General features: G+C 36.0%; 2 protein-coding genes and 1 long non-coding RNA gene across 5 annotated transcripts; 2 read left to right on the top strand and 1 right to left on the bottom strand.

The window, feature by feature from the left end:
* The first annotated feature begins 12238 nt into the window (after window positions 1-12238).
* Window positions 12239-41424, top strand: LOC110706269. The gene is made up of 9 exons (XM_021884167.1): window positions 12239-12472; window positions 12596-12657; window positions 12750-12840; window positions 13253-13339; window positions 13453-13506; window positions 22347-22531; window positions 25164-25246; window positions 25356-25456; window positions 40848-41424. Exons 1-9 carry the CDS (start codon window positions 12425-12427, stop codon window positions 41046-41048), a joined length of 912 nt encoding a protein of 303 aa, XP_021739859.1. The 5' UTR covers window positions 12239-12424; the 3' UTR covers window positions 41049-41424.
* Window positions 41425-46448: 5024 nt separating this feature from the next.
* LOC110706260 lies at window positions 46449-51222 on the bottom strand. 3 transcript variants are annotated; one of them, XR_002508306.1, is made up of 5 exons: window positions 50817-51222; window positions 49889-50307; window positions 47106-47380; window positions 46920-47032; window positions 46449-46804 (listed from the first exon to the last, which is right to left on the bottom strand). It is a non-coding gene; the product is annotated as an uncharacterized LOC110706260 (long non-coding RNA). The 3 variants fall into 3 exon arrangements; XR_002508307.1 differs by having other exon boundaries at window positions 46920-47380; window positions 49889-49983; window positions 50196-50307; XR_002508305.1 differs by having other exon boundaries at window positions 46920-47380.
* Window positions 51223-63988: 12766 nt separating this feature from the next.
* Window positions 63989-66201, top strand: LOC110706252 (dof zinc finger protein DOF3.6-like). Its single transcript, XM_021884152.1, has 2 exons — window positions 63989-64624; window positions 64863-66201. The coding sequence occupies exons 1-2, from the start codon at window positions 64568-64570 to the stop codon at window positions 65799-65801; spliced, it is 996 nt and encodes a 331-aa protein (XP_021739844.1). The 5' UTR covers window positions 63989-64567; the 3' UTR covers window positions 65802-66201.
* The last annotated feature ends 5888 nt before the right edge of the window (window positions 66202-72089 follow it).

The raw sequence follows: 72089 nt of genomic DNA, 5'->3' as shown, positions 1-72089 counted from the left end.
GGCGAGCCCAATAGGGCGGCCCTTCGCCCGATCGGGCGCGTGTTTTTCTAAGGACCTGATTAGTTTTGTTTAAGGATTTGTTTTAGGGATATTTAAGTACGAATTTTGTACGTAATTTTTTATTACCTTCTCTTTTAGATTTTCTCTCTCTACTTAGGATATTATCTCTCTTAAACTCTCTCTCAATATTGTTTTTAATTACATTCATTAATCCAGATTTCTTTTGCTAACAATTTCTTCTCTTTTAATTTCGGTTATTTTATTTAATTCTTTCATTATGTCTTGCTTTATTGATTTGATTAGTTTAGATTTAATTATGCTTGATTAGTTTTATTTCTAGGGTTTATGCGGATCTAATAAATAATATGAAGGGGTAAATTTGTGATTGTTGATTATCAATGCTTGGTTAATTTCCTATTGATTGATTTAATGATATACAATTAGGTTTGGCCAGATTTAATTGTATGAGTTTAGCAATATTAATTCGAGATTCGACAGATGAGGATTGATGTTTAGGCTTAGTTTCAATAGGCGGACTAATTTATAAATGGTTAAGTCGAGATTCGACAGATGAGATTTAATATCGGTAAATTAACTCTGTGATTATAATACGCAGCGAAAGCCCTTTATAATCTGATTAATCAATGCTTGATGATTGTTTATTATGATTTGCCATGGAATATTGTTTATTAGTGAACCTATGCCCTAGGCCTTTTAATATTTAATTTCTCCCTACTTTATTTTCTCTGATCATATTCTTCGTAGTATAGTCTTTAATTACAACAACATTGGTTACCTTGATAATTTAGATTATAATAATTAATTAGGAGTAGATAGACTTGTTTCCTTGTGGATTCGACCCTACTTCCCTATCTGCATTAGTTAGAGGACTTAGGTAATACTTTTGATAAGGGGATGCGACTTTACCCTGTCAAAAATCCTAATTGAAAACTAAAAACTCGGCTCCAAAAACAAGCGCCCGATCGGGCCCGCCTTTTTCTTCACAATCTTCCAGGGCAGCCGCGCCCGATCGAGCTAATTCTCACCCGATTGGGCGCGCCTTCTTGCTGGTGCTCTCTTATGCGCGCTCGCCCGATCGGGTGTAAGCTTGCCCGATCAGGCCCGATCTCTTTCTCGAGGCTTGGACTTCGATTGTCTTGATTCTTCGGCCCAATCCGGATTTCCTCTTCGGGTCTTGAATACTCGATCCAAATGCCCCGGTATCACATACCGAGCCCTTAATCACCGGCTGTAACTGGTCCTGGGCTTCAAAGGCGGTCGTGTCCTCCTAATGCTCGTAGTTGCTTCATGAAAAACCCGGAAAACGCTCCAAATGTGCAATTTCCTACAAAACTCAAGCAAAACTACAAAAACACTAGAAAACACCAATTAGTAATAAAAATGGCTCTAAAGAGCCAAAAACACTACTAATTATGACCAAAGGACGGGGGTAAAACACTATATAAATTGGACATATCATACATGCACTAAAATTGACATTAACTTAGTAACCTTATAAGAGGGTACTATTATGAAACATACACGATGGTATAAGTACTGATGTGATTGAATTTGATTATATTCCTATATACATGATGTTGAATTATAGGAATAATGAATAAATTGAAAGTGAAGTACTAATATGTAGCGACTTGAAGTTCCCTAAATTATTGAATTGGAGGGTCAGATATACCGTATACGTTTCCTGAATATTTTCACCAGTCACAGGACTAAAGTGATTTTATAAGCACAATGTCATGAGAGAATATACAAAAGATTTTGTATAATATTCTATCTGCATACCGAACTCAAGGTGAGAATTGATATTTCATGTATTACTTGATTTACTTACCCCCAAAAGTGAATAGCAATTTGTGGGATTAATAGGATAACAAGTATGTTTGCATGATAATTTCTTAACAAATTATTTATGAGAGAATAGCTTGATTACTATTCATTGATAGGTAGAGTATTTATACAAAACCTACGCTCATAAAATAGGAAACAATATTCCTAAAGATATATTAACATAACCATAAACCTATTGATATATTTTCTAAATAATATCTTAACATAAAATAAACCTAAATATATTAATCTCTTAATAATATCTACGGAAAATATATCACACATATATTTTCCGATATCTCATATCTCTAACACCCTCCCGCAATTGTAACGGCAGTAACACGAACGTTGCGATTGGAAACTCTTCACTATGTTGAAGTCGAGTTGCACTACTCAATTGATGTCGCCTTCAATTTTTTTTTTCTTTTGAAATGATGAGAACGTTCATCTTTTCAAACCCATCAACAATTGATCAAGCAGGAACATCATTCTTTTCGAACCTGCAAAACAAACATTACAACAAGAACATCTATTTTTCTCGAACTCGTCATATTTGATCATTTGGTTTTCCTGAGCAAAACCGAGCTTCAAACATATATTGGTTTTTCAGAGTAAACCACGTACACTCAAAACATTTAAAACCCTTGTCTCACGGCACAAGGAGAACCAATGTACGTTCACCTACTCCGCCAAATACGGATACACCCCCATGCGCTTTTGCAATATTGTTAATCAATTCCATAATGAGTACTGTTTTCCCCACTCCCGCTCCCCCAAATAGTCCGATTTTTCCTCCACGACGATAGGGGGCTAAAAGATCTACCACTTTAATTCCTGTTTCAAAAATAGATAATTTGTATCTAACTGTGTAAAGGCGGGCGCAGATCTATGAATAGGAGATGTTGTGCGAGTATCGACTGGACCCAAATTATCAACAGGCTCTCCAAGCACGTTAAAAATGCGACCGAGAGTCGCTCCCCCGCCTGTCTCATGGTACAAGGATAACCAATATATCTTGTTTCATGACACAAGAGAGCCAAGGTCAAAGCTAAGACCCTAATTCGATCACCCTCGTCAACTACAGAAACCCACACAAAAAAAAAATTCCTCCAAAGGTTTATATGGAAGCATCACAAACCACAAGCAGCTAAGTCTCAATAAAAACAAACATCACGCTTGATTCTTTAGTAAAAAAAATTATAGCTTTGGTTAAAGTTTATCCCACCGGTGGGTTTAATTTTCTAACCCACCGGTGGGTTAAATTTTCTAATCCACAAGCAGGGGGAAATTTTTTATGAAACCCTCCCAAGATCTAACCTGCTCTTGATACCATGAAAAATTATTTATGAGAGAATAGCTTGATTATTATTCATCGATAGGTAGAGTATTTATACAAAACCTACGCTCATAAGATATGAAACAATATTCCTAAAGATATACTAACATAATCATAAACCTAATTAAAGATATATTCTCTAAATAATATCTTAACATAAAATAAACCTAAATATATTAATCTCTTAATAATATCTACGGAAAATATGTCACACATATATTTTTCGATATCTCATATCTCTAACATTTCTTGATCATTTATAAGAATATCTATTTTAGCAAAAAATAATGTTAATTATAAGTTTCTTAGTTGAAAAAGGTATTCATTATGCCCATAATTTAATTTTGAGAATTTTCAATATAAAGATTCATATAATAATTGGGCAAGAGGAAAAAAATATTTTTGCTTTGTTTGATACATGCATTGCTAAAAGAATTCATGGACCAAGAGATATAAGATTGTTGGACTATTTTTATACCCCCATATGCAAGGATTAGGGGGAGATCATGTTTATTCCATTGTTTTTATGTAATCCTTGAACATGAATAATTAAATATGTTGATGGTCAGTTTGGTACATACACTAGCCTAAATATCAATTATTTATTTCTTAATAGAGATGGTCACATGATAATCAAATATTTAGAATGATACCATCCTGAAGATGGATATGAATAAATGTCATTACCCATATACTAGCTATAAATGTATATATATAAGTTGATCTCTTAGAAGGACAAGATCAGTTGCTATTGAGACTAGCACACCTGAAGTTTGGTAATCCAAAGGGTTACAACAATAAGAATCATTAGAAGAGGAAATGAGCAATAATTAACAATGACAAATTTGAGAAAATAACACATTTTGATGGATCTCTTGAAGAGATCATTTCTAGTACATTAAAATGTGTTATGACTATATAAAGTACTCCAGAAGAGTATAAAATGTCCAACAAGATTAGCATGTATCAAGATTATAGTCAAAGCACTCTAGTAGAGTATGAGTTAATATTGGATCAAATAATATTAGTTGATTGTTTGCCAATATTTTAAAGAAACACATGTTAGTGTTCTAAAATCACATCATATTCATGGCCATGCATAAAGTACGTTTAATAAAGTGATCACTAGTATTGAAAAACTGACCAGAGTTTAAATTTAGACAAATGATTGGATGTGATAATTAAATTAGGCCACCCGGGTTAATAATTACCCGTTATGGAAACCTGAAGTTTCATTTGATAATGTGCTAACGCTCTCTCAATGTTAGATTTATGAAATGAATTGAATGACAAGACATAATATTGAGATTGATCTATATTTGGATTGTGATTCATAATTGTATTGATGAAAATTTCTAGAGTTATTAGGTTATGCTTTCTTATATAAAAGAGTATTGGATGACTAAGAGTTCACCAAAAATAATTTATATATTATTGTCGACTATTAGGTGACCAGAAGCTCACCGAATACACTATTTAAGTCTTTAAGGATCTAGAAGATCACTACCTAGTAGAATTATTACAAGCAATTTTATATGTATAAAAATTATATTGATTGGGGCTATTATATGTCAGCACATAATATATAGGAAAAGAAGGAAATTCAAATGCACAACACATGTCTCCCCATTAATGATTAAATTATTTATCTCCTGAAGAGAACAAATTATGAAAGACTTAATAATAAATACATATGCGTTATGCAATGTATAGTTAATGGAAAAATGATTTAAAATTGCTCTCTAGATGAGATAAAAGCTTGTTTAACATAATTCTTTTGAGAGATAGAATTTTTTGATTATGATCCTCCCATGAAATGAATATTGTTGCAAATTCACTACAAGAAAATAACCTTTTCATAGCGATTATTTTAACCTTTAGTATCGATTGTAATTGCAACAAAAAGCTTTCCCAACGAATGGCCATTCGATACAATATCCCCCGTTGCCTTAGCCTTTAGTAGTGGTTTTCAATATCGCTGGGGTTGGCCTCAATAATCGATACGAAAAACTACATCCAATCGTGGTGATTATTGTAGCAATTACAATCGCTATAAATGTTTAACTCATTTTCTTCAAAAAAAAAAACATGCGTATGATCTTTACGAGATTCGAACATGCAACCTCAAACTCTTATATTAAATGTTTCACCAATAAGCTATGACATATTTTATGTATTCTTTGTCAAACAATATTTATATATCTAGTGTTGAAAAGGCTTTTCATATCGATTTTAAGGATTTAGTGGCGATTGTAAATGATACGATTTCTCAAAATTATATAAATGTGTAAAAATAGTGTGGATATGTATTATTATGTTTTCCGTATCGATTTTATATGGGAAAACCATGGCGATTGTAAAAATGATACGACATCCTTAATTATTTCACAAACATACTTGCATATTGTAGCGAATGTACAATTGCTACGAAAAGAGATTTTTCTTGTAGTGATTTGTATACAAAGTTGGTGAAGAATTGTGATGCCCCTATATATGTGAGTTATTTTACCAACTTAGGGGGAGAACTAGAGTAAGTTGGCAAAATTAAACTGATGATGCCTATATATATAATAGTAATTTGAAATGTTTTCTAGCCAACTTTCGTTCATATGTTATCAAGATATGTTGCGCATTGAGATAAAGATTGCCAATTGTATATACTTGAATCACTACACTTAAAGTGTATATTGTATAATCGGTTCCAAAATAAAGATGTGATATATGGCAAGATAGTGCAGTTGACACTTTAATAGTGTAATAGTATATTAATAACAGATGTATGAAATATTGATATGTCCATTTTATATAGTGTTTTACCCCCGTCCCTTGTTCATAATTGGTAGTGTTTTTAGCTCTTTAGAGCCACTTTTATTACTAATTGGTGTTTTTTAGTGTTTTCGTAGTTTTTGCTTGACTTTTGTAGGGATTTGCACTTTTGGAGCATTTTCACGGGATATTATGAACTGACTACGAGCATTGGAGGAGCACGACCAGTTTTCATAACCCAAGTCCGGTTAGAGTCGTTAAACCGGTGATTAAGGGCTCAACATTTGAAATTCCGAAAAATTTGGATCGAGTACTCAAGACCCGAAGAGGAAATCCGGATTGGGCCGAAGAATCGGATCTCAATCGAGAAGTCTAAGTTGCAAAGGAGTGTGGCCTGGCCAAAATAGGCACCGCCCGAAGGCGCGCCCATCCGGGCGAGGACCGAGTTTGCGCCCATCCGGGCGCGAAAGACGCTTATAATGAAAAAAAGGCGGGCCCAATTGGGCGCGAGATTTCTGAAGAGTTTTATTCAGCGAAGATTCTTAGTTTTGATTAGGAGTAATTATTTTTGTATAAATACGATTTAATGCCTTTTGTTTTAGGACCTCTTCTCTTAGACTTTCTCTCTCTACTTAGTTTTAGATTATTTTCTCTCTCTACAACTTTGTTCTATATTTTGTTCTTAATTCAACTCCTTAATTCCGATTACTTTGGTAACGATTTCTTCTACTTTAATCTCAATTATTTACTTTATTTCTTCCATCATGTCTTGTTTAATTGCTTTGATTAGTTTAGTTTTAATTATGTCTGAGTAGTTTTCTTTCTAGGGTTTATGGGGATCCATAAACTATATGAAGGAGTAAATTATTGTTGTTGATTATCAATGCTTGATTAATTTCCTATTGATTGATTTAATGCTCTGCAACTAGATTAGCGCTAGTCTTTTATGTATGAGTTTATCAATATTAATTCAAGATTCGAGAGATGAGAATTGATATTCAGGCTTAGTTTCAATAGGCAGGTTAAATTATAAATGATTAAGTCGAGATTCGAGAGATGAGATTTAATACCGGGAGATTAATTCTGTGATTGTAATACGTAGCGAAAGCCCTTTATGATCTGATTAATTGATGATTGATTATTATGTTTTACCCTGGAATGTTATTTATTGGTGAACCTATGCCCTAGGCCTTTTTTCATTGATTTCTCTTTATTCTTAATCTCCGTAGTTTAGTTTCCTTTCCATATTATTAATTTGTTACTTTATAATTTAGATTGCTTTAATTAATTAGAAATAGAAAGACCAGTTTTCCTGTGGATTAGACCCTACTTCCCTATTTGCATTAGTTAGAGGATTTAGGAATTAGTTTTGATTGGGTGATACGACTTTAGCTAGTCAAATACCCTAAAAGTGGTATAGATATCTAAATTATTAGAATAGATGGCCTATGATGTAAGAAAAATTATGATGGTACCAATGAAAAAAATGTATAATGATATCATTATCAAAATAGCATGCAAATTAAAATTGTGTCTTGAGAAATTATATGATGATACCAGTATATTGACAGGGTAAAGTCGTATCCCCTAATCAAAAGTAATTCCTAAAACCACTAACTAAAATAGATAGGGAAGTAGGGTCGAATCCACAGGGAAACGAGTCTTTTTATTCCTAACTAATTAATATAATCTAGATTATAGAGTAACCAATATATTGTAATCAAAGGAAACTAAACTACGAAGATTAAGAGTAGGAGGATAAACAATGAATAAAAGGTCTAGGGCATAGGTTCACCAATAAATAATATTCCAGGGTAAAACATAATAATCAATCATCAATGCATACATTAATCAGATCATAAAGGGCTTTCGCTACGTATTACAATCACACAATTAATTTACCGGTATTAAATCTCAACTCTCGAATCTTGACTTAACCATTTATAAATTAACCTGCCTATTGAAACTAGACCTAAACATCAATTCTCATCTGTCGAATCTCGAATCAATATTGTCAAACTCATGTATAAAAGATCAGGCCTAATATAGTCACAGAGCAGTAAATCAATCAATAGAAAATTAATTAAGCATTGACAATCAACAACAATAAATTACCCCTTCATATTATTTATGGATCCCCACAAACCCTAGAAAGAAAACTACTCACACATAATTAAATATAAATTAAACAAAGCAATTAAAGGAGACATGGTTAAGATCAAAGCAAAGAAAATAAGTAAATAAAGAGGGAAGAGATAGTACCAAAAGAAAGAAATATAAAATTGCATAAATAAAAAGTTTAGAGAGAAAATAAGAGAGAAAGTAATACTAAGAGTTTAATTAAAAGGAGAGAGAGAGAGAAATTAGAGAGAGAAAGAGAAAAGAAAACTAAAACTAAACTAATCTCAAAACTAATTAAGGAAAAGCTAAACAAACTAAAACTAAACTAATAACCACCTAAAACTAAAACTACAACTAATGAACCCCAAAGCTACGCACTGCATCCCCCTTTTATAAGAAAGAAAAAGATGATTTAATCCAAGTCAACTGACAACTTCTAATTCCCCCTAAAGCAAAGGCGGCTGCGTGAAATCTCCTACTGGGTATTACTATCATCGCCCACATTAATGGGCTTCCAATTGTTGAGCCCAAATATAAAAGTCACGCAGCAACAAAGAACTCTCAAGTGCTCGGTCGTGCTCAGTTGCTTGTTTGGGTCGGCTACACCTTCCGAAAGTTGGTTCTTACTTTTGGACTTTTGACTTGTACCTTGTTAACCTGAGTCTAAATTCTCCATTAGAGTGGTCCGTAGTTCCTGCAAGAACATTAGACTTCTTTCACTTAATTGAGCCCTTAATCACCAAACCAAATTTATTTAGCACGACCTTGAGCTTTAAATTTACGGTCATAAAAATACGATCCTTCTCCAATATCTTCAAAGAGGTTTAATAAGCTCGGGAAATTTCTAGAAATCTGCAAATTCCTACAAAATAATATCAACTCTACAAAAACACTAGAAAACGTATATTAGTAATAAAAATAGCTATGTAGAGCTCAAATAAGCACAAATATGACCGTGGGACGGGGAATAAAAATATATATAAAATAGATTTATCATATATGATGGAACCGATAAATAATGCATATGCGTGATATAATGGACTAGTGAATAAGGGATTTGAAATATATGTCCATTCTGATGTCGACATAATGATGATTATCATAAGTTTATCATAAACCAGAAGTCCAATGACATATGGATTTTAAATCCACACTGTACAGTGTCTTGCATTATTTTAAGTCCTATGTATGTTTATATGCATTCATGAGTCTAGGTTAATGCATTATTCATTGCATGTATCAAAAGTTGTTATATGCATTAATCATTGTAATTTTTGTTTAGCATGTATCAAAATGCATGCATTTGTTTCAATATAATATTTGTGGTATACGTAAATGTTCATTATTATATATATAGTAAAGCATATTTACAATTTTGATGAAAAATTTGAAAGACATATTTACATTCCAATGGGCTTATAATTATGATGAAATTATATATGACGTTGATTTAATATTATTTATGAATCATGTAAGAAAAGTTCCCGAAGAACTTAAATGCAACGTATTTATAGCCCTACAAATTTTATATTTTGAATATTGTAATTATTATCAAACTTTTTAGTCTATGTGACTACGTCATGATATCTCAACCCGAAGATTGAGAATTACCATTTGTATTTGCAAAAGGTCTATCATGTCAATTATGAATATTCTAAAAAATATCAACGGGTACTTATGCGTGAGACTATTTTATATATTATGGTCTAGAAGGACCATTATCAATGTATATAACTACATGCATTATATTAATATGAGATTGAATTGCAACATTAATAATATCATGTGTTGTCATTAAGGAATGTTCAATTAAAATAATGATTATCGTCTATTATTCACGGCCTCCAGAAGAAGGCGTAATCGCATAAGTTTAACTTTTAAAGTAACTTTATTCAAACAGAGGCTTTGAATGATATAGATCCATACATAGTAAAATGAAGATACTTTATATGTCCACATGAAGACTTGAAGATGCAAAATCAAATTAGAAGGGTTGAAGAGCAAGGAATGATATTCTACTACATATGATAAGACACCTAGCCAAAATTGGATTCATTATTGCGGCACTAGAAGATCTCAAGTTATGTATTTATCAGGGGGACAAAATACGCGTTGCACTCTTTTTCCCTTGGCCATGGTTTTGTCCTACATTGGATTTTCCTAGTAAGGTTTTTAATGAGTCAGCATCTCGAGCGTATTACAAAGAATGTGTACTGTTTTTCCTTCATTAGGTTTTTATCCCACGGCATTTTTCCTAATAAGGTTTTAACGAGGCACAATCTTCGATAATGGACATCCAAGGGGGAGTGTTATGAAATATTTGTGGATATCCATTATCCTCATGTATCATTCCGGAATATTCTAAATGTAGGGTTTACATTTTTATCCAACCAAACCCTAATTATAATGTATGTATATATTATATATCATCTTAGAGCATCAACACTCGTGGTATAATTTTATACCACGATGTAAAAACTTGCAATTTTTCACTACATTGGTGGTATAAAAGTATACCATTTGATGGTATATATCATCTCATGGTAAACATTTTCTTCGATCCCCGTGAAACATGAACCAACCAGGTCACGCCATGTGGCCTGGTTATCATTTATTTATTTATTTATTTATTCAATTGCATTTTAAGAAAAAATTATAAAGTTAAAAATTACGAAAAAATTACCATTGTTCAAGATCTACACATAGACACCCATTTTGATATAGTTTTATATATTTTTTCAAATTCGCTTTTACTACGTAAATTGCTTATTTTATTTAATTAACTTTACAAACATTAATTAGTTATTTCCAATAATAAAATGAAATATAATTATAATTAAATTAAGTGTATTATTAATAAAAATAGGAGAGAGAAAGTGTGGTGGTAAAACTTTTTTTTATACCATGGGTGAGATGATTTTTGGAGAAAGTATATTGTATTGTGGTATACATGATGTGGAGGAGTGAGAAAGTAGTAGAAAGAGAGGGATGGTATAAATTTTTATACCATGAGTGATGATGGTCTTATGGAATGAAAGAAAACAGATTAATTCTCTCTCAATCTCTTATGTTTCTCCCTATTTTATAACAAAACGACCTTTTTTTTTGTTCAGTAAAATAAAAAAGAAAATAAAAAATTGCACATATTTTGGCAAAAGCTGCACAATAAATGACATACTCCGTAACATTGAACGGAGGTACTATAACACTTTGGGAAATTCCCATTGGTACACCCGTGGTTTTGACTTTTCCCAGTGATACACTCCAAAATTTTTGCCTTCCCATCGGTACACCCATGGTTTAGTCTTTTTCCCAACCGTGACTAACACAGTTAAAAAGTATTTCATTAAGTTAAAGTAAATAAGGAAAAGACTATAATACCCCTTTTGAATATCTAATGTCTCGATTTGCGTGTCGAAAATTGTTCAGTTAAAGTTTTGGAAGTCATGTTAGTCCTTAAGGATCCAAACCTCGAAATTAGCAAAAATATAAAATAACGCAAACGTCTCATGTGCATGTCTAAAAATATCTCGATTTGCATGCCGTTACTTTTTTGTGATAGTAGTTGTCCGGTTAAGGTTTTAGGGGTCATTTTGATCCTTTAAGGATCTAAATCAAACTCGAAATTGTCAAAAAATTAACGAAAATGTCTCGTTTTGCGTGTCATGACAAAACAAAAAAGAAATATCATGACGTGCAAAATGAGATATTTTCGTTAATTTTTTGACAATTTCGAGTTCGATTTAGATCCATAAAGGATCAAAATGACCCCTAAAACTTTAACCAAACAATTATCACAAAAAAGTAATGGCACGCAAATCGAGATATTTTTTGAACGCATATGAGACATTTGCGTTATTTTTTTGCTAATTTCGAGGTTAATTTGGATCCTTAACGACTAACATGACTCCCAAAACTTTAACCGAATAATTTTCGACAGGGGCAAATCAAGACATTAGATGTTTAAAGGGGGTATTATAGTTTTTTCCTTAATTTTTTTAAGTTAATGAAATACTTTTTAACGGTGTTAGTTACGGTTGGAAAAAAAACCAAACCATGGGTGTACCGATGAAAAGGCAAAAAATTTGAAGTGTCAATGGAAAAGTCAATACCAATGTGAATTTCCCTAACACTTTTAAACACGCATCCAAAAAGGAGACTAGGACTCTAAACGACTAAACCCCAGCACTTTGGCACTTTGCTCGGGTTTAACATTACTCTAATATTCTCCCTCTCAGCCTCTCTCTTACGCCCTCTGCCCCCGTTGCACAACGCTTTCCCAGTTCCCGCTCAATCTTCAGTCAGTCATTTCGTCGAACACCTAAACAACAACATCAAAGGACCTGATTACTCATGAAAGCCACCAAATCCCAAGCCTTAGCGTTAGCTCAAAAATGCAAGGTTCTTCTCTCCCTTTCCTGTTGATTGATACAAATTATGTCATTTTAATTTTTTGGCAATATCCATTTTTGGTTATTTACTTGTTTCAAATTTATCATACTTCAAATTCGCCTCATTTTGCAGAATATTTTGGCGTCAAATTGGCATGGCAATCTTAATACCATTAAAGCTGATTCTAAAGGAAGGTATTGCTATTTTCTTCAAACCAATTTCTTATTTTTTTTTTTAATTTTATTTTAATAATGATATGTGTTAATACCCATTTAATTTTTTTTAGCAAGCAGGAAATATATACTTCAAAAGTGAAGTATTTACTGAGGAAGGGGAAGCCTTATATTTGGGTTCCTGAAAAGGACTTGCATAATGTGGTATGGTGACCTATAATTTCAGTTTCTTTCCTCCTTTTGTAATTGCTTGTTTGTATGTGTTTATTCATTTAATTTTCCCGCACATTAGGCGATTTCTACAATTGCGTCACAAAATTTGATTTTGCTATGTGTGAAAGTACAATGGTTTGTAATTTGTTTATGTTAGGATTGTGGGATTGAAATGGCTGTGAGTAAAAATCAAATTTGTATTTAATAAGAATTTTGATACATTTTTGGTTTGATTTCCTTATCTTATATTAAAATCTAAGATTTGGAAAACGCGTATTTTGACTGTGTGAAGTTTTCAAGTAAGATTTGAGTCCATGTATTACTCTGTAACATTAATGGAAAGATTGAATTCTTTCCTTGAGTAATTTGGCAGCTATAACTTGTGGTTTGTTCTTGGGTGCAGAATACTCTCATTGACGAACGTGCTTCCTTTGCGGTGCCCAGGCCTTACCCTGGGCCACTTGCAAATTTACTTAGATCAATGAAAAAGGTCAGTTTTAAAAATGTAATCTTAAACAAAGTAGCTAATATTTGTTAGACACTTGACAATCATCCTTTTTTTTTTTTTAAATTTTTTTTTTTCGTTTTTCTTTGGTGTTACAGCTTCCTGTTCGAATTGCTTTAACTGGTGAAGTTGTTCCTTTAGGAGATGAGAAGGTAAATCAGCCTTTCTATGAGAGATAACTTTTGAATGGTATGGAAAAGACTTGATTTTTTTCTGCACTCAAATTACTCGTGTGATTTTGCTATTTGTGACTGCTGTTGCTACACACTAGCCACTACTGTAAATTTCTCCTAAGCCGCAGGCTCTCCTGAGTCTGTTACCCAGTCCGAAAACAGTATTAGTTTCAGTGTGACCGTTTTTCTGTAGATTTCTCCTTAAGGTTATTGAGTACACTGTAAATTATATGTTACAGCTTCTTGATCATTAGTTCATTGGATACATTACTTCAGCTGGACGTAGGTTGTAACTAATGAATATGCAAATAAATTCGATCTTAATTCATTACACAGAAAGCTTCATGTTTTTTCCTTGTGCTATCTTCAGCAAATGCAGCAAATCTAATCATCACAGCTTTGTATCAAGAAATAACATTATAGTCAAAAATAGTTATTCAGCTGCATTCGTTACTGTATTATTCCTTGCATTTCATTTTCCTTTCCCTTTTTGATAAGATTCTGAAATTTAGGATTATGAACAATTTCTAAAGAGAGAAATTAGAGTTTGTTTTTATTGATTTCAGAATATAATCTGATTGATTACAAAATATTACAGCAATTTTGCTATTTATACAAGAGTTCTAACAGAATTCTTTTACAAGAAAAATGTCTTCAGGAAAATATCTTCTAACAACCTCATAACAAACTCATAACAAACTTGTAACAGAAAATAGAAAGTTCTAGAACATTCCAGACGTTTCCAGCTCAGGATAACAGCCACTCAGCTTCTATCCTGTGCCAGCTTATGAGGGTATGCTGTAGTGTCATTTTGAGCTAAATCAAAAGTGTTGTGCTCTGTAGGAATAGAATCTGGAACCTTGTCAACATGATCAGCAATACCCCCCCTCAAGCTGTGTGTGGATGACTCAGACAAACCTAGTTTGGATAACAACTTAGACAGTTGAGGAGCAGGAAGGATTTTTGTTAATATGTCAATAAGACCCTCCAACACTTTTTCTCTATTTAAGTGGCAGTCAATCTCAATATGCTTAATTCTTTCATGCATAATTGGATTTTATCCCAAGTGTATTGCTCACTCAGTTTAGCTTGACTGGTTTGAGACCTATAACACCAAGATCTTGCAGCAGTCTAACAAGCCATTCAATCTCTGCTGCTGCCGCCATGGCACGAGATTCAGCCTCAGCTGATGACTTTGATATAGTAGATTGCCTTTTAGATTTCCAGGAAATAAGACTCTTGCCAAGCATCATTAAGTATCTAGTAACGGACCTTCTACTGTCAATGTGGGCTGTGTCAGTTGTTTAGCAGCCTCTAGAAGTAAGCCTTGACCAAGTGTACCAGCTATATACCTTAAAAGGTGTTGTAAAGCTTTGACATGCTGTAACCTTGGACTGTGCATAAGCTGAGTGAGAGTTTGAATAGCAAAAAGTTTAATTTTCCTACCAAGCATCTATAATGCTCTGGAACACCATACAATTCACCTTGAACTTCTGATTGGCAGAGGTGTATTAGCAATCTTTGAAACATCCAAAGCACAACCTTCGAGTAATTCCTTTGTGAACTTCCTTTGACTGAGAATGCTATGCTGCTTCAAAATAAGTAGCTGAATCGGTCACACTTGAAACCTGAGCAATGAAAGAGGGAACATGAAACTCATCATAGGCAACAAAATTACACCAATGAGAAGTTTCAGAATCAACTGCACACACATAATCAATCATCCAAGTTGGTTTCTTTGTAGGTCTAGTAGGGGTTTGTATTTGGGTGTATTTGGAATGTTAGGGTCAGGTTGAGGTTCTGTTTGTGGTTCTGGGTTAAGTTGTAGTGTTTAGTTCAGGTGGCAGGCATATCAGGGTCAAAGTCAAAAGTGAAAGTTGTATGTTTTGTATGTTTTGTTTGCGGAATGAAATGGGAAATGCCTTTCATGGAAAGTAACATCCCTAGAAACAAAGACTATAATAGTTTCTAAGTTCAAAAGCTTATAAGCTTTTTGCCACTTGCATATCCAAGCATTACACAAGGTATTGCCCCCTTCTCTGCAGCATAACACAAGCATCCAAAGACCTTAAAATGATCAATGCTAGCTGCAACTCCATGAATCTTTTCATAGGGTGTGACATAACCAATACAGGACAATGGCATCCTGTTTATCAAGTGTGTGGCAGTAAGCAAACACTCTCCCCAATATCTTGCAGGAACTTTGGAGTGAAAGAACAAAGCTCTTGCTGTTTCTAAAAGATGTCTATGCTTCCACTCTACAACTCCATTTTGATGTGGAGTATCTACACAACTTCTCTCATGAAAAATCCCAAACTTCTCATATACTGACAGTATTCTTCCCTCACATAATTCATTTTCATTATCAGTTCTCAAACATTTAACATACAAACCAAATTGAGTATGAATAAAAGTAATCAAAAACTCCAAAATATCAACACAATCAGACTTATTTTACATTAGAAATGTCCAAGTATGCCTTCACATATCATCTACAACAGTCAAGAAATAAGAACGACCATCAAGAGTTCTTATTTTGTAGAGACCCCAAGTATGTACATGTAAGAGATCAAAACACTTAACACTTTTAACACTATCCTTTGAAAAAGGCTTCCTAGCTTGTCTAGCTTTTGGACAGATTTGACAAATACTGTCATTACAAGTTTTATTTGAGAACTTAGAATCTACATAACTCATTTTATTGAAAGGAAAATGACCTAATCTCAAGTGCAGCAACTTTGCTTCATCTCCTACAGACAAATTCACCGAAGAAACTCTACTCTCATTCTTCTTCAAGTCACCATCTGATATTGCACTGCATATAGACGTGATTCCGAATTACCAAGAACCAGAGAAGTGTTCCGGGTGTGATCCTGGATCAAACACTTATCATGTGTGAAAACAATATCACAAAACATATCTCTATTGATCCTATGTGTGGATATCAAATTAAAGTGCAATTTAGGTACATGTAGCACATTCTTAAGCACTGTACCATTATCAAATTTTACTATATGCTTGACTTCTACCTTCATTCCATCAGCCACAGTAATTGTACTTGGAATTTTATCAAACACATCATATGAATAAAATAGACTCAGATTTGAGCATATATGACTTGTTGCTCCACTGTCTATTATCCACTTTGAATTAAGACAAGTAATTAAGCAATTACCTCCATATTGGCCATTCCATTGAACTGCTTAGAGCTGTTTTGCTTATCTTGCTGAATTAGACTGATGAGCTTCTCATACTGTTCTTTAGTGAAGTAGTTGGTGCACTCCTCTTCTTCTTGACTCTCACCATAAGCAACAGCTTTGACTCTCTTCCCTTTGTTTTTGTTGTAATCTCCTTTCGCAAGATAACCATGTAACTTCCAGCACTTATTTATATTGTGATTGTTCAGCTTGCAATGATCACAAAATAGAGGTGCTCGAACAGCCGGTGGATAAGCTCTGTTGCAACTACCACTCCTTTCTCTGCAAAGGCCATACTGCTAGGTTGCATGTTAATAGCATCAGTAATATGTTTCTGCCTTTCATCTTGAATGAGCAGATTATATTAGGGTTTTCGTTCGAACTTTGGATTGGACTGAAGCCTAGTCCAATCCAATCCGAAATATATTTGGACTCTCATTTTATAGTCCAAATCCGAATCCTTAGTTTTCAAAATCCAATCCAAATTAAAATCTCATAGTTCGAATCCAGTCTGATCCAATCCGAATTAATAATAATTAAAAAAATTTCCTAAGAAATTCAAAAGAATCATAACTCCGATAAACAAAACAAACTTTAAATTGTAATGAGGGGATTTGGCGAATTTGGGCTATTGGGTTTGGGCTTTCTAATGTTATATGGGTTGAGGTTTATATTATTATTATTTTAATTTTATATACAACCTCCGTTTCATATTATGTGCAACATTTACTAAAAATAGATGCTACACTTTATTTGCAACAAATTTTTCTTTCCTTTTATTGGTTGTCATTTCTCTCTATCTCTCTCCTCATCACATGCTTTTTTATATTTCTCTCTCCATTTATTACACACATACAAATTTTGTCTAGGAGTCCGTGTCGATGTTTTTGTTGCACATAATATGTAACAGAGGTAGTATATATATTTGGACTAGATAAAGACTTTTTGGACTTAAAAAATTAGTCCAAATCCAATCCGAAAATCCGAATTTCAAAATTTTGAGTCCAAATCCAATCCAAATGAAAAAAAGTCCAATCCAAATAGTTTATTTGGACTGGATTGGATTGAATTTCAAACTGGAGTCCGAATAATGGACACCCCTAGATTATATGCAACAGACATGGAAGGCAATGGATTCATCATCAAGATGTTTGTTCGAACTCCAGCATGTTTAGGCTCAAGTTTCATAAGAAATTGAATCAATCTTTCATCAATTTCTGAGTCAAATTGCAAGTACACCTTGAACAACTGCAGAGAGGAATTGGATTTGCAGCACTAATCTGATTCCAAATTCCTTTGATTCTTGTGAAGAACTCAGCAATTGAAGAAGATCCTTGCTCTATTTGGTTCAAGGTTTGCTGTATTGAGTATATCTGTGGTCCAGGTCTTCAAGATCCTTCTAGATCTCATATGCAGTTGAGAAGAATACACTTAGCAAGAGTATTATCCAGAGACCTCAGTATGTATGAGATTATCATATTATTGCATCTGCTCCAAGCATTGAACAATGGTTCTGCTTCTCCTGGATTCTGTAAGCTTCCATCTATAAAAGCCATCTTGTTCTTCATCGAGAGAGCCAAAATCATACCTCTCTTCCAGTCCTGATAATTCTCTCCATTGAATTTCTCAGAAACAAGTGGAACAACTGAATTTTCACTTGGATGTATGTAATAAACTGATTCAGGATCTTGATTTGGATTCTGATTATTTGAATTAGAATCTTGTGCTGCCATTGTTATAAAGAAAATCTTCTTGATTTTTTTTTTGTTTCAGCGCAGAATTTGAACGAAAAATTGCTTCTGATTACAAAATTTGAAATCAGAAAAATGAAAATCTAATGAACTGATACTGTAATAAGTATCAGATTCGCTGTATCATCTGAAGAATTTGCGGAAAAAACAGCAGATCTTCTGCTCTGATATCATGATAAGATTCTGAAATTTAGGATTATGAACAATTTCTAAAGAGAGAAATTATGAACAATTTCTAAAGAGAGAAATTAGAGTTTGTTTTTATTGATTTCAGAATATAATCTGATTGATTACAAAATATTACAGCAATTTTGCTATTCATACAAGAGTTCTAACAGAATTCTTTTACAAGAAAAATGTCTACAGGAAAATATCTTCTAACAACCTCTTAACAAACTTGTAACAGAAAATAGAAAGTTCTAGAACATTCCAGATGTTTCCAGCTCAGCATAACAGCCACTCAGCTTCTGTCCTGTGCCAGCTTATGAGGATATGCTGTAGTGTCGTTTTGAGCTAAATCAAGTGCTGTGCTCTGTAGGAATGGAATCTGGAACCTTGTCAGCATGATCATCAATACTTTTTTTGGGAAGAGGGGGGGAGGTGTTGAAGAAAAAGGGGAAGAGGGGCCTTTGTCATTTGTATACTTATATGCCAAGGAATATTCCTGATATGTACGTAGCAGTATTTCAGAAATGTTTGTAGCACATCTTTTCTGAAATTTCTGCATTTTGGTGTGATATTATCAATAAAACCATGTCTCTGATTGCTGTTGGAATTGGTTAACTATCTGTTGTGTTGTTGAATCCTTAGATATAAGCAAATCACTGGCATAAAAGCCGCTGGTGGAGGTTTCTTCTGTCTTAAGGGTTATTGCCCACTTTTTTTAGGATATTGTTTATTACCATTTTCTCCAAGATTACTCTTGGAATTAAGGGAAAAGATTTTACGAGTCTTAAACTGGTGAACCAAAACTGCTAAGGTGTAGTTTGGCTCTCAAAAAGATTGGTCCTTTTTATTTCTCTTTGTTTGCATTTGCTAGAGGTATAATATAATGCTCATTCTTTCTGCCATAATTTGACCACCCAAATTATGATTTCCATCTTGAGGTAAGTTGTTTTGTATAGATATTTTAACCTATCCTTATTCTAGTACCACTTTTCACTTGTAGTTACTTTGTAAGGGTGGTGGGTTGTGGGATGGAGGAGGGAGAAATGACTGTAGTGGTGGTCGGTCGTGGGTTTTGGGAGGGGAGGAGATTAAGAGAGATAAGAGATTTTAATTAATTTTAAAATAAGTTTTGTAAAATTTTAATAGAAACAAAAATTTAAAAAAAATGATTTGTTGTTTCACTCATTTAGGTTTGTTAGAAGATAATGCTTTGTCCTAAAATTTTCTTATTAACAATCATTCCTACTTATGTTTGAAAAATAAATAAAACTTTAAACAATATTTAAGACATATTTTGTTTTTTCATTTGCCTGGGTCCATATCTGAATTTCGGAAACTTTTGAAATGTGTACTTGGGTCCTTGATATTTTAAATTTCCATGTTTACACTTGTTTCCATAACCAAGTCGGATAGTTATCTGAGTCCAAGCATCATAGTCTAGCGTATTATCATGAGTGAGCCTGTAATCTGTGGTTTAATTTCTTTATATGAAAAAATTTTAACACTATGATTTGGCACATTATATAAGAAAATAAGAAAGAGATGGATCATAAGGTGAGTTCGAGTCGGACACCGTCACGCGACAGTACGTCTCGGACGTGCCAAAAAAAACCGTGTTTGGTTATTTTTATATAATCGGACATTTTGACACAAACTGTGTCCTACTATGACAAAGCCCGTTTTTCTTTTTGACATTCCACCTCATCTTTTTAGCTACTACCTCCGGATCGTATTACACGCAACTTTGGAATTTTTTATATCTCACAAATAATACCCCAAAGTTGCATATAATATGTCCGGAGGTAGTATATATTTGTTTTTTAATTTTATTTTTTATTATTATTTTATTTTTTTGAAATTAAAGTGAAATAAGAGTTACACATGTAGGTGCCTTCATAGCTGATTGTTAAGTGTTAAATAAAAGAGTATTAAGATTTTGTTAAGTGTTTTTTTTTTTTTTTTTTTTTTTTTATTTTTTTATTTTTTATTTTATGCAAATTAAGATTTTGTTAAGTGTCAGTGTTGATTTCGATATTCTTACTTAGTTAATGTGAGAGTGTGTGATCTAATGAGAAATTTTAGGGACAATATAAGACAAGATAGGGAGGAAAAAGATAAATCGTGTAATTAATGTTAATTTAGTTTGTTAAATATTTAAGATACTAATTGTTTGAAATGATTTATTGAATGAATTGTCGAATTCTTTTTTTTTGTAAAAATATATTATATTGGATTGTAACATGTTGACCTGTGTCCTGTAATTTGAAATTAATGTTTTTCCATATCCGTTTTGTTTTTGTACACGATGTTGTGCATCCTAGGCACTATTACATATACCCCTGATTACCTGCCCTTACTACCTATGTTGCTCGTACCATGTCCGACACGGATATGTGTCCAAATATCCAACTTGGCTAGTTTGTGAAAAATTTAAATGATTTTAAACTAAAATGACATATCTAAGTGTCTTAGCCATGTCCGAATGTTGATGGTCTGACATGGGTAATTTAAATAAAATGAAGAAACTCATTAGATATGGTATTTCAAAGACCAGGAAGATAAGTCTTACAGGAATGATTACCATCATTTTAGAGATTCTAGGAAGAAAGCTCAAGGAAACCATTTAAGAAACTTTCATTGGTTTGAGAGTGATAAAAATAGTTTTCTCATATTGAAGCTCTTGTCTTTATAACTTAAACCAAAAGCTTAACGACCTCTTTATATGGATTTTGGGAATTTGATCTGTTATTCCAGATCACAATCTCACAAGATTAAACTGTGAGTTGGATTTTTTTCTTTTTTGAAAACACCTCCAAGCCCAATTGATTGGAAGCTGAGGAAGGATTTAACCTACAAGCCTAACGTGGAACCAGCTAATCCATGAAGTATCGAGACACAATAACTGGTACCTCGATGCCCCCTTAATGGAGTTGAAGACTCTTTCTATCATTATTTAGGAGCTTTTATGCAGTGTGTGAACTTGATAAGGAGCACTTAAGAGCAAATGGTGCTAATCATCCTGTGTTTGCAGACCTTGCTATGCCATTTCTTAAAAAGCCCTTAGCAGCCTCTTCTCAATCAATGTAAGAAATAAATTGGAGAAATTGTGGTGTTTTGTAGGAAGAAGACCTACTACGTTAAACAGCTAAGGTTCTAGAGACTGTTAAAGAAAATTTCATGGAGATTTTGAGGTACAGAGCAGTCTAGTAGGCAGAGACTGGGTTTTTATATTGTGTGTTTGTGTGTGTGTGTGCGCGCGGAAATTCAATTATTGAAGTTATTTATTTTTAAAGATGAGGCTACATGTTGAAGAAGTTTTATTCAAGCAATGATAGTTGTCAACTAGGTCAACTGGGAGAGTTAAACTACACAACATATTGTTCCTAGCTTTCATAAGGCAGAATGGGTGCATACTGTTTGGATGGAAATACATATGACCAAATGAGCATTCTTTTTGGTTGGATATGCACAAACATAAACCCCAAGAGATCAATGTGGTAAAATATACTTTTTTTTATGCTTCTTGGAACTGACAATCTTCAAGATGATGAATGGATCAATATTTTTTCTTGGATTATGTTGATAAAGTTTTGTTATCCTTCGAGTTCTGTTCTCCACTTCTCCTTATAAAATTTCTAAGATGTTATATTTTTTTGTCCCCTGAAGGCTTTATTTATTCTATCCTTTTTTGTTTTGTTCACAGGTTAGGTCTGCTACCGAAAGTGTCCGGAAAATGGTAATGTCCGAACAAAAGGAAATAATTGAGTCAAGTTATGCAGTTTCTGGTATATTGAGTTCCTCAACTTTTGGCAACACATCTCGAAGTGAAAACCTTGTAGAGCTTCTGGACAATGATGAAAATTATGCAGTGTACAAGTTCAATGTCAGGTAGAAAATCTATTTAGTGTTGTTGTTGTTGTTGTTTTTTTTTTTTTTTTTTTTTTTTTTTTTTTTTGTCAAATTCTACAACAACAGAGCCTTAGTCCCAAAATGATCAATTGTTGGTAGTGTGCACCAAAAGTTTCCATTTCTTCAATTTTGGTTCTCATAGTTTTATTTGGAATTGTCCTGACTCTGTTGTACTTAGTTGCCACACCATTATTAATGCAACACAAAACTTTGTTGTAAATAACTAATTTTGGCATGTATATATTACTAAGGTCCTTGATGCTGCACTCTGCAGCCAAGAACCTTATTTTCTACAACTGGATCCAAACTTGGGATTAGGGCTAGCAAACGGATCAGGTCGGTTGGGTTCGTGTTCGGGTCAGTTAAAATTCGGGTCAAGACCCCCTAACCTGGACCTGATCCATTTAACTTTTCGGGTCAAAAAATTCAACCCTAACCTGATTTTTTCGGGTTCGGGTCAACCCGAATCTGACCTGATTTTTTTGGTCATTGATTTTTCGATTATGAATTATCTCAAAATTTCAGATCTAACATTTCCCATTTCAGTTTTTAATATTAGCATCTTAATTTTATAGAGAAATCATTGATTAAATAATCAAATTAATACAATCAACAAATTAAAAGTGTAGATATATAAGCTACAATAAGTTAATAACCAAATTAAATTACAATACATAAGATCTAAAATAAAATTGATCTCCAAGATCAATGATTTGCAGAAATATCCTTTAGTTATTGTTCACTTGATGACCTCGTGCTTGCTGATGCGAGATTGGTCAAGTAATATTGAAGCAACGAAGAAGTGAGGCTGGTGAAGCAAATTAAAGAGAGAGCGACGATGCAACGGTGGTGGAGAAACGCCGAACAAAATTAATGAGTGGGGTGAATAACCACCATGAATGAGAGTAATGAGAGAGAAAGGGTTGAAGAGAGAGAAAAAGTAGAAGTAAGAGTGAAAGAGGCAGAGACAAGAAATCTAGAATAAGCAATAATTTATACTTAGGGTTAGGAAAATTTGGGCTGGCTGGTGTAGTTGGACGGCTGGGAGACTCATATAGGATTTTAGGGTGTTACTTCTATTAGGTGGGTTGTGTCGTGTTTTACTTTCTTTATTTTTTTATTTTTTGGATTATCATATTTTTTTCGGGTTATGTGGGTCAATTTCGGGTTGAGATTTTGAACCTTAACCTAACCCATTTAAATTTCAGGTCGGGTTCGTGTCAACCCATTTAAGTTTTCGGGTCGAAAACCTCAACCCTAACCCGCTATTTTCAGGTCGGGTTCGGGTCGTGTTTTCGGGTCGGGTCATCTTTTGCCAGCCCTACTTGGGATATTCTGGCTCTCTGTCACCTCTTCTACTCAAGTTGGTGGTTGACTAGGGACTACCACTTTAAAAGAAAATTGTTGAGACCTATTATATAAAATTAATTTATTTTTTGTGATGCCAACTAGCTTAGTTGGTTAAAAGTCTTTGGGGATGGTATTCACGACCTAATCTCGTTTACGTCATTGCCCTTGCGGCTCTCTCTTAATCAAAAAAAAAAAAAAAAAAAAACACAGAAAATCATTTTAGGAGACTCGCCGCGTGTGACACAATGAATTTTCTATGATGTGGAGTCATATGTAAAATGAAGTCTTGGAGGAGAGTGGCAAATTCTACAACTCCCCTTCACCCCTAAAAATAGAAATACGGACTTCCTTCATTTTTTTTGGTACACATTTTGACTTATGCACTTTTCACGCACTCCCCTTTGACTTTTTTTTTTTTTTTTGGTTGTGTGATTAATAAATGACGAAAAATATAGTAATGCGGGTTTTTGCTAAGTTCGTCCTGATATATGATTTCGAAAATCTTCTTTTTATATTGCTTACCGGATTTGTGTTTTGGCAAACGTGATTAAAGACATGTCACCCTAAAAACCCTAAAATGAAGTATGCATTTTATGATAGAGATGTTTCTTCAAGTACAAATTGGTTAGATTATTAAGACTTAATGCTGTTGTTTTATTTATTTATTTTTTACTTTTTTTTTGGAAGTAAAATTACTTCATTAACTGGGGAGTTATGTGACTTCTACTATAGCAATCAAACTAGCATATAAAAAACAATTTGGATCATACTCCGTATAATATTCTAATTTGGCAAAACTTAAATTGTTGTTGATGATATTTGATATATGTCGTCTTGTACATTGATGTTTGATACAACCTTTCATGAGAGGGTCTTTCAATCAATTGTAGTTTTAAATTAAACAAAATTCGACGTAATTGATTGTAAAAGTAGAACTAAAATCTGCAGTGACGCTGTACAAATCTTCGTTAACAAACCTTCTTATTTTAGTTAAGGGAATCTGTAATACGTCAGAAAATATATTCATATGCTTATTATATTGACCAATTTCACTCAACTTGGTTGACTTTAGAAGAATATACCATCAATATTCTGGGGGTCTTTATGGTTCTTGTGTTGCTTCATACTTGTGTGTGTGTGTGCGTGTGTGTGTGTGTTGTGTGTGCGCATATTTCCCTTTCTCATTGATTGTTGGGGCATGATAATTCGTTGAAAGATTAATGTACGTGTTGGTTCATACTTGTATATGTGCATACTCCAGCTCTTGCATGTTCATTGATGGCAATGGTGGCAATCATGAAGTGGATCCAGATGATTTTGGAACAGCAAAGCCTGACAAGTTATGTAAGATTCTTATTGGATAGCATGTCAATTGTTCATGTTTGTCTTATTACTTAGTATTTGTTGTGATGAAATGTTTCACTTGCTAATCAACAGAATGTTTTCTCTGTAGCTCCTTTTGCTGCAAAGCTAATTGATGGCATCAATCAGAGTGAGATAAGGCGTAGAGCACTTGTTGTTTTTTGTTTTGCCTTCTTAAACGAGAATGCAAAGGTGAGCTATCGATTTCTTGTTATGATGATTGGATATTGCATGATATGTTCATTAAGATGACAGTTTGGCAACAAAAAGGGGAAAAGGTGACTAATTATTATTTTGTTAACATAACCATGTACTTTCCTCTAAGACTTCCAAGAGCTGTATGATGTTACCAAAGAAGTAATCCTTTTTTAGGCCCGCCTAGTTATAGATCTTGATGCAGTGAAATTTAGATTTTATTTGTGTGGATCAGATTCTCCCCACTTCATTGGATATTGACCTTAAAAACTACCATTCTGTAGAAGTTAGTTCAGATGAGAACATGTGTGAACTGCATTTTTCTAGCCCAATATAGGCCTATGAAGTATGCTAAACCATCAGCTTGAAGCGCCAAACTAGGCATGCCTTGCAGCCACCCTTGTATGAGTGAGTTGTAGCTCCTTCCTCCTTCAACACCCAAGCAAAACTTGTAGATGATTTGTAACTTTCCCAAGAATCACCTAGTAGGTGAACCCAAAGTATAATGGCCAACATTTGCTTAAAAAAAACGGAATAATACTCATTATCCTCTGGGGGGTTAAAGTACACAAAGTAGCAGTTTATCGTATCTTGTAAATCTGATGTAGATCCATTCCAAATGGGATAAGGGCAGCCACAATCACCTAAATTTTCTTAGCTCCCTTGAAATATTCATTCTTGGGGGTCCAGATGCGGATTAGTTCCCTGTTACATAGTTTCTAGGGATAAAATTTCCAATACATAAAATCATCCATACTATCTGTAGGCAGTCCATTTTCCCTCGCATATGAGAGCTCACATCATCTCTTAGTTCGGGCCGCATCCGATCTTGGTGGGTTTGGATTACGTTGGATCCACAATACTGCGCATCTTCCATCTTAAAGATCCCACCATGTCAGATGTTTGATTTGATCTCCAGAATCTAGCTATTGACCTATTTGTCATTACTTTATTTTTCTTCAGAATCCTTCTCATCCTTTAAGAAACAGCCAGATGTGCCACATTCATCTTTTTACTTGTCATGAGCAAGAATGGAGCCAAAGGATTATACTTCTTGTGTTCTTGATAAATTGCAACAATACTATTTTGAGAAGCTTCACAAATATTGCAACAATTCTATTTTAGGAAGTGTTCACTTCACATTATAAGTTACATTGCCTTTGTTTCATAATGTTTGTAACATATCCTCTTTTTGTCCATTTCATAATGATCTTAACATATCTATTTTATTGTGTTTATTCCTTTTTTGGAATATCCCTTTTTACTACCTTACCCCAATACCCCGTAGTACCTACACCTTTCCCTCATTCTCTCTAACATTATTCACCTTTTACCCACCCAGCTTTATACACTCTTTTACTTTATCCATCTCTTTCTTATGCAGACCTTCCTTTTCTACACTCTCTTCTTGTCATTAGTTCTTTTTGCAAACCAATAATGTTAAGAACATTATGAAATGGAGGTAGTACAAAATTTACCCTTACCCAACCCACTTATTTACCTTAATATCTCTCCTTTCTATTTCTAATCACATGGGGTCTTTTGGTCCGAAACTCTAGTTTACTTCTTCTTGAAATTTGTTTTAGCCCATCCAATTGCTTTTGCCGTACTTCCTCCGTTTTTGTAGGTGCATCACTTTTGAATTGACATAATCCTAGGCAATTTTTTGAGGATAGAGAGAGAAAAAGAAAAGTCAAAGAGGGTCATGTGATATGAGATAGAGAAAATTTATTAGCTAAAAAGGAAAGTGATGCATCTAAATTGAAACTACCATTTGTAGGAAGTGATACATCTAAAAAAGTGGAGGAAATAATTAATTAAGAAAGAAGTATGTCAAAGTTGCAGATTGTGGTGCATTCTCCATATCTATTTCCTCTAGAGCACTGTTGACTTGTTTGAGAATCACCTAAAAGAGGCAAAAAAGAAGTGAATCAATTTTTGACACTTTTTTGCAGCAGCATCAAGCAATTCATACATGCTGCCATTGGAAAACCAGGTTAACAAACTGCTCGCTCTCTTATTAACCATAGCTGGAAAATGACAACTTTCTTTCCCATTAAATCAGTTGGCACTCCCATATGAATTCCCAAGTTGGCTCCTTGTGGCATTCTGAAGATAGAGAGGAGGGTATCTCTAACCTGAAGATTAATGTTGAGGCTGTTTTCATCATAAGAACTATTAAGGATCAACTGCTAACTTAAGACTGCAGATTCTTGACAAGATATGGGAAATAGCCATACAAGATCCTCTGCAGCTCTTAAAATCAGCATGGCACCTTTCGCAAATACAAATGTGAAATTTTTGGGCTATAGTGGGAGATTCGAATATCATAAACCAAATGTTTAAGCTAACATAAGAATCTGAAGCCCTTTTTTTTTAATTGCTAGTAGAAGATGCAGAATTTTTTGATTTATATGAATCTGCTATGAATTAAGTAGTACTGTAAGAATTCTAAGGAATTAAACAGAGGAAATAAGAAAAGGAAGAAGGATAGTATGTATTAATGTTCAGCAAAACACAGTCAATACACCTTTCATTTGAGAGGAAAGGTGCTCTCCCAATATTAAGCAAAACTTAACAACAATTTAGCATAAATCTTACAACAGATTATTCCCCCCCTTAAATAGACTTAGCCAGCTAAGCACTTGCTTAAAGATTCCTCTCAATCCATAACAAACTTTCCTAACAGAATTATTTAATTAAAGACTCTTCTGCCCTTGCATTGCTAACTGATTCCACTCCCCTTGCCCTGCTTCTTCCTTGCGTATGTAACCAATATTGGAGTCCTGAGCTGATCTCTAGCAATACTCCCCCCAACAAGCTTCACCTTGTCCTCAAGGTGGAACTCCGGAAACCTAGCATCAATATCATCAAAGGGTTCCCAAGTCGCTTCTGTTTAGGGTAATTTTACCCCGCCACGTGGTCCAATCAGAGGATGACACGTGTCAGCCTCAGGATGGCCCAAAGTGGACCAATCCCTGCTTGACACGTGTCACTCCAGAAATTAGGGGGAAAATGGCAGCCTTCAGGCCCAAATCCCGAGAAAGCCGCCAATGCGGCGCAGCCCACCAATGATTAGGGATCAGTGACCTAATCAGGGGCGCAAATCCCGAGGACCCTATAAATAGGGGAATTTCCCTCTTTTGGAGGGCACGTTTTACCATTTATACACACTGTCCCTGCGATAGAGACATCTAAGCTTGGAATCCGAGCAGATACCCACCTAAATTTCCGCACCTTTTTCTCTCCCTTCAAGTTACTAACTTGTTCGTCAACTCACACCAACCAACCGGGGTCTTCGTTTGTTTTGCAGGTACAACTCACACCGGATTAGTCTTCGTGCTGTAACTCTCCCGAGGGACAAAAACACCCAAAACATTTGGCGCCGTCTGTGGGGAGAGTACCTCGAAGATGGTTCAAGAGTCTGTACCACCCCCTAACCGTCTGGGCGATGACCCAGAAGTCTTTACAGACCATGAGGATGAAGATCCTTAGGTCGAAACCTTTACAGCCGATGATGGCTCTCTCAGAACCAAACGCATCCGGCCCAGAGACACTCTGGAGCGGGGTGCCTCCCAGGTGGGTGCAAGTCGACCCCTTGGGTAGCCGGAAGGGGAAACCCATACGGCATCTGGATCAGCACCTGTCACCCGAGATGAACTCATGAGACTCATGACAAGTTTCAAGGGTGAAATTAAAGAGCTGATCACCAAAAACCGGGCTGGCCCAAGCAAGGGTCAGACGGCCAAGAAGACTCCCCTGGAAAAGGGGAAGTTAGTCAGAGATCGGCATCCCACTCTTCATCCAAAGGAGAAAGCAGCCGGGACCATTGACTGGTCCAAAATTCTTCTTCCTAAGAGGAATACCAATGACACCCGCCGGACTCAGCAACCGGGGGGGAAGTAAAAAATCAACCCTCGGGAAATAATCAACCGGAAGAGGAATCAGCAGCTGTCTGAGTCGGCTTCAACGTCGAATTTTCCTGACAGCTTTAACAACACATCTGCAGGGAATGCTCTCTCCCTGCATGAGAGCCAGACAGGCGGTAATACCGTCCATTCTGGCCCTTATGTACCTGCTCAGGTTTACGGTCAGTATCCCCCTCACTTCATGCAGCCGGCTCTCTTCGGAGGTCAGGCGGCATAGTTCATCCGGGAGATAATCGAGGCCGCACAGCCGGCCAAGGTTAAGAATGTATTGGTGGGTACCTATGATGGTACCACCAACCCGGAAGATCACCTTATGGCATACACCAACCTCATGTACTTACAGGGGTTGGATGATGCCACTTGGTGTCGATGCTTCCCGGCTACATTGAAGGGCATCGCCCAACAATGGTTTGACAACTTGCCAGCCGGGTCCATTGACAATTTCAGGAAGCTCGCCTTCTTGTTTGCTTCCAACTTCTCAATGAATATCCCTGCTAAGAAAACAAGCCTTGACTTGAGCACTGTTAAGCAGGGAGAGAGAGAAAGGTTGCGCTCATATGTCAGGCGGTTCAATCTGATCAGAATTCAGATTCAAGGACTGTCTGATGAGGTAGCTTTTACAGACTTTTTCAAGGGTCTAAGAGACGGGTCGACCTTTAAGTTCAACCTAGCCAGAAAAGGGGCTTTCACCTTACAGGTGGCCCTGAGGGAGGCGGAAAGCTACATTCAAGCTACCGACCTCTGCTCGCCTGGTAGCCAATCGGACTCCAAGAAGTCCGACAAGCAGAAAGACAGCCGGCCTGCTTAGCCGGCCAAAAATAAAGAAGAGAGCAAGAAAAGAAAAGAAATCTGGGCGGTTAATGACTCTGACCAACCGTCCCAGAAGAAAAAGAAAGTTTAAACCGTATGTCCTCAAGTACGAGTTTAATAAAGACTGCAACTCCATCCTCATGGAGGTAAAGGACCGGCTGTCCATTGAAAAGCCGAATCCAATGAAGAGTTCCGTTCAGTCACGGAACAAAAATAAATTCTGTCAGTTCCATGAGGAGGTTGGCCATGACACCAACGACTGCTTCAGTCTTCAGCGGGCGTTGGACCGTCTGGCTAACAAAGGGCCGTTGAAGTCCTACATTTCTAAGTTCCCAGTCGGGGCAAAAAAGAAGAATAAGGGTCAGTCCTCCAAAACTACCCCCCAGCCTGCTAGTAGCTCGGATACTGACAAGGAGTTGGTCTACACAATAGCAGGCGGGTTCTCATGTGGTGGCCCTACCATCCGAGGCACCAAGAGCCATTTTCGAAAGATGGACAAAGATGATGATGAGCAGGTGTCTGCAAGCTCCTCCTTACCAGACGTCTTGATCACTGAGAAGGACAGGGGCAGCGTCCGCCGTCCGCATGATGACCCGGTTGTCATTGAATGTAAGGTGGCCAACCAGCTGGTTGGACGGATCCTTATTGACACCAGCAGCTCCTCAGACATCATCAGCCTCCGGTGCCTGCAAAAGCTGAAATACAATGTCAGCAGCATGCATCTGGTCACCCACCCCTTGGTTGGTTTTGGGGGTGGGATGGTCTACCCAGCCGGAAGAATTGACTTACCCATCCGGCTGGGGGAAAAAGGCCAAGGACGACATATTGTCGTCAGATTCTTGGTCGTTGAGGAATTGACCGCCTACAACAAGAAAGTACACAAGCGTCCCTTGAAAGTTGACGACTTAGTGTTACGAAAAATGGAGGCAACCGGTAGGGCCAATGAGCTGGGAAAGCTAACTCCAAATTGGGAAGGCCCCTACCGGATCTATGAAGAAGTAAGACACGGCACCTACCGCCTGGGACGGCAGGCGGCGCCTGCCTAGAACTTGGAATGTAGACAATTTGAAAAAGTACTACTTCTGAGAATGTAAGTTTTTTGTAAACAATGAGTTAATTAATGAGAATTCAGACTTTGTTTGCAAAATTGTTTTGTTTTTCCGCCTGGGTAATTCTCAGACGGATTCTTCATTTAACTAACTAAGTTTGACACTTAGTAAAGGTTATAACTGCTTAACCGCCTTAGTAGTACTCAGATGGATTCTTTATTTATTTTACTAAGTTTGACTTAATAATTGCCAGTTCGCCTGGGTAATGATCGAGACGGACTTTCTGTTTACCTAACTAAGTTCGATACTTAGTGAAATTCAATAACGTTCGGCCAATGCTCCGGTCTCAAACAAGACCGAAGGCTAAAATGGCCGGATGGTTGCTCATCTTATTAAATCGCCAGATGGTGATTAAAAACTAAGCACAAAAACGCTTAGTGGCTATACAACCGGTCTCAAACAAGACCAAAGGCTAAAATGGCCGGATGGTTGCTCATCTTATAAAATCGCTCATCTTATAAAATCGCCTGTCCCAACATGGACAAAGGTGTCCGGCGACACCCCTCCGGGTGCAATCGTCGCTGAGAACAGACTATTTGTCGGTTCTACGTACCTATGCAGACGGCAAAACTTGAATGACCGAATTGGTCAACTCATAGCCGTCTCACCAGAATGATCTGTGAAGAACGATCAAGTTACTGAATATCGGATGCCCTGGGGCATCAGTCAGTCACTGACTGAAGTTCTCACTTAGGTTATTTATTCCAAAGTTGCATTTTCTATCCCAATTGGGGCAAAAGAACTGTGCAATGGCTATGCAATCTCTACCAAGATGGACAAAATCCGATTAGTGACTAGAACGCCTGTTGGTGTACGGTTGTGCACTTGGTTTGGGGCAATCACTACTGTGATTGATTGACTTACAAACGTATCATGTTTTTTGCAGCATCAGACGTTCCCAAGTCAATCAACCAACTCCATTTGAAACCAACCACACAGCCGTCCAGGGGCAAGGACAGCCATGCTTTTGATAAGTTAGGCAAAAAATCGCCGCATGCTTTTGATAAGTTAGGCAAAAATGCAAAATTGAAATTCAAACGCAAACGCAAAATGATCAAAACCGACTCAGTCGGTGCATTCATTAAAAGTCCACCCAACCAAACGGTTGTAGTGGATCAAATGTTAACCGAACCCCGTTCGGGAGAAAAGAGAAATTGTTAATTAACTCGGCTCCTCAGCTGGTAAATACAAAGATACTCGGCACGCAGGCCGGAAAAGCAAGTTTTGGCATACTGCTGCAGAATTAAAGAAAAAATAAAAAAAGAGGGATTGGCATACTGCCGCTGAAAAATCACTTCTGGCCTGTAGACGGTGCCTCTTGGTCCTCCTCGTCATCTGAGGGAATCTCTTGTGCTACACCCGGAGCTGGGTAGCTCAGGCGCGGGGGGCTCGTTGTTGGCGTTAACCCAGGCGTCAAAGGACTCAGGCTCTGGCTCACCTTGCTCTCTCAAGTACACCACGTACTCGGCGTAAATGTGAGCCAGTGCCCAGACGCTGTAATCCGTGTCTGGGTACAAGGCAACCCAAGCGATCTTCATGCGGGGCGTCGTTGTCAGCATCACTTTCAGCAACCAGGCGGTTTTGCTCCGCCTCCGGAGTTGCTGGAAAGTTTGTCCAGATCCGCCTCCAGCTGCTGGATTTTTGACGCCTGTGTCATTATGATTGCACCTATATGTTGCCGACCGTCTGAGGATGACGTCTGTTGGGAGTGGGATTTCACTCGCAAAGGCCACCCCAACTCAGGCAGGGATTCAAAAGGGTTCTTACCTTCAGAGCCGGCCAAGCGGGAGCCGCGTGCAGGCGTGGTGAACCCCCCGGTTGCTGATAGGGGGTTGACGAGGTCGAGGCCCAGGCTGCCGCCTACCCTCTCGTTTCGTCCCCCTATCCGCATCTGTTAGTTCCCGGTTGAGGCGCCAGGAGTTGAGGCGGAGGTGGATTTTTTGGTCTTGTTGAGAACGGAGGCGGGTTCCTCCCTAGCCCGTTTGAGATTTTTCTCAAACGTCTTTCCTACCTATCCCCCCTGTGAAAATAACCAAGTTAAAGTTAGCATCCGGGGAAAGTAAATTTTGAGGCCAATCTAAGAAAGGGTCAAGCGTTTTTTACCTTGGCCTGGACTGCGGCCGCCTGTTTCTCCGCAAGCTCCTTGCGGATGGTTGCGTCTGCAGCATGTTTAGAGCTTCTTGTGCAAAAAGAAAAAGATTGGTCAATATCATAAATCAATACCGATACAAAAGCACTACAGGCGGATATAAACTCAGGCGCATACGTTTTGTAAACATGTTTCCTAGCCCGTAGGCGGCTAGGAAACACTCGTCCCTGAACCAGGCGCTCTTGGGGATCCAGTTCTTGGGGACTTTTATTGTTTCCCCGGTTGACAAGGTCGCGTCTGTGAGGCCGAAAAAGTCTGCCTCAATGATCTTGTCAAAATCCTCATCCGGGATCCGTGGAAGAGCGCACTTCCGGCCCATCAGGTCGGGCTTCTTATTGTACTGGCGGAATTCGTAGTTCTCCCGCCTGCTGGGAACTGACATCAGATAGAACCTGTGCTTCCAGCCGTCGAACTTGGAGACCTTGTCCAAGGTCATCATGTATTGGGGATGCGTGGTTAAAGTGTACCACGCCCTCCTGCCGCCTGGGCTTCGGCTAAGATAATGCATCTTAGCAAAAGCCTCCCATTCGGGATGGAGCCCCTGGAACTCGCAGGCGGCAACATACCCCAAAATGTTTGTCCAAGAATTGGGGGTAAGTTGCCAGACTCCGAGGCCGTAGCCTCTCAGGATTGCCTTCACCGCCTGGTGAAGGGGAAAGCGAAGACTGGCCTTGATCGTCTTCCCAGGCGATGGTGTCGTTCTCAGGCGGCACTCTGATTCCATACCCGTCTCCTAACCGGTGCATTTGTGTAAAGTTCTTTAGGTTCTCCTCCATTTGGATCCTGTCCTTGGCGGAGACGTGGATTTTAAAGGGGTCGTCCTTCTCGCTCCACTTCTTCCTCTCCTCCTCGCTATCCTCAAGCGGGGGCAGGTCATCACTGCTCTCAGAAGTGGAGGCGGAGCTGTCGCTCTCCGTCTCCTCCTCATTTTGGGTCAAAGGAGCTGAGACGGCTTCATCGCCGCCTTGGTCGCATTCCTCCAAAAAGGAATCTGCGGGAGTCGAAGGGGCACGCGGAGGGGATCTTCTCCCTCAGGCGTTTGGCCGCCTGAGCCCTCGCTTCTGTAGTCCGGATCGGGGGCCGTCTGCATAGTCCGAGCCATTGTGTCCTGCACAGACACATAAATAGTCGGAATCCAAGTCAAAGGGTGGTCCCAACACCCCGAGACAGCACTCCCAGTCCTAGACTCAGCCGTCCCTGGTGACCGGCTGGACTCTAACCTAGGCTGTGCCGTGTGTGTTGGTGATGCATCCATTTATTGCAAGAAATATGTACAAGTGGTGAAACAAGAAAAAGAGCTGAGAGAGGCAGAGACGGTACCTTTGGATTTGATATCTGAAGACAGATGGGTCCGGCTGGGTTGATGAAGAGCGAGCTTTCTTGCTTGCGCCTGACTCAAACGGATGACTTCTGCTCTCTCAAAGTTGTTTCTCTAGAAAATTTTTGTAAACGTACAAAATTATGAGGGTAAACGGCTATATATAGAGGGTAAATACGAGGGCATTCCCGTAATTTACTTGGAAGGCGAACGGTTACTCTTTGATGGTAAAATTACCACCAATCGGAGCGTGACACGTGTCACAGATGCCACGTGGCGTGCCACGTCACATCTGTGAGGGGAAAATGTTTAGGGTAATTTTACCCCGCCACGTGGTCCAATCAGAGGATGACACGTGTCAGCCTCAGGATGGCCCAAAGTGGACCAATCCCTGCTTGACACGTGTCACTCCAGAAATTAGGGGGGAAATGGCGGCCTTCAGGCCCAAATCCCGAGAAAGCCGCAATGCGGCGCAACCCACCAATGATTAGGGATCAGTGACCTAATCAGGGGCGCAAATCTCGAGGACCCTATAAATAGGGGAATTTCCCTTTTTTGGAGGGCACGTTTTACCATTTATTACACACTGTCCCTGTGATAGAGACATATGAGCTTGGAATCCGAGCAGATACCCACCTAAATTTCCGCACCTTTTTCTCTCCCTTCAAGTTACTAACTTGTTCGTCAGAGGCGGAGCACCAACCAACCGGGGTCTTCGTTTGTTTTGCAGGTACAGCTCACACCGGATTAGTCTTCGTGCTGTAACTCTCCCGAGGGACAAAAACACCTAAAACAGCTTCTGAGGCTGAGAGATGCTGCCACTTGATGAGTACCTTAACCAAGGTTAGATTACCTTGCTGACTGTTCCTAATCCTAAACACCATGTCAGCAGTGATCTGGGGAGGCAAAGGAGAAGGGGTATGGCCTTGCCCAACTGACTTCTTGAGCTGAGAGCAATGAAAAACAGGATGTATCTTCGATCCTTCAGGTAGCAGCAATTGATAAGCTACCTCCCCAACTCTCTTAACCACAGGATAAGGCCCATAATACCTTGAGGACAACTGATTGTTGACGATAAGGTTCAGCTTTAAAAACACCAAATTCCCTACCTCAAAATGTCCAGCTCTTCTCCCTTTGTTCTCATAGTAACGCATGAATTCTTGTGCCCTGACCAGATGAAACTGTAAATCATCCAACACCGCATCGCGCTCCAATAATTGCTCTTCCACCGAGGCAACTGAAGTACCACCCCTAGAATAACGAATAAGGTTTGGTGGATCTCGACCATATAGCACCTTGAAAGGGGTGCAGTTGGTGGCCGTATGAAAAGAAGTATTATAGCAATATTCGGCCCAAGGGATCCAAGCAGACCAAGATCTTGGTTTTCCATTCACAAAATAACGGAGGTAACTACACCCTTATTAAGCACCTCAGTTTGCCCGTCAGATTGAGGGTGATACGCTGTACTTCTTGCCAATTGTGTCCCTTGTAACTTGAAAAGCTCGTTCCAAAAGACACTCAAGAATACCTTATCTCTATCGGACACTATGGTAGAAGGAATCCCATGCAACCTTACTACTTCCTTAATGAAAACTTGGGCCACCATTGAAGCAGAAAACGGGTGCTTAAGGAGTAAAAAATGACCATACTTCGAAAGCCTGTCAACCACAACCAAATTCGTGTCCCAACCAGCAGACTTCGGAAGACCTTCAATGAAATCTAAAGAAATGTCCTCCCATACTTTATCCGGAATGGGCAAAAGACCCATGGGAGTAAGAGAAGATGTCTTATTTTGCTGACAAACAAGACAAGCTTGAACATAACGAGTAACATCCTTTCGCATTCCCAACCAATACCATTCTGCAGAAAGCCTTTGATAAGTTCGAAAATCCCCTGAGTGTCCCCCAATAGGCGAGTCATGATACTCCCTAAGCAATGCTGAAGTGAGAGCAGAATGTTTGGGTATGACAACCCGACCCTTGTACTTAAGGACATCATTGTCCAAAGCAAACCATTTAGGAACCTTAATTCCCTGCTTGATGTTGTCTGTCAACCTACAAATCAGAGGGTCCTTAATGTGAGCTTGGAAGGTAGCCCATGGCACTCCACAAGAAGTAATCGTGGCAGTGATGTTGGGAAGTAATTCTCGAGACAAAACATCAGCCACAACGTTGCTTTAACCGGGTTTATAGTGGATATCAAAAGTATAACCCAAGAGCTTACCCACCCACTCTTGGTAGGCTTGACCCGCCTCTCGTTGCTCCAACAAAAATTTCAAACTTTTTTGATCGGTGCGCACAACAAAATGCCTACCCAATAAATAGTGGCGCCACTTCTCAACCGCTAACACAATTGCCATCAACTCCTTTTCTTATATATAGGCTTGGACCAAGCCCGAGGCCCCAACAACTTATTGAAATAGGCGATGGGATGCCCGCATTGAAGTAAAACCGCACCAACACCTTGACCACAAGCATCAGTTTCCAGAATAAAAGTCTGGGAGAAATCGGGCAAAGCAATAGGAGCCTTAGTCATGGCTTCCTTAAGAGTCAAACAGGACTGTGTAGCAGCCTCATTCCAGCCATAATTGTCTTTTTTAAGCTGCCCAGTCAAGGGGTGAGCAATGTGAGCGTAATTTTGGATGAATTTTCGATAATATCCGGTCAACCCCAAGAAACCACGAAGTTCTTTCAAATTCCGTGGTTGAGGCCACTCCAACATAGCCTGGATCTTACTTTGATCAACCTCCACCCCACTGCCTGAGATAATGTGGCCTAGATACGCTACACGCTCCTGCCCAAATTTGCACTTTTTGTGATTGGCATATAATTGGTGAGAATGCAGCACCCGTAACACCTCCTCCAAGTGCCTCACATGCTCCTCCTTAGACTTACTATAGACCAACACATCATCGAAGAAAACCAACACAAATTTGCGTAGGAAAGGCTTGAATACCGAATTCATCAACGATTGAAAAGTGGCAGGGGCATTCGTTAACCCGAAAGGCATTACTAGAAATTCGTAATGACCCTCGTGGGTACGAAATGCGGTTTTAAGCACATCATCCTCACGGACTCTAATCTGATGGTACCCCGATTTGAGGTCCAATTTAGAAAAAACACAAGCACCATATAATTCATCCAAAAGTTCATCAATAATAGGAATGGGAAATTTATCAGGAACAGTGCATTTATTTAGGGCTCTATAATCAACACAGAAGCGCCACGACCCATCACGTTTTTTCACCAACAACACGGGGCTAGAATAAGGGCTAGAAGAGGGTTGAATGATACCTGCCGTGAGCATATCTTGAACCAAACGCTCTATCTCATCTTTCTGACTTTGCGGATACCTATAGGGTCGGACACTAACGGGGTTCGTGCCCTCCTTCAAGATAATTGAGTGCTCAATTGAACGTCGGGGTGGCAGACCTTCCGGGATTGCAAACACACTACTGAAGTCATGAAGGACCTGCTGTAAGAATAGAAGAGCCTCCTCATAACTCCCCTAGTGACCCTCCCACCAAATGGTTCAACTCTACCAGAAATCCATGTCCCTCTTTCTGCAGTGTCTTCATCATCGCTTTGAGAGATACCCTAGAACGACCAAGGGATTGATCGCCCTGAAGTGTGACCGATTGATCACCCAACTGAAATTTCATCAATTGAGTCTTCCAGTTGGTTGCGATAGTACCCAATTTTTCGAGCCATTGGAGGCCCAAGATTAAGTCGGAGCTTCCCAAGGGAAGAAAGAGGAAGTCCTCAACTATTGTGAGGCCTTGAATGTCCAACAACACCGCCTTACACACGCCCTCCCCTTGCACCGCCTCTCCGGTGCCCAAGGTAACAACAAAGCTCTTTGAATCGGACGGAGGAATTCCCAAGAGCGGCGAGGGTGGAGATGAAGTTATGCGTAGCACCAGGGTCGATCATCACCACCACAGGCTGACCGTTCACTGTTCCGGCCATACGCATGGTTTTTGGGTTGGTTAGACCCATCACTGAGCTGAATGAAACACCAAGGATCGGGTCAACTGACGGGGACGGAACGGGTTCCAGAGAAGGCTGAGTTTCAACATTCGTCAACTCCCCTGTCTCAATTTCCTCGGCCTCCTCGAAATCATCACCATCGTCGACGGTGAGTAGAACACTCAACCCGCGCCGCGAACAGCGGTGGTTGGAATTCCATTTTTCGTCGCATCGAAAACATAACCCCTGCTCTCGCTTGTGCTGTAACTCGGACTCCGATAGCCGCCTTATCTCTCCGGCGGGTTTATGGGTGTAACGGGTTGTGTTTGGGTGAGGTGAGGTGGAGTTTGAGTGAGCTGGGGTCGTGTTTGGGTTCTGGTAAGGTTGGATATGGGTAGAGGGTGCAGATTGGGTTGAGGGAATAGGGGTTCTCCAAGTGGGCAACTGTCCAACAGATTTGGGCCTTGGGCCCAAACGCAACTTCTCTTCAATCCGCCCAGATAATTCCATGGCATGATCCAAGGAAATCGGGTCAAGTATCCGGACTTCCACCTTAATTTCTTCCTTCAACCCATTAATGTATTGACCCTTCGCAATTTCTTCTGGAACACCCTCGATCGGAGCGAGGAGCTCAATAAATCTCCGCCGATAATCAGCCACCGTACAAGTCTGTTGATGAGCGAGCCACTGCTCGTGAAGTGTGCCAGTGGCGGTGGTTCGAAAACGACGTAGAATCACCTTTTTCAGCGCTTCCCACGACAGCAGAGGGTGTCGCCTATGCTCCCACTGATACCAGAGAAGGCGTCGCCCTCCAACGCGACAACCGCCGCCTCCAACTGGTCCTCAGCGGTGAGACGGTAGAAATGAAAAAATCGCTCCGCCCTGAGAATCTAACCATCAGGGTTGGTACCATCAAACAGGGGTAAATCCAACTTACGCAACCTCCAATTTGAGTGACCTCCTTGATCACCACCACCTCCAAACGCCAAGTGTGGTGGCGCTCCAGCGAACGGATTGTCCCACTGGAACGGTGAACCATTTGCCGCAGCAGAGCGAGGCTCAGAGCGTGACTTCTCCTGAACTGCTGCGATTTGAGCTGCGACATCAGCTCGGAACGCCGCTAAAGCCGTGTTGACTTCTTGCTCAAGCAGATCTCTTGCTCAAGCAGATCCACCGCCACTCAATTTAAGAGATCTGCTTGAGAAGGAACACCAGCGATCTCTTGCTCAAGCAGATCCAAATGCTGCGCATGAGTTAATCGAGCCATGATTGCACAGGTAAGATCGTGTTGCTCTGATACCACTTTGCTATGAATTAAGAAGTAGTGTAATAATTCTAAGGAATTAAACAGAGGAAATACGAAAAGGAAGAAGGATAGTATTTATTGATGTTCAGCAAAACACAGTCAATACACCTTTCATTTGAGAGGAAAGGAGCTCTCCCAATATTAAGCAAAACTTAACAACAATTTAGCATAAATCTTACAACAGATTATTCCCCCCTTAAATAGACTTAGCCAGCTAAGCACTTGCTTAAAGATTCCTCTCAATCCATAACAAACTTTCCTAACAGAATTATTTAATTAAAGACTCTTCTGCCCTTGCATTGCTAACTGATTCCACTCCCCTTGCCCTGCTTCTTCCTTGCGTATGTAACCAATACTGGAGGCCTGAGCTGATCTCTAGCAGAATCTTTTATTTGTTTTAGCTAACATTAGAATCTGATGCCCACTTTATTTTTATTTTATTACTTATGATAATCATTGCGAAGGTTCCTTCTCTCTCTTCCATTGTATTTCTCCGAACATTATCCATAGTAAAAAACGAGTGTAGAATCAATAGGGAATTCTGTTCCATAGTTTTGGGGCGCAGATTATAGGCTAATCTGAATTTCAGGTCGTTATTTAGGTCAACCTTATCCATTGCCTTCGGATTGTAGAAGCCCAGTTAGTTTTGTTCAACTAAACATGTTTTGCTGTTTTAAATTTGGGGTTGAAATAAACTGAAGTTATATTTAGCATCAATTAAAGTGTCCTGCATTACAATGCCATGCTTATTCATATCCTGCAAATCTAAGCAACAATTTGCTTTTTGTATGTTGTGAAGGATGCCTACATTCTGTCAGTTGATAAAAAAGGCTTCGATATGTTGGCTAAAGTTCTTAGTGGTGGCAGTGAATACCAATGGAAAGAATTCAGGATCACGTTTGAAGAAGAGGCAGATGATGTTGAATCTTTTTGCAGTAAACTAGTTCAAATGGAAGAGGCTGCCCTTGATAAAGTGAAGAGCTGCAGTGGTTTAGGGTAAAATTTTCTTATATTGCTATTCTGATGTCTGATACATGAGGACAATTAAAATGTAAACTGGGTTTCTGGGGGACTAATAGGGGGATAAGGGGTTTGGTGAGGCTGTGACATGCGGCTTATAATGCATATTATCAGGGTATTTTGATAACCCGGGAGGATATATGGAGGCTATTTGCTTATACCTGTCATAAATTAGGATTATCTACTGTTTCATTCATCTTTTACATGCATTGTATGCCTGTTTGTATATGGTTATGTGAGAAACGGTTGGTGATAATGATATCTTTTGTAATGTCTTGTTCTACTTATACGGTTATCACGGAAGAACAAGTGCTAGTATTTAGTTGACATTATTCTGGTACTGAGCTTTTTTTTTTTGGTAAATTTTAAGTTGGTTTCTGTAACGCTACTAGTAAATTAGTGGCAAAACAACTCATATTAAAGAGACGGCGATTTATCAAGGCTATGAGGAAATGAACAAGAGCTACAAGAACTTATCTGCGCTGAACTAACTTGAACAATGTGATTGGGTTGCGCTCTCACTCTCGAAGTAAGTTGCCGTAATATAGTTTATCACTGCTCAATGGCTAAATTGGTTTGCCTAGCGTTTTGGGTTCTTTACTCTGGGGTGATTAAGAAATCTAATATGTCGAGATGGAAAGGAAGATATGACAGGTGAGAGGCTAGGAGCGGATTTTTCTTTTTTTTTTTTTGTTTGTATGAAAATTCTCAAATAAATTTTTGTTCTTTTTTTTTTGAAACGAAATTTTTTGTTCTTTTTATTATGTTAAAAAAAAAAAAAAAAAAAACCCCCTCACAACTGACCACTTGTTGATTTTATCAGCACATGCCATTAAAGCTAAATTAATCGTTAAAAACTTTAATTATAGTATTTCCTTCAATCCTTATAATTTATTCACATTGGAATCTCCCACTATTTATCTATAAGATGAGAGAATCCACTAAGTTTTTTTCTTAATGTATGAAATCTAACAAATTTATGTTGGGTCTTATTTGATTCATCTTTAAAATAGTTATTAATAATTTAGTAGTTATATTTTTTTTTTTTTGAAAACATAGTAGTTATATTTTTTACTACAATACAACTAAAGATATCTTTACTCAAATTAATACATTGACAAACGTATACAACTAAAAATTGGAAAAATTTGTAAAAAAAAAAAATTTAGGCACGAAAGGAGTACCAGAATTTTGTTGTTTAAATTAGTTAACATGACTAGTTTGATTCGCGGGAATGGAAAAAAAAAAAAACAAGGGATATAAAGAGAGATACATTGTTACTCATCAATTACCTATCTTCTGTGTTTGTTACTACCACCAACATTTGAGGTTGAGATAGTAGTAGTGGCAATAGGCATTACTTCCCACCTCGCATTTATGGGTTCTAGGATCCAATTTAAGGGATTTATTTGAAGGATTTCCTTATCCCCCACCCTCTTAAGTGAGCCCGCTTCTTAATAAAATGAGTCTTTTATTTCATCATCCCAAATCCCAAGTCAGACACAAGACAAATAGCTCACCCATACAAATTTGTTCATTAAGCAATTGGACAAATTTGGACAAAAGCTTAAGGTTTGTTACGAAACAAATTTTACTCGAATAGTTTTGTGTTCGGCTCATTAATGTTTTGGAACATCTTGTTTATCACTCATCAATAGGCTGTTTATAGCTCGAAAACAATCTTATTTATTTTGATAGAATAATACAAATATCAATCCTTAAAAGTGTATAATAGAAAACACATGTTTGTGATTGAGAATTAAAATTAAGTTTCCTTACCAAAGAGATAGAAAAACACAAAACATAGAATTACCCTACAGAAATTTTATTAGATGAAAAGATATACAAGTATTTATTGGCATAGATTAGAAATGGACTTATTAAGGTTTTTCACATATCATTGATACAGTTTCAAATTGGCTATAGTTTTGGGTATTCCATAATTTATACTCCCTCTGTTTTTATATACTTGCTCCACTTTCCTTTTTTTTTGGTCGTTTTTATATACTTGCTTTATTTCCTTATTTGGAAAGCTTTTATATTTTTTTTAATTAATTTCTTTCACCCAATGGACCCAGCAATATCAATTCCATATTTTCTCTAATTCAATTCTCTTCACTATTTTAGGATTTTTATATTTTTTTATTCTTCTACTAACTCCACTATCTCCATATTTTATTATTTTTTTCAACTTATTCTAAAACTTCGTGCATGGAGAAATGGAGCAAGTATTTAAAACAAAGGGAGTAATTATAATCGATTTAGATGTAATGGCCTAAAGGTTGAAACAAGTCAATATATTTGAACGAAATTCCTTAAGGATATTAATAATAACATATATCATACAAAGACAAGCGTGTCGGGTCAAAATGATATAAGCTCATGGAGACATATACAAGACATAATCAAACAAGGATAAATATATATAATGATTGTTTTCACTATTCTATAAATGGATGGTGGAGTTGGAATCTAATTCCTATGTGATCTCCACAGATAAATGGTCTTTAGCTGATTTTCATGCAAAAAAGTGGATATATCCCAATGACGTGGCAAATAGGAAGCCTAGAGATTGCAAATTCTTTCCTTTTTACTCTAGCTGCCAAATTCAATTACTTGACTCAATTCTCTTCAAACCCCACTTAACTTTGAACTTCTGACAAACGGCGCTTACTTACTAGTTGTACATATTAATAGTGTTAATAAGATAAAAAGATGATAATAGACATTACATAACCAAAATATATATGGTCATGTGACTATACAATATAAAGTTGATTCTATGTTAGATTCCAAATTACTTGTTTATTAAACATCAACGTTAGCTCTTTTGTATTTTTTTTTTAATTTTATTTTTTAATGTTTTTTTTTTTTGTCTAGGATCATCTTTTGCTTCTTTTTAAGCTATTAATTATCAAAATGAATTTGTTTTTATTTGGTGAACATGGGTCAATGAAGTTGTTCTTAGGACTTATGTTATTGTACAAATTGAAACCTTTTTAGAAATAATGCTTTGATTAGTTTGATGGGAGCAATTATCTTATACTTTTAGCAAACACAAAAATGACATTTTAGGATTTTGGATGTCATAAAACTTGGCATTTCTAGAAAAATTGTGATGTAATAAAATTTTGAATTCATTGCACGTTAAGGAATTAGCTAATGATCGGAGTCTTCGAGATATGATCCTTAAAGCGATTTTGTCCTCTCTATTCTATAATATCACTATTATATTCATTCTTTGATATCCTTATATTTGTTTATGAGAAATTGAGAACGAATATTCACAGGCGCCATGAAAGGAATGAAGTGTGAGAAGGGCTTCTTTGCCTTCAAAATTAACCTTGAAAAAGTCTATGACAAAATTTAGTGGCCCTTTATTAAGCATTGCTTAGCTGGCCATTGTTTTGACTGAGGTATTTACAAATTTAATCATGATTTCTAACTCTATAATCCTCAAGATTGGTAATTGTAAACACCTAAAAATGTCTCCCAAAAATCAAATCCGATGATGAACAACCTTTCACTGCCATTATTAGTCGGGTTGAGTATTTAATCTTTGGAGTACTTATATCCATGTTTCCATTCAATACATTTCATAAACCAATCCATTTCCTAACTCATTTTTCTAAACCATAACTTGTTTTCCTATTTTCGTGTCCACATCACAAAACCGAGAGAAATTGATTTTGTGGCTTAATAATTTTGATCCAATTATTATTTTTTTGGATAGGCCTTGAAATAAGCTTTCCAACCATATATTATAAGCCCAATTCCGATTTAAAACAAAAAAGATATGAGCAAAATACTAAACTCGGCCCAAAACCGACACCCTTCTACTAAAACGACCATATCTTAAACTCTACAAATGATTTTGACCTGATTCCAATTGGGTTGGAAAGTAGACTTGATAAAAATTTCCAATGATACATTATATACTCTATTCCGAGTTACGAATCAAAAGTTAAGATAATTTTAAAAACGCGTAAAAAACTGGAATTACCGCGCACATTGTAAAAGCACCGTGTCACGGCAAAATCTGACGTGGCTCGATGCCTGGTGCCGTGACACGGTAATTTACAACGTGTCACAATGCTTTTTTCATGTTTTTTCCGCGTGACAATCCACCGTGGCACGGTACCTGTTGCTGTCTCACCGTGTCACGGTGCGTTTTTCACGCACTTTTTTTTACCGTGACATGGTGTACTGTACTGTGCCATGCTGGACATTGCCATGTCACGGTACGTGTGTCGTGTCACGCAATTTTCTCGTGTTTTCTCTGCAATAACCCTTCGCGCGTTGTATCTTTTGTAGCCTTTTTTTTGTCCCGCGTTACTCCAGTTTTCCCCACGTCACACTAATTTCCCCCGTGTCACGGAAATCTTTGTCGTGTCGCGGCATTATTTTTTAGGGTTCCGTGTGATCCCTTACTCATTTCCTCTATAAAAACCCCCCTCCTTTCTACAGTTCGGGGCATCAAATCCTTCTCTCTTCTTCTCTTTTACACCAAAATTCATTCTCTTCTCTCTCTCTCTCTCTCATACTTTAAGCCTTAAACCTATATTCCTAATTACACCATTAATTCTTCCCTTAAGCACTGCAAGGAGTCCATACTTGACCCGAGGTTCCGTCCTTAAACCAAGGTGTGAAAGGTACAAATAACTAAGGGTTTGGATTAAATCAACTCTACTTTTTATTTAATTTTATTTTCATTTGATTTATATTTTTGTTGAAGTTACTAACAATTTATTCATGATGTAGCAATTTAAAAGAACGCGCGGAATGTGAGTAATTAATTAATTTAATTATTTTATTTTAATATTGCTAGTATCATGATTAGGTTATTTAATATTTGATATGACTAACGATATTATTGTAAAATTGTTTCCAATATTAATGTTTATTCTACCATCACTAAGCTAGTAGAAAAACTGTTATTTGTAACTGGCGAAATTGACTTTTTGTAACTGGCATTGTTGGTTGCGAATGCCACCGTTACAACTAGTGAAATTTATTCGTAACCGGCTAATGTTAGTTACAAATAATGCACTATTCGTAACTGACCTAATCTAACGCTAGTTACAAAAAGTCTATTTTCCAAGTTAGAAAGCATACTATTCGTAACTGGCATTACGTTACGCCGGTTACAATTAGGGTATTATTAGTAACTGGCAAATCTAAATGCCGGTTACAAATATAATTTTTTATTTTTTTAAAAAAAATATATTATTAGTAAATAGCATTAGATTACGCCAGTTACTAATAAATAAATAATTTTTTTATAAATATTTTATTCGAATACAAAAATGGTAGTATATCCTACCAAACGACCAATCATCAAATGGGTTACAATCTGTTATAATTCAACCAACAAAACACGCACTCTGAATATACTTCCATATAACTTAAATTCACCTACAACATACAATACAAACACTCCAAATAATTCCACAGAACTTGAATTATTCATCCACAACCATAAAATACAACAAAAGTAACTATACTTTAATTTCCGAAAAACAATTAAAACTTGAATAAAAAAATCATTGATTTATAATTTAGAAATGTAATAACAATAACCAATAGGCTAAATAAAAGTAGATATATAGAAATGTATTATGTAGAAAAGTAGATAACTAGCCTTCTAACAAAAAAGTAAGCCTAAATACTTAGCCCATTGTCTCAAATCTCATCTAATTCTACATCGTTGTAGGCTGCAAGTCTTGCCAAATACTCCTGCAAATATAAAAATAAAAAATATAAAAAAAAACTTGTCTATTATACTTTATAAAAATAAAACATCATCCAAAACTCGTATAAAGCATTTTAGCTTGTAAAGAAGAGGACTAACCTCTTTCAAATTACCCTTGCAATCGCTATGGAAAGATATTATCTCATACATATATCTCATTACCATTCGGTTTATACCAATTCATTATTCGTCTTTTTTGTCAAAGTCATAACCTTAAAGAAAGATAAATATTAATGTAATTAAGTTACAAATATCTTAGATCATTACGTGCGTTCAATGTATTACCTCATCAATAAAGAAGAAGACTAAATCTGCAAGCCATCCAAAAAATAACCTTCCGCCTGACCCAACTTAGTGATACATCATCAGTCTCTTCTGGGAGATTTAGGTAAGAATAATCACTATAAACATGGTCAACACTAATTCTGTAGAAGTCACGGTTCATTTTCTTGTTACGAGTCACTCAACTAGGACAAGGTTCTATCGTTCCATCGGCCACCATCACTGAGTTCCCACTTAACTCATCAATTAAAGCAAGACGACATTTAATTAGTTGGGACCTACATAATAGTGCATGTCGTAAGAAACATGAAAGCATAATCCACAGTTTACAACTAACAAGTATGAGTAATAAAAAGTTCAAGATCACGCATAAATATAAGCAATCAAATAAGTTCAAGATCACACATAAACATGAAAGATGGGAAAACCATTGTGGAATTGGACCCTGTAAGTGATTTTCTCCCAAATAAAACAAAGCTAATTGGGTCATATTGACAATCCAGTGTGGGATTGGACCTGTTAAATGGTTTTCAAAAAGATTGAGATATGAAAGCTTAGTGAGATTAGCAAGAAAAGATAGATCATTCATATTGATAGAGTTCAAGACAAAAATGTGACCTGGCCTAAGGCGGTCAGTTCATGAAATACTTGATTCGGCAGAAGAAAAACACTACCTGGAAGTTCACCATATAAATTGCAGTACATAAGAGAAACGACTTTTAAAGAAGTTAGATTAGTCAAGGAAATTGGAAAAGTAAAGGATATGTCAACCCAATCAAGAAAGAGTTTGTTTAAATCATGTTAAATTCTGTACCAGATTATGCAGATTAGGATTATAAAGCTTATTAAACCGAGTACTTTATTTTATATAAAAATACAGTTAATGACAAAAGGTTTGAAGAAAGGAGATTAAGGATATATCATTGCCCTTGCACTCAACAGGATGTTGCAGCTTGATATATGGAGTCAATTTATTTTAAAAGAGGTGGGGGAGATGGAGTAATGCATTAGCAGATAAGCCAGAATAGTGAAAATGCCTAATTAGTACAGGACAACTACTTTCTTTATCAAATATCAATATATTCTGCAACGACCATAAACACACCACTCAATATAACTCATACTCAAGAACTCATTGCATACTAGATATGAGTAAGTGTCCTAAGCATCTTTAACCAAAAAGAAGCAAAAGTTCATAGCTCCGTACCCATGTCAATGTCGAAGACTCAACATGAGGATTTGAAATAAAGTAAAAAGTCCAAATAACAAATATTATACTAGAGTATACAAAGCAAGTTCCAATAAAAGTAAGATTTAACCAACAAAGCCCTAAATTACAACCAAAAACAATTCAGTTCTAATTTTCAGTTCTGAATTCAGCTCTGAGCTTCAGTTCTGAATTTATTTCTGATTTTCAGTTCTGAGCTTCAGTTTTGAATTTCAGCTTTGAATTCATTCTGATTTTCAGTTCTGAAATTCACAGGCTCACAGCAGAAGCCTTAGAGTAAGTTCTTGAGTTTATTTTAGCGTTTGAATATGATTGAGTTGCATGAGTAGAAGCCTTAGGTCTTTGCAATATATTATACAAAAGGTGTTCATGTATTGATGTACGGATTGTGAGAAGTTGAACTAGGCTCTGTTATACAAAACTGTTGTCTATTTTTTCCCTCCCAATGACCTTGTTTGGAAAACATGAATTTAGTCTATTTTTCCCTAGGCTTCTTTCTTTGTACAAATACTGCTTTCATGTGAAATTGGCCTTTGACAAGTGGACTTGGGAGGGTTTATAAGGGTCAGTCAAGGGGGGGAGGGGGTTGCAGGTTGGAAGTATGGCTTGGACTGATTTAGGAACCAGCTGAGCTGGTTTAGATGGTCCTAGTGCTATTAACAAAAAATTAATGAAGCAATCTATATAGCATATGCTTTTCCAACTGCCAAGGAACTTAGTTTCCTTTATCACATGCCTATGAGTGACTAAAAATTGAGTTCAGTAGCCAGTTAAACCTGGAAACCAATCCAACAAATTCACCACACATTAAACCTGGAAACCAATCCAAAAAATTCCCCACACATTATGACTAAAATGGAATCAATAGAAAAATAAATTCAAAATAACAAGGCCTAACTCTAGCAACAACGTTATCAATGTCATGTCTTTCAATGCCAATACATTCAAGAGACAACTCAACGTCCTTTTGATAACAAAGAGCTTCTCAATCTATCACTAGTCATCACTACATAAGGTTCACATATCAAACATACAAAACATCAACTGTTACGCAAAAGAGCATAAGATAAATAAATGTAAGCACTACTAACACAATTGTTTCTTATTTGCTGGCTCTTCCATAAACCATGTCATAAAGGTTCTAATCAGGTTTATTAATGGATTCTGAAATATCTAGACAGGTTATAAAATGAAACAATCTTTTTCATAGGAATTTAGTTTCCAACACATCGTATATTTTTTTTTATTATATAAGAATGCTCACAGCAAAAGAATCTAAAGAACATAAAACTTGAACATCTAATAATCATTTTTTTATAAATCTAACTAAGTAGCTAGTGACCAATTGCGAAAAGCAATTAAATATTTCTAGTAAAAGACCTTCTGATAAAAGTTATTATCAAGGTTATAAAGCTATATCATATAATCGTAAAATTGCTAAGTAACCAATTGCAATATTCACCATCAAAGACCATAAAAAAATTGTACACAAAAGAAACACCTTCATAAACATTTATAAATTAAAATCACAAAAGATGATAAAGATTACTTCTCTCACCTCATGAATTTTGAGAAGTTCCAAAATTGCAAAAACAGTATCATTCACATAACATAACCTAGAGGCCTCGAACTTTTTTGCAAGGTGCAAGCCACCTGCCCAATTAATCGCAATGTCACAAAGCCCACGGTTCAATTTGACGGCACCACCAACTGAACCGCCAGCATAAGTCTGACAAAACAAGTACAGACCACCAAATACAGGACAATCTTCACCAACATTAAATAAGGCCCGAGTGGGTAATGTTTTCACAACTGCTAATTTAAATCCTATATATATATATATATGGACAAAGATACTTCGCTACCTGCTAATTTACTCAAGAGTCCACTTTGAGAGACAAAAAGTAACCCCTGATGCGACTTCCATATATTTGTATATGTTTACCAGATTGTCCATGTGAGGAACAGAGCAAATTTCTGCAAAACGAGAAAGAAGACATGTAATTAAGATGGTCATATTTCAATACTTAGGAACACCCAAAACAGAACAATACTCAATATAATTAGCAGCCTCTAGGCATATACCAAAACCATACAATAACGCATAGCTAAATAACCCAACATTAACCTCAAATTTCAATCTAACTAAGGTTATAGATTCGACCACAGGAAGATTAATTTGGCGAAAATCATTTTGATTGACAATGAAATAAATGTAATTCGAATAAATCGAGTGTAATTTGATATAAATTGCTGAAATTCGATAGAATTAATTGCGCTAAAAAAATCGATTGAATAATTTGCCCTAAAATAAGAACTTTGAAGTTTCTTTATTCTACCTAAATTTCGAATCAAAATACTGAAATTCGAGGAATATATGATTGAATTATAACTACAATTTAATTGTAAAATTCGAATAATGAATATATACTGCAATTATATTTTCGAATCAAATTCCTACAGAAGAGGAATAATTCGAAACTAACCTAGTTAGTACAGTGGTGGGTGGCGCAATGGTGCAGCAGTGCGGTGGAGCTTCGGTTGGTGCGACGGTGCGCTGGTGTGCCGGTGACTACGGGCGTGCGTCAGTGGGTTCGGCGGTGCAAAGACTGACTCTTCTTTCAGAGTAAATGAGGTGAAAGGGAAATTAGCGTGGGATGGGATATATTTCTCTTTCATGAATATATTAATTTGAGGGTAAAGTAATTCTAATATCTTAAAAAAACTCAAGTAAAAAAAAAAAAAATAAAAAAACTGAACCCAGATTCGAAAAACCAAAACAATACGAAATGGAGTGAAGAAGAAACTGTAGGAGGAAGAAGGAGTTTTTACCAGTAGCGCGAGAAGTTGGAGCGAAAGTGGAAAAAAAAAAAGTTTAAATATTTTGTTTGGTTTTAGCCACAAATTGTTTCCTCTAACTTCAATAAATATTAAATGAAAATTAATAGGAAGTAGTAACTTAATATTTGTAACTGGCGTTTGTAAGATAGTTACAATTTTTTTTTTAGTCAAAGTTTCTTTGACTTAATATTTGTAACTGACGTTTGTAAGCTAGTTACAAACGCTTTGGTCAAAGTTTCTTTGATTTAATATTTGTAACTGGCGTTTGTATGCTAGTTACAAACTTTTTAGTCAAAGTTCCTTTGACTTAATATTTGTAACTGACATTTATTTAGTCAGTTACATTAAAATTTCAAACAATAATAAAACACATATTAGTAACTGACATCTACTACGCCGGTTACTCATATAATGAAATTTGTAACTGGCATTATCTTAGTCGGTTACTATTGATGCTTTCGTAACTAGCCTAACATACGTCAGTTACTAATAGGGCGTTACAAATAGCATTTTTTTCTACTAGTGCATATTATTATTGATACCATATTGCGTGTTTAAAAGGAATATGTAATTGAAAATCGCGCCTAATAAGATAATTTGGACAACCGGTTTAGGATCCTTTTTAATCTTGTTGTTTAATCAAGTGGTCACAATATTTTGGAATTATATGTTGCATTAATATTCAACCAATTTAGCCCAATAATAGATTGGATCAAATTGAATCTTTGTTTGCATGCCTTTGAGATTGCATGAATCACTTTTCACTATAAGAATCGAGTAGAGGCCAATACGGGCGAATGTGACTTCATGACTCACTTCGTACCATCATTCCCGATCCTCCTTTTGTGGTTCCGAACCATATGGAGTTAGAAATATCATGGATTATGAATGGGGTGTAACCTTCACGGGTCAATCGTTGTTGTCTTTCGTTGTCCCTTAATCGTGGTTGCCTTTTATGATCCGTGAACGGTTTACAAGTTCCTTAAAAACTTGTTGGCGGCTCCCTACTTTCCTTGTCCTTAATCGTACATGTTAATTGCCACTTCCTATGAGTGCCAAGCATATTCACAACATGCTAACTTAGCACACTTCGAACGACGCCAACAATTTGGCAACTCCACTGGGGAGGATTCTTGGTTATTTATCGATTTGAGTGATCGGTATTTAATTGAGATGAGTGGATGAGACTTGAAAGATTCTTGAATTGTATTCCCGTGATTTAATTGGCATTGTCACATATGCATATGCATTTTAATTTTCCTATTTTTCCACAATAGTACGTGTTCTACGTATGTGGCTAGCCCTGGGGATTTAAGCTCTATCAACCCGAAAACGCTCATGGCAATAACGGTTCATCCGAGTTATTAAATCCACCCAAACCATGGAGTCGAGTTCGATTTCATCACGAACTCGCGGAGCCACCCGTTGGCATACACCCTCAAGGGAGGCTGCCTTGCTAACGCGTCCAAACTCTTAACCATGTTACCCTTTAACACTCATAAGCATAACCATAGTGGAACATAGAACTTGACTTTAGGTTGCAAACTTCATTGCATCATGATTGGCGATGTGCTTATATGTGCATTTTTTATTGAATTTTTTGAAATTATTTTTTTTTCTTATCAAACACTTTTTATTTTTTTTAGAGTCGAGTCATAGATTTTTTTATTTTTTTATTTGAGTCAACCCGGATTTTTATTCCCGTATCCAGTATAAGGGTCAACTTGTTTTTGTCATATCCAGAGTTCTAAAAAGAGTTATGTGTTGTGTAACCTATGGATCTGTAGCCCCGAGTTTTATCTTTCATTTGGATTTGGTTTCGTCCCAATAAAAGTCACAGATCAAAAGTTATAACCAATATACTACAGCCTGACCAGTTTAGGTGTCTTTTTAGCGTCAACTTTCTTTTTTTAATATTTTTTTATATCTTTTCGTGTTAATATAGTCTTAGACAAGTCCTTTAATTCGTGTCAACTCATATAACATAGGATTATAGATTTTTATTTTTGTTTATTTATTTTTTATACCCATGAGTCCTAACTCTTCTAGAATTCTAGTCATCTTCCTAGTTTCTTGTGATCGATTTTTTTGTGCTAACCTTAACATGTTTTCTTTGTCTTTGATTGTGGTTGATCTTATTTATGACTAACAATTTCCAATCGACCGTTTTCACCTAGTAAATAGCATAAACATTAAAATTGGACAAAATTAATCAAGTTAGTTTGTCTTTTAGTCTTCTGTGCTATTTGGTCATTGGGTCCTTTGTTTTTCACAACGTCCTCATGTCTTGTCATGCGATCATACCATTAATAAACTCACCTAATCATACATGTTGAGTCATTGCACACACTTTGTCTTTGAATAATGCACTATATTGTTTATGATCCTTTACTAGGACCATGCATGCGTCGTTTTCCGTCATAATAGGAATGAGTAGATCGAGTATTTCCCATCAGTTTTCAAAATTTTTTCATACACTCTTCCTTTCCAATCTGAGTATTAAGTGAGTTCATCCTTACACAGTACTGGAGTCTACAATCACTAAGAAAATGTTGGAAGAATAAGGGGCACGTCACTCCTTCCTTAATTATTTCCTTTCAATCAAAGCATCAGCAATAACAAAATTCTTATCCCTCTTGGTGGTAACAAGTAATTCATAAGCAACCATGAAGAAGAAGCATAAGACAAGTTTTCATACCAGATTTCATGCTTTTTTTTCTCTTTCGTTTCAACCCTTTTCCCCTAATAAGTCTAGCATAAGTTCTCCTTATCCTTATGTCTATATGCCATGTTCCATCAATGATATTTCTTTCCTTTGCATTCGATCATGTCATTCGCAAAAAAAAAAAAAAAAAAAAAAAAAAACAATTGTCGAACCGAACACAAGGTATACTAATGATTTGAGGCACCTTTGCAACCCATTCATTCCCCATGAACCATTCAATCACGTATCCATTTCTTAATCAACCACTTTGAACTTCGTCTAACGATTGACCTTATTTATTCAACCCACATTCACCTAGCCCTGGGATTGGAAAATATGAAATTTGAGTAACATTCAAAAAGCAAGTAAAAAAAAAGCAGCAAAGCAACAATAAAAAATTATCGAAGGGCAAGTGTTCCAATGTCTTTGATATGAGCACGTCTCAAATTGCGTCTCTCATCGAGTGCTTGATACCGTGCCTGAGAAACATGAATTCTAAGTGAGTGATGGATCGCATGATCCGAGATTGCCCACATTGATTAAAAAGAATGAAAAAAAAATCAAAGGAAAAAAAAAATGTTGAAAATAAACTTGCTAAAAATTTTCAAATTCACAATTACACATCTTGAGGATTCTCTCGGGTCTTGAGCCTTGTACCCTTTTCTTTTTTAAACCATCAACTTAACCATATTACAACCCTTAAAAGACCTTTTTGAGGTGTACATACACTTGTGCAAAGTTTGGCTAGAGCTACGTTGGCCTAATTCCTAATGGATACATAGGCAACCTCACATCGAGGTGCGGCCACATTCATATTCACATTCATATTCATATCCATGCATGATCGAGTCAAAGAATATCCAATGCTTATCCCTACCCATTTAGAGCTAGACTTGGGGGCTTGAACCCACATCACATTAGCTTACCCAGCCTAAAAAGTCATCATCTTTGAATCTTCTCACATATATTTTCATCCCCATAACCTTTGCAGCCAGCCTTGGTATCACATTCACACACTTCACTCACACATCCATATCCATATCATTTTTCCCTTTAAGAACCCTTTTTCATGAAATCTTTTTTCAACACTGTGCATGTTTCATCATCTTTCAAGACAACATTCATCAAATGAAAACATTATATACTTGCTTAGTTTCCAGACCTAAGTATTATTAATTGTTTCATGCATTTCATATCGAGCTTAGCTCCTTGACCTAAGCAACATTCATCAATCACTTCATCTATATACGTGCTTAGCTTCCAGACCTAAGTGATGTTCAAGATCGTTTCTTTAAACCATATATGATGCTTAGCTCCATGACCTAAGTTCATTCATCTATCGCGTCACATGATATAATTGTCCTTATCCTCCTAACCTAAGAACATGCATCATGCATACATTATTTTCAAGACAAGCAATTCAATCCATACAATTCATTTCATCTTGCTCAATGAGGAAGTTCAAAACTTCTTCTCTTTTTCATCTTTTTTCTTTTAGGGAAGTTCAAAAACTTTTTTCAAATATTTTTATCGAGGGAAGTTCGAAAACAAAAATTCATTTTTCACATCTTTCTTTTTTCGGGAAAAAGTCAGTACCTTCCACTTGTCTCATGACAAAAATGGCGGAAAATTTTTGCTTTTGCATTTTTTAATCCTTGTGTTTACACACACACACACCATATACAAAAAACACCACAAGTTATACACATGTCATGTCATGTCAAGTTAAGCTTGGTCAAGTCAGTTGGTCAAGTTAATCATAATCTATACGAGTCCCTTGGCAAATTTTATTTTGTAGGTCTCAATTACAGCCCACGTCCGGGGACAAGCGGACCATCTACAACCCACGTTTGGGGACAAGCAAACCATTTACAGCCGCATTCGGGGACAAGTGAACCATCTATAGCCCACGTCCGGGGACAAGCAGACCATCTACAGCCCACGTCCGGGGACAAGCAAACCATCTACGACCCACGTTCGGGGACAAGAGAACCCATTACATCCCACGTTCGGGGACAAGTGGACCATCTACAGCCCACGTTTGGGGACAAGCGAACTATCTACAACCCACGTTTGGGACAAGCGAACCATCATCATTTTAGTGATCATCTCCCAAGCGAAGGTGATTCATGGCGCAAGGTTTTCGATACACAGAGACTTGCAATCTTATTAGACAAGTTTTTCCTCAAGCATGGAAAATTGTCGGTCGTTGTCATCTCTCAAAGCGAAGAAGTCAGCGATTACATCATATGTCGACTTTCCTCATGCATGGAAAGTATCTCAACCGGTGGGTTTCTCAAGCACAGAAAACTGTCAAAATCATTAGTCGACTTTCCTCAAGCATGGAAAGTATTATTGGTGAGTTTCTTCAAGTGTAGAAAACCATCAATTCATATGTTGACTTTCCTCAAGCATGGAAAGTATCATCTGGTAGATTTCCTCAAGCATAGAAAGCTACCAAACTTATCAGTCGACTTTCCTCAAGGATGGAAAGTATCTCAACGAAACGCCATCCGGTGAATTCCTTCAAGCATAGGAAGCTATCAAACTCATTTGTCACCGATACACTAGTGTCAGATAAGCAATCTACCCCTTTACTCTTTTATCTGTGGAACTAACATTTTTCTGCAGGTATCGGCATATAAAGTGTGATTCAGGATCGCAGAACGTCTTGAATCATTCTTCGTCCCTATCGATTACTTTGACTATCGTTTTCGAAACTGACGTTTCTACAAACTCTTTCGGGGAATCTGTAGACACATAAAAATGTCTCCCCAAAACCAAACCCGATGATGAACAATCTTTCACCGCCATTATTTTTCGGGTTGAGTATTTAATATTTGGAGTGCTTAAATCCATGTTTCCATTCAATACATTTCATAAACCAACCCATTTCCTAACTTATTTCCCTAAACCATAACTTGTTTTCCTCTTTTCGTGTCCACATCACATAACCGAGTGAAAATGATTTTTTGGCTTAATAATTTTGATACAATTATTATATTTTTGGATAGGCCTTGAAATAAGTTTTCCAACCATACATTATAAGCCCAATTCCAATTTAAAACGAAAAAGATATGAGCAAAATACTAAACTCGGCCCAAAACCGACACCCTTCTACTAAAACAGCCATATCATGAACTCTACAAATTATTTTTACCTGATTCTAATTGTTTGGAAAGTATACTTGATAAGCTTTCCAATGATACATTATATGCCTTATTCCGAGTCATGGATCAAAAGTTATGATATTTTTAAAAACGTATGAAAAACCGGAATTACCGTGCACATTGTAAAAGCACCGTGTCATGGCAAAATCTCACATGGAACGGTGCCTGACGCCGTGACACAGTAATTTACAATGTGTCAAGATGCTTTTTTCATGTTTTTTCCACGTGAAAATCCATTGTTGCACGGTACTTGTTGCCGTGACACGGTATTTCTCACCGTGTCCATTGCGTTTTCCCACGCACTTTTTTTACCTTGACATGGTGTACTGTACCGTGTCACGCTGGACGCTGCCGTGTCACGTAATTTTCTCGTGTTTTCTCCGCGTAAACCCTTCACGCGTTTTATCTTTTGTAGCCTATTTTTTGTCCCCCGTCACTCCAGTTTTCCCCGCGTCACACTAATTTCCCCCGTGTCACGGAAATCTTTTCCGTGTCACGGCATTATTTTTTAGGGTTTTTATCTTTTTTAGGGTTCCGTGTGATCCCTTACTCATTTCCTCTATTACTGCTCCCCCTCCTTTCTACAGTTCGGGGCATCAAACCTTTCTCTCTTTTTCTTTTTTACACCAAATCATTCTCTTTTATCTCTCTCTCATACTCTAAGCCTTAAACCTATATTACTAATTACACCGTTCTTCCCTTAAACACTCCAAGGAGTCCATACTTGACTCGAGATTCTGTCCTTAAACCAAGGTGTGAAAGGTACAAATGACTGAGGGTTTGGACTGAATCAACTCTACTTTTTATTTAATTTAAGTTTCATTTGATTTATATTTTTATTGAAGTTACTAACAAGTTATTCATGATGTAGCAATTTAAAGGAACGCGCGAAATGTGAGTAATTAATTAATTTAATTATTTTATTTTAATATTGCTAGTATCATGATTAGATTAATTTATATTTGATTTGACTAATGATATTATTGTTAAATTGCTTCCAATATTAATGTTTATTCTACCATATTATTATTGATCACCATATTGCATGTTTAAAGGGAATATGTAATTGAAAATCGTGCCTAATAAGATAATTTGGACAACCGATTTAGGATCCTTTTTAATCTTATTGTTTAATCAAGTGGTCACGATATTTTAGAATTATATGTTACATTAATATTCAACCAATTTAGCCTAATAATAGATTGGAGCAAATTGAATCTTTGTTTGCATGCCTTTGAGATCGCAGGAATCACTTTTCACTATAAGAATCGAGTAGAGGCCAATATGGGCGAATGTGACTCCATGACTCACTTCGTACCACCATCCCCGATCCTCTTTTCATGGTTCCGAACCATATGGATTTAGTAATCTCATGGATTATGAATGGGGTGTAACCTTCACGGGTCAATCGTTCTTGCCTTTCGTTGTCCCTTAATCGTAGTTGCCTTTTATGATCTGTGAACGGTTTACAAGTTCCTTAAAAACTTGTTGGCGACTCCCTACTTTCCTTGTCCCTAATCGTACATGTTAGTTCCCACTTCCTATGAGTGCCAAGCATATTCACAACATGTTTAACGTAGGCGCACTTCGAACGACGCCTACAGTAATCGAAATAAACTCTCCCAAAAACCTTCTATGGCCTTGTAATAAATAATAAGTAGTCTCAATTTCACTCCATCTTATCCAGAATTCTTATGAGTAATGTCTTTGACACCCCCCTTCAATTTCTTTATTTTGTATCGTTAGATATTCATTTAGCTTTGTATGTAGTGGCTAATCAGCAACCTAGCTTGGTATTGTTAATACTAGTACTCTTGGTTCATCTTTTAGACACCAACATCTTACTCCTCCCTCAACCCATCACATATATACTTCCACAAATATTGCAACGTTTCTATATTTACATATGTTTTCTCTCTTTCACTTTATATACTTCCTTCATCCCACAAATTAGGGGTGTCTGTTCGGTTTTCGGTTTGGATTTTGGACAAATCTAATCCATTCCAAAATAAAATCCAGTTTTTAATTTTCAAATCCAATCCTATCTGATTTCTCATCAATCCAATCCGACCCAATCCGAAATACAATTCGGTTATTTGGATCCAATCTATATTTGGCCTAAAGTGATTATAAAAATAAAAATGCAATTATAAAGTTGTACATTTATTAATGTAAGTATTGAAAACATAATTTTGCATTATTTATATTAATGTAATTATCAACATAATTTTACATGATTAATACAAACAATCATTATTTGTAAAAGTATGGTTTCATATTTTGGATAATTCTGTTTTTTGGATCCAAACAAGGTCAATCGAATCTAAACAAGGTTGATCCGATCCGATTTGAAAATCCGAATTTTCAAAGAATTTCAATCCGATCTGATCCGAATTAAAGTTTGAATCCAACCCAAATTAAGATTTCGGTTTGGATTGGATTGAAATTCATCGGTTTAGATTAGATTTGAAACACCCTAGAAATTCCTTCCTTTTAAAATACCTGTTTTGCCATGTTTAAAACTTTTAAATAAGAATATCTAAGACATTACCGCCACCGTGATAACAGTTAAGACAACTACCAATGACACACAGCAGAAGACTAATTTCAAAACATTTCAAACCAAGTCAACATTGAAAATAAAACAACGAAAGTAAAGTCAAACAAAAGTCAAACAAAGTAAAATTAAGTCAACCTACAACTTGGAACCATTGTAGGCCCTTATTAAAACAAAACCGAAATTCAAAACCCCTTTTCGTTAGTCACATATAATAAATAAAGTCATAAATAAATTAAGCAATAACACAATCATCTACTTATAGAAAATAGCATGATTCGCTCTTCACTTATGCCCATTAAAAAGGGGTCATCACAGGGCCAAGAAAAAGACAAGGCCAACAAACACACAAAACACACAATCAGCAAATTTGAGAACATAAGTGTATTAACACACTAACATACGATTTCCTATCAACACACAACTTACCTCGTTGCACCTGTTTTTCAAGCATACAACATTCAATAAAAGTTCTCACTAGACACTACATAATTTATTTCATGTTGACTACGCATCAAACGGGTTTCCCACTCAACCTCTCCCAAATAAATTTGAGGTTACTAACATGGGAGCTAACCGTACCAGCATCAATAACCACTCGTAAGTGGCGGAATCCCTGCGCATAATAATAATAAAAGGAATGTACAGCGTCCTGTACTCCAATAGAAGTTATGATCATATATAAAGTCACATAACTCCCCCCATATGTTCATATTGATCAAGGTGTATACGTTCCAAGAGTTTTAGTGCGTAATATCTTTCACTTTACGTTATTTACAGATTATTAAACTTGGTGATGACTCTCAAACCATAATCATTCAATCAACAATAATTATTCAAACAATCAAATATATCAATTTAATTCTTGAATAATTAGTGACCACATAATATTTAATGTTGAATCCTTTTTAACTCTACCTCGGTGCTAATGACACCTTAAACGCATAAAGCGGCACAAATCCTATCCTTCACCTTAAGTGCACTAAGGCACCAACATACAATTTATTCCTCGTTTACATAGACACTTATATAGCTCTTTCTTCATGCTTATAGCATCAATAAAATTATATGAACCATAATAAAATTCCTTTTCAATATTCCAAACCAAATTAAACATTTAGTTTAATTAAACATGCTCTCTAACATGCCATAAATAAATATGTGGTTCATAAATAATATTCCTAACTATCAATTTTCATTCAATAATCCATCACAAATAAATCATGCTTCATAATCCAATCACCAATAACATCCAAATCATAATTTCCAATCCAAACATAGCATGATACTACTTGTAATCAATCAAACACATTTAGCATGCTATTATATTACGTAATTATGCTAAGTACGCGAACGCACCTTGTATACGATCTTAGAATCGCCACGACTAATAAAAATCACTCACTTCAAAGTCTCCTACAATTTAAAATTATAGAAGAGTATTAAAATCCACTTTACACAAATTTCCAGCAATATATACTATTATAAAACCCCTCATAATATAATTTAAATAAGCTGAAATTATATTTAAAACATCATACTTTAATCCCAATTAATGGGTAATTAAAATTCCTTAAAGAAACTTGATTTTAAATGCTCTACTAAAAATTCCAGCACTATATTTTAATTAAAACTTGCTGTGATGAAGCCTTAAAACACTCTAATCAAAGGTCTAAACCATTATACATCATAAGCCTTCAATAATCTACAAATCAAGAACCTAAGGTTTCAAAAATTGGGGATTTTTAATTTAAAACATAATTTGAAAATTAATTAACATAATACTTATAATCAAACATCAAAATCAAATCCCAAAACTCATAATTAACAATTAGATTTAGGCATAGATTAGTTTTTAACAATAAAGATTTAATTTTTTGTTTGTTTTGTTTTGTTTTGTTTTGTTTGTTTGTTTGTTTTTCTTTTTTGTTTTTTGTTTTTTTATATATATATATGTTCGAAAAAGGGGGAGAGAGAAAGCAGCGGTAGCCACCACGCCGGCTGCCAGCGCCGGTGGCTGCATGCTGCCGGCGGCTGACGCTGCTAGCTACGGGCGACCACTTGCTGCCGGTGGTCGACAATGGTGGTGAATGGGGTAGCCGAAAGAAAAAGAAAAGGGGAAGGGGAAAAAGGAGAAAGAAAAAGAATTAAAATAACTCCACTCTGGGCAAAGTTGATATACCTCATATGTGGGATATTTATACTCCTTCTCTACAAAGCCTTTTTCCATAACTTTCGTCTTTTAATTTTCCTAATCCCATCCCTAATAAAACTTTACCAAAATAAAACTTTCCTTAAATCAAACCCCAACTTAATTAAATTAATTAATTAAATAAACTTTCCTTTTATAAATATTTCCAAACTTATTTAATATAAATAATTTAAATAAAATAATTTAATTTAATTAAATACTTCTCAAAATACTTATTTTAATTAAAATACGTATAAAAATACGAGGTATTACAAGATTGGATTTCAGTTTTTGTACGAATAATGGACACCCCTACCACAAATAATGCAAGAATTATCATTTTAAGAAGTTTCACAAATATTGCAATACTTTTATATTTACACATGTTTTCTCTCTTTCTTTTTCCTTATCACATAAGTCCCTATTTTTAATCCTCTCTATCTCTCTCATCTTTTTAAAATATGTATCTTATCCCCATATTACAATATTTGAGAAATAAATGAGTAAATAATAACGATAAAAACCAAACCGTAGAGCCCCGTCATGCAAATAAGGATGGTCATACCATGAGATTTACCTAATTAGTAATATAATAAACACTTTTGTTCAAGAATATAAGGTCATCTAAACTTCTAGACTCGTTGTGAAACTTGCCAAAGCTCATTTAACGATTGAAGGACTACTAATTAAAGTATGTTTCATTGTTTTGAGACAAAAAAGATGACACAAGTATAGACTCACTAGACTCCATCTCTACTAATACCCTAAACAAAAGTTGTCTAGACAGTTTGTCGTTGATATCATTTTTTTATTTTATTTTTATACTACGTATTTGTGTTTGCACAAATATAAGCATTAGCAAGTCTTATATTGTGTGTGATCAACCGCATAGTATGACTACATTTGTTTATAAAAGTAATTTAAATCTCAATTATTCATAAGGATAGCTTTAATTTGTCCATAAGAATAACCTTATTTTATTATACGACTAACATCAACTAATTTTTTTAAAAAAATAAAAATAAATAACAAGTCACTTCATTTATTTATTCAAGTAACCTTAATTTTCCATTATTATACCCTCTCAAACGTCCAGGTAACTCCAATTAATAATGGGTGTCAAATTTTAATGAAAATCTTGAGACAAATCAATCTTTATCAAATTTTACCTAAGCATGCTTGGTTGAGATTCTAAGGTATCTTATGATTTGAATATAGAGTAAGAGATCCCTCACCGTTCTCTCTATTCTTAAGCATTGACTTGTACGTCTGCGTTGATTAACTTGTAAGAGTGTTATTAGTAAATTTGTTCTCCAATAAAACAAAACTAGATAAGTCAAATAAGGCCATGTTCACTTCACCTACAAAAATAATATTAAGTAAAAATAATTTCAGTTCAGTAAAAATAATTTCATTTAAATAAGTTCAGTTCAGTAAAAACAAATTCAGTTCAGCAAAAATAAGTTCAGCTTAGTAAATTTCAGTAACTTGAAAGAAGAAATATAATAGAAAATCAGTAAAAAAGATTCAGTTCAGCAAAAATGATTTCTGTTCAGCAAAAATAATTTTAGTTTAGTAAAATTAATTTCAGTTCAGTAAAACTAATTTAAGTTCAATAAAAATAATTTAGTTGAGTAAAAATAATTTCAATGTAGCAAAAATAAGGTGAACTGAACATGGTGTTAGACCCCATATATGTTTATGTCTATCATTTAGTGATGAGAGGCTTCAACCTTGTAATGTGAGACCTCAAGGTATAGTAACTGGTGAAACCCTAACCAATTCCTACACCGAAGTCTAAACTTTGGTTAAATATGTATGTATGTATGTATGTATGTTTGTATCCTTCACCTTAAAAAATAATATTAAGTAAAAATAATTTCTCCTTAAAAAATAATTTCAACCTTGTAATGTAAGACCTCAAGGTATAGTAACCGGCGAATCCCTTAAATAATTTCTCCTTAAAAAATAATTTCAACCTTGTAATGTAAGACCTCAAGGTAAAGTAACCGGCGAATTCCTAACAAATTCCTACACCGAATTCATATATATATAGTTCACCTTAAAAAAAAAATATTAAGTAAAAATAATTTCAATTCCAGTAAAATTAAGTTCAATAAATATACTTTTAGTTTAGTAAAATTAATTTAAGTTCAATAAAAATAATTTTAATTCAGCAAATATAATTTTATTTTCAGCAAAAATAATTTCAGTTCAGCAAAAATAAGGTGAAGTCAACAGGGCCATACTCATGCAAAACATAATAAAAGTCATTATTGTCATATTGATTGAGGTTTAATTAACTTGAAAATAGAGCAAGAAGTAGATCTTCCCGCCCCCCAAAAAAAACAGCCTTCACCCAAAATCATGCAAGCATAAATAAACAGACAGAAGTTCAAATGTTATCAATCCCATGCTCATGATTAATTCACCCTTTTTCAAACACTTCGAATCTCAGTAAAAAAAAAAAAAAAAAAAAAAAAAAAAAAAATTTGTAAAAAAAATAAAAATAAGAAAAGCAAAAGTTAGTATTTTAATGGAAGAAGAGAGAAGCACAAAAATATATACTCCCATTATATCCTCCTCTCTTGAATTCTCATTCATTCATTCACTTTATCTTTTTCATTCTTTCTTTTCTTTCTCCACTTTGCTTCTAGCTGATGTTTACTCATCACTTCCCTTTCTTTCCAACTCACAAAGAAGAAAGCTTACTTCACTAAACTTAACTTATTATTAGCTTATTATCTTAATTACTTTGATTCATTTTTATTAACATGGTTTTCTCTTCTCTTCCACTCTACCATCATCTTGATTCCTCGAATTGGCATCAGGTCTGTTTATTGCTTAAAACAATTTTCATTGTTCGACTTTTTCACTTGTTTTATTAATATTGGATGAAAAACAAAACAAATAAAAGCATCAATTTAAAGATGTATATTATTCCATCTCTTTATTTTTATTCGAATATACGCAGTTATATTATGTACTTATTATTGCTTCTTCTCTAAATTTATTTATTTCTTCGGTTGTTTTTCTTTGTTTGTTTGTTTGTTTGTTTGTTTGTGGCAGCAATCCAATGACCAACATCATCAACAACAACTGATAATTTCTGCTCATCATGAGGCGGCTAATGGTGAAGGGCTTCCAGGAGGAGGTGTCGGTGGTGGGTCGGCGAGTTCGATCAAGCCTAACTCAATGGTTGATCGAGCTCGCCAGGCTCAGATTCCTCTTCCTGAACCAGGTCAGAAGTGCCCTCGTTGCGAGTCTACTAACACTAAGTTCTGTTACTTTAACAACTACAGCCTCTCCCAGCCTAGACACTTCTGTAAGACATGTAGACGGTACTGGACTCGAGGCGGTGCCCTTAGGAATGTTCCGGTAGGTGGTGGGTCTCGCCGGACAACCAAACGAAGCAAAGGAAGGAGCAGCAGCAGTGGCGGTAACAACAACAACGCTAGCAATGGATCGTCGAGATCTCCTATGATTAGTGGTGGTAGTACTACTTCAGGAGGATCTCCTTGTTCCACAAGTTTGTTTCTTACTCCTAATAATATGCCTCAGTTTCCATTTTTGCCCTCGTCTTTGCATCACCTAGGTAGCTCTAACCCTAATGGCATAGGGTTGAGTTTGTTGGGCGGTGGAGGGGCAGAAATGGAATTTCCATTTATGGGAAGTTTTGAAGGTTTAGGAAGAATCAATGGAATGATGCAACACATGCACCCTTTTGAGAACAACACTCCTGGAAGTGTTGAGCTCTTGGGTGGGAGGCTAGTGCCTAACTACCACGCCGCCCTTCAATCGAAACCACTAGATCCAGAAGTCCTTGATCGAGTGGCATCTGTTAAACTTGAGGATTCGCAAAGGTTAAACTTAGCACATAATAAGGATTTCGAGGTCGTTCAACCTAGTGAGCATCATCAACAATACAATTGGAACTCGAGTGTGTGGACTACTAGTGATCTTTCTGGTTATAATTCTCCATCTTCGACTAGCCATCTCTTGGGGTAGTTTTAAAGTAAGTCCTAGAATTATTAGTTACTATATTGTATTAATTAACCATCTACTTATCCAGATCCATTGAGGATAAAAAGATAGGGTTCCAATCTACCATCTACTTAGTTAGTTCTTCGTGATCAATAGAGTTTGGGTTTGATTTCTTTTATTTGTTGTACTAAGAAAATGTATATGTTTATAGGGTAATTATTAGTTGATTAGGTTGATTATCTATCATCTTTGTTATCATGACATGAAATGAAGCGGATTGTCATGATCTTTACTGAAACATTGGCCAAACCCTTGGCTTGAAATGTAGCTAATATCATATCATATATAGTACTTAATGAGTTGTACTGTGTTTCCAAATTTCATTATTTGAAGAAATCAATGACAACAGTTTTTTCTGGATGTTTCCAACCATCATAAATTTGCATCTTTTGTACTCTCTTCGGAATTAGTTGTTGCATTACCGGTAAAACTTACACTAGCTAGTAACGTGACTATTAATTCTACACTAGAAGAGCCAGCGTTACTTTTTTGTAATTATATTTTGTTTAATGGGTACTATGAATGAACCCTACTCCATATTCATTCACATAATCACATTTACACAATTTTAATGATTGAATAAACTATTGTAGCATTATGGTTTATGACTACACGTACGCTGCAACATTATTAAAATTATGCTCTATGATTACAAGAAGTACACTCTGATCTGTTTCATATAGAGGTAGACAGGTACGGTAGTAATGATCTTATTGCTATATGTTAGTACAATTCTGCTGCCTCAAGTTTAGTATAATCTTAGATTGGGAAACAAACAATGTATGAATGTAATTAGTTTCAACTTTCAAGTCATATATTCTCGATGTTTCATTGAACATCCGAGGAAAAATAAATGATGTACGGTTAATCAAGTGAGGTACATACGCGACGTACTACTCGTAAGGCATCTCATACAGGCATATATCGATATATAGAACTACCTAAGGTCACATTGGATGGGCAAGGTCTTTATATCTAATTAAGGGTCTGTTCTCATACGTTTATTTTCAGTTCAATTCAGTTCAGCTCCTAATTTTCTTCTCTTATAAAATATTCACTTTAGTTCAGTTCAATCAATGAGAACAGACCCTAAGTTATTCTCAATATCAACCATTCTTTTTTTATCATATCCTTCAAATCAGTGAATTTGATGCTAGCATATTGCTCCATATATATGATTTTTTGACTCAATTTCAGTACCTTTAGTCATGATCATATTCAATAAGACCTTATATGAAGACATGTTCAGTTTACAGTTGCCATTCGTAGAGTCATTAAAAACTTTTAGGCTAGCTACATCACAAATAATATCAATGTATATTCCCTCAATCACATAATACTTGACGCACTTCCCTTTTTTGCCTGTTCCTCAATATTTGACTCGTTACTAAAAATAGAATGAGACCGCCAATAAAAAAAAAAAATTCCCACATTTTCTCTCTCCTCACCTACCCCACTCTTGCCCTACTTTGTTGTTTTCTTACAATATGAAAATACAAAAGAAAATTTTTTATACACTAAACAAATATTTTAAATGAATCCACTTGTGGTTTTTTTAACGTGTCCACCCCAACCTCACAAGTATTATGGGACGGAGGGAGTATTAATTATATTAATCCATTTTAAAGGTTATGTTGTAGGGCATTAATCTATACTGCTTAGACAATAGTGAAGGAAATGTGGTTCATTCTACCCAAATCAAAGGTGTTACAATAAATTAATATACATGCATTATCTAGCTAGTCTTCTGACGGTGGAGCTAGCTTTGATTGAGTTGTTTGATTTTAATTTTGTATATTTTGATTTATTGGTGAAGAGTTTTGCATATTGCCAAATCAAAATAGTTGTAACTTTTTCGACTATAATTAATCAGATGCTGAAGGTGCAAAACATATTCAGAGCTACATTAGAGTGATTAGACCAATATATCTTAAACATTTTATGATACAACGATATATATGAAAGCTAGAGCCTAGAGTGCATGAAAATTATACGAAATGCAATGAATGATCATAGTTTTGATGAATTTCATTTGATTCAATTTGGTATGTACGTTTATGTTATGATAAAAATTCTTCGTCGGTTTGTAGGAAACAATAAAATAGTACAGTTTTACTAGAAAAAATGGAGTGGCTAAATGAATGAACGTATTAGGCAAATGTTTAGTGTCCTACATATACATTCTTGTTTTGTATTCTGTTATCCATAGAAATAAAGGCTTTAGAACAAAATTGTGTACCCCTTTGATTTGATCCTTTTTGTTCTTTCACGTTACAATCTTCATTAGACAAAAATTGTCAAAGTGAGAAGAACAAAAAGGATATAAAAGAGTATATAATACCAAACTATTGTCTAATATAATCATAACATTATATGTACAAAGTATAACTTCTATTGCAAATAACTACATTATCTTAATTTTATATTTGTAAACGCAATTTATGACGCAATATTGTATATTATATATTTTTTCAATGTATACAACTTTGAAGGGGTCTTTGTCCCTTTGAATGATATTCATCTTGTCATGTATAATTATGTACTAATTGTTTTTACTAACTGGATGCAATCTTCTAAAAAAAAAATATTTTTCTCAAATCATTATACTAGGAACTTTGAAGTGACTAGAGCATCACCTTGTCATAATAATTTTTTTTATGAATATACCACAGATTATTTGATTGATTAGGCTAGTGCGATCTCTTCCCCTTACAAAAATAAGTTTTAAGATTTTAATCAAGGTTGATTAGATCCAATCAGCTATAAAGCTATTTATGAAAATGAGATAAATCAAACAAAACTTTAAGATTGAAATTACACTCATCTAAGGTGCATATATAATGTAGCAATTTATAAAAATGATAAATGGCAAATAAAATTCCTCTAAGCGGGAATTTTCATATAACCAATGACAACTTTGACAAGTATGAATATTCCTAGATTGCAAAACTGTATTCTTCTAATTCTATTTGCACAAAACCAAACAAAAGTATTCAATGAAATGCAAAAAGAAGTCATAAGAGTATCTAAGAATGTTAGATTGAGATGCATTTGCTACAATTTTACTATTGCTTTTCCTGTCCAAAGTAGTCAGCAACATCCTTTTTAGACTTTCTAAGCTACAACTATGTTATACCTTTCTTTTTTTTTGGGAGGGGGTTATTTCGTTATTCTTCAAATACTAAAAATATAAATCTGTTAAATTAATATATGACTAAAAATGATCAATTTATTGGTGTAAGGGCCATGAAGATGTTTCAATTAACAGAATTACGGAGTACATCAACGAATAATGAAAAAAAATCAAGTCCTAAAGTTAGTTATATTCAATTCATTGATATTAGCACCTCTTGTTGTGCACTTTACCCTCGTGGAACTGAAAATTCCAATTCTGACAAGAGGTCCAAGCTCTTTGGATTTTTGGGATTATGAACTTCCCTAGTGCCTATGGTTTCATGATAATTTGTGAAGAGTATGTTCTAATAATCATTACGTACATTGTAATTTAATTATCAATTTCTCATTGTGTATAATATACATCGTACAAGTGTTGTAATTTTGACTCTACTTGATATTTTCATTTGAAATCCAGCTAAAAAAAGTATAGTCCATCGAGGGCTCTAGGCGTGAAAATAGTATAGTCTACCCGGGAGCACCATACACCCGGGTGCACCATCCGCATAGTGCACCCGGAAAGAACATTAGACATATTTTAAAGAACGTGGACAAAAAAAGAACATGTTAATGTTTGAAAAAGAACATACATGTCTTTGACAAAAGAATATGTTTGTGTATGACAAGATATGACATTACAAAGAACATAAAATCTTTACAAAAAGAACATGTTATTTTTCATGGTTACTCGGGTGGTTGAACGTTTTTGAAAAAGAACATAATATTTGACAAAAAAGAACATGTTATTTTCATGGTTACTCGGGTTGTTGAACGTGTTTGAAAAAGAACATAATATTTGACAAAAAAAAACATGTTTGCATTTAACAAGATAGATGTGATCATTGGACGGGCCGGGCAAGGTTAAAAAATCAGCTCACTTCTCTGGTTGGGACAAGTTTGGGCCGAAATTTTTGTGCCAAAACCCGCCCAAAATGATTCCGCCGTGCGGGATTTTGGGGTCGAGTAAAAAAAATCAACTAAAATGTATAAAAATGCATTCGCAAACTTGCCAAAAAATTTAAATTTACAGGTCGGGTCCGACCCGATTTGGGGGGCGAAAAAATTCTACCCAAAACCCGTCCAAAATCGGGCCGGGATAAATTTGATCACCTCTAGCCAAAGAACATAAAGTCTTTACAAAAAGAACATGATAACACATTAAAGAACATGTTCTTTTTCCTGGTCACTTGGTTGTTTTTTTATTTTTTATCATTAAAGAGCATATTGTAAAATGTAAAGGACATATATTTGTAACACAAAGAACATAATAATCAAACTTAAAGAACATATTATACTCGCTGTAGGCGTCGCTCGAAGTGCGCCTACGTAAAAAGCATGTTGTGAATATGTTTGGCACTCATAGGAAGTGGGAATTGACATAATATGATTAGGGACAAGGAAAGTAGGGAGCCGCCAACAAGTTTTTAAGGAACTTGTAAACCGTTCACGGATCGTAAAAGGCAACCACGAATAAGGGACAACGATAGGCAACAATGATTGACCCGTGAAGGTTACACCCCATTCATAATCCATGAGATTACTAACTCCATATGGTTCGGAACCACGAAAGGAGGATCGGGGATGATGGTACGAAGTGAGTCATGGAGTCACATTCGCCCGTGTTGGCCTCTACTCGATTCTTATAGTGAAAAGCATTCCTGTGATCTCAAAGGCATACAAACAATAATTCAATTCGCTCCAAACAATTATTTAACTAAATTGGTTTAAGGTTAATGCACACATAATTCTAAAATATTGGTGATCAATTGATTTAATAACAAGATTAAAAAGGAACCTAAGCCGGTTGTCCAAATTATCTTATTAGGCGTGATTTTCAATTACATATTCCCTTTAAACATGCAAAATGGTGATCAATAAAAAATATAATAGAACAACATTAATATTAAAACCAAAGTAATCACAATTTTTCCAACAACATAAAATCGTTAGAAAAATAATAGAAATAAAAGGAGCATGATCCTTACTTCGATTCTGTTTGTTTGCAACTACAAAATAATAAACGAGTTAGTAACTTCAAGGAAATAAATAAGCAATAAATAAATTAAATTAAATAAAATAAAGTTGATTTTGGGGCCAAACCCTCAAACAGTACTACCTTTCACGCCTTGGTTTAAGGACAGAACCTCGAGTAAAATATGGACTCCTTTGAGTGCTTGAAGAAGGAATTTTGAAGTGAAAAGGGTAGGCTAGTGTTTAGGCTAAAGCATAGAAGAGAGAAAATAAAATAATAAAATTACTCGGTGCCCCGTACATCAGAAATGAGGGGGTATTTATAGGGAAAATGTGCTGAGGGAGCACACGGAACCCTAAAATGATAAAAACCCTAAAAAAGTATCCCGTGACACGGTCAGACTGTACCGTGACACGATCAGACTGTACCGTCAGACGATGCACTTTCCCGTGACATGGTACAACTTTGGAGTGACGCGGGAAATTTTCAGAAAACGGGATGAAAAACGCGTTAAGGGTTTACGCGAAAAGAACACGGAACGTCCCGTGTCACGGCAGACCTCCCGTGTCACGAGAAGTCCTACCGTTAGACGGGAAGAATTCCCGTGACACAGTGGCAGTCTGCCGTGGCGCGGGAATTTTTCAGTCCATTTTCCGTCTAAATTCATTTTTAACCCTAATTTCTTTCGGCTTTTAAAGTGCCGATTGATAATTTTGGGCTTTTTTCTGACTTTTATTATTCGGGCTAAAATAAGAAAATAATTAAATAAAATAAATTAAAGGTTTAGGCCAAAAATAATAAAATAATAAAATAAAAAAAGGTTTGGGTTTAAAATAAGTTGGGCTGAAATTAAAACTATGCTTTTACCAAACATCAAGACTAAACCATGGACCGTTCAAAAGTATGAATTTAATAAAATACGATTTTTTAAGCACTCTCGGGATTAAATACTAAACCCGACCAATAGTGGCGGTGAAAGGTTATTTATCATCGGGTTTGGTTTTGGGGAGACATTTTTAGGTGTCTACAGAAGCCCCCACTTTGACTGAGTTTTTAGAAACGTCAGTTTCGAAAACGATAGTCAAAGTAGCCGATAGGGACGGAGA

This window comes from Chenopodium quinoa, unplaced genomic scaffold (assembly GCF_001683475.1).
Source record: "Chenopodium quinoa cultivar QQ74 unplaced genomic scaffold, ASM168347v1, whole genome shotgun sequence".
Lineage (NCBI taxonomy): Eukaryota > Viridiplantae > Streptophyta > Magnoliopsida > Caryophyllales > Amaranthaceae > Chenopodium > Chenopodium quinoa.
The sequence above is the reverse complement of the archived record's forward strand: the minus strand, read 5'-3'. Positions and strand labels throughout refer to the sequence as shown.

Bases quoted from the DNA above. Each gene is read 5' to 3' on its own strand.
- LOC110706269 (XM_021884167.1), top strand. From the start codon at position 12,425: ATGAAAGCCACCAAATCCCAAGCCTTAGCGTTAGCTCAAAAATGCAAG. The intron at 12,658-12,749 runs GTATTGCTATTT...AATTTTTTTTAG, and splicing joins AAAGCTGATTCTAAAGGAAG to CAAGCAGGAAATATATACTT. The intron at 25,247-25,355 runs GTAAGATTCTTA...TTTTCTCTGTAG, and splicing joins AGCAAAGCCTGACAAGTTAT to CTCCTTTTGCTGCAAAGCTA.
- LOC110706252 (XM_021884152.1), top strand. From the start codon at position 64,568: ATGGTTTTCTCTTCTCTTCCACTCTACCATCATCTTGATTCCTCGAAT. The intron at 64,625-64,862 runs GTCTGTTTATTG...TGTTTGTGGCAG, and splicing joins ATTCCTCGAATTGGCATCAG to CAATCCAATGACCAACATCA.